General features: G+C 46.7%; 2 protein-coding genes across 2 annotated transcripts; one reads left to right on the forward strand and one right to left on the reverse strand.

Moving 5' to 3' along the window:
• The first annotated feature begins 5598 nt into the window (after positions 1-5598).
• LOC134499595 (cytochrome P450 2J2-like) lies at positions 5599-29422 on the forward strand. Its single transcript, XM_063306313.1, has 9 exons — positions 5599-5786; positions 16301-16463; positions 18774-18923; positions 19253-19413; positions 20578-20754; positions 22499-22640; positions 24801-24988; positions 25384-25525; positions 26589-29422. The coding sequence occupies exons 1-9, from the start codon at positions 5616-5618 to the stop codon at positions 26777-26779; spliced, it is 1485 nt and encodes a 494-aa protein (XP_063162383.1). The 5' UTR covers positions 5599-5615; the 3' UTR covers positions 26780-29422.
• Positions 29423-35501: 6079 nt separating this feature from the next.
• On the reverse strand, positions 35502-56304 carry LOC134499596 (cytochrome P450 2J4-like). Its single transcript, XM_063306314.1, has 9 exons — positions 56117-56304; positions 48682-48844; positions 46242-46391; positions 45752-45912; positions 44411-44587; positions 42521-42662; positions 40173-40360; positions 39636-39777; positions 35502-38572 (listed from the first exon to the last, which is right to left on the reverse strand). The coding sequence occupies exons 1-9, from the start codon at positions 56285-56287 to the stop codon at positions 38382-38384; spliced, it is 1485 nt and encodes a 494-aa protein (XP_063162384.1). The 5' UTR covers positions 56288-56304; the 3' UTR covers positions 35502-38381.
• Between the last annotated feature and the right edge of the window lie 15002 nt (positions 56305-71306).

Below are 71306 nucleotides of genomic sequence, written 5' to 3' on the forward strand. Positions count from 1 at the left end.
CGGCTGGGACTTCCGAAGTATCGGTTCCCCTTGACTCCTGAGGGAGAGTCGACCAAAGTGGCCCCAGAGAAACGACCGGACACCCAACGAGGGGAAGGATCACTGACCCCCGAGAGGGTAAGGAGGCGGGAGGCGAAGGTGGAGTCGATGGAAGACCTGCTGAAAACCCTGTCGATCGTGATGGGTGACCAGGGAAGCCACGATGAGAGTCCTCGATCTCCACAGCCCTCCTCCCCCCCTCCTAGTGGACTGCAGCTGGTACGAGGCCGGAGGAGACATCACGACGGAGCCTCACCACAGAGAGGGTCCGCTGGGGTGTCCTGGGCCCCTACAGCTCCAACCGCACCTGGGTCCCCTCCAACCAGGAAGGTGGCGAAGGGGTTTGCTGTCAAATTTGATGGAGACCCCACCAAACTTTCCTTTTTCCTAACCAACGCGAAGAACTACATGAAGCAATAGGGTTCGTGCTTCACCTCCGAAGAGGCTAAGATATCGGCCATCACCCCTAAGCTGAAGGGCAGAGCAGCAGACTGGTATGTCCAACTGACGGAAGCGGACGGTCCTGAGCTCGGGTCGTTCGACGACTTCATGTTCGCTTTGAAGCTGTTCTTTGAAGACCCCCTAGCCAAAGCCAGGGCTAAGGAGGTGCTCAAGGAACTCACCCAAGGACCCAGATCAGTGGCTGATTATGCCCTTGAATTCAAAGCTTTGGTGGGCAAGGTTCCTGACTGGTCCCAATCAACACTCATCGAGAGATTCAAAGAAGGGCTTAACCGAGACGTCCTCAGGTGGGCGCTGGGCAGAGATGATCCGGAGTCCCTGTGCGAGTGGATCTGCCTGGCCGGAAAGACTGAGCATGCTCAGCACACCTACATGCAGACCCATCGAACCGAGAAGGCAACAACCCTATCACCGGGACCCCGGAGCAGAGCAACAGCTGCCTCACTGAGCCACAGAGTTGGAGACGAGGAGAAGGATCACCGCTATGTGCGAGGGCAGTGCCTCCATTGTGGGAAAGGAGGCCATCGAGCCGCTGAGTGCCCAAAGCTCAAGTCCGGAGAGCAGACAACAAAAGCCCCGGCTAAATCGCCCCAGCCATCATGCCAAACGACCGCAGCCAAAGTTGCCACTGATCTGGAGGAACCCTATATTTCTACGCAGAGGTTGAGGAAGAAGCAAAAGAGCCGTCGGGAAATCCCAGCCACCTGCTCTGAATGGCGCCCTGGGGCAGGTGGAGGAAGATGGGCATGAGGACGCTATGCTGAGTGCTGATTGCCCCACCCTGGCAGTGAAAGTGAAGCTGGGCTCCCGCACCAGAACCACAGAAGTTTGGGCTCTGGTTGACTCTGGGTGTTCGAGAGGCCTCATCCACCCAGATCTAGTGACTGCCCTAGACCTGCCCAGTTTCCCTCTCCAGCAGTCGTTAATCTTTACCCAGCTAGACGGGTCAACAGCGGGAGGGGGTCCAGCAACTCATTTCACTGGGACTGTAGCAATGCAAATGGGCAGCCACAAAGAGGCTTTAAAATTCATCATTGCCCCTGTGGGCGATCCCATGGTAATTCTAGGGATCCCTTGGCTAACTTGGCGAAACCCCTACATAAACTGGCAGCACTGAACCCTTACCTTTAGCGATGGGTTTTACCAAGCCCCTCCAGTGGGGAGACCCTTAGGTGGTTGGGGAGCCAGGGCTGCAATTGCAGTGCCATGCCCCAACTTACTGCAGCTCAAAGGGCTGCCAGACCGCTACCGAGACTTTGCAGACATTTTTGGGGAAATGGAGGCAGACCAGCTACCACCCCATCGTAAAACTGACTGTGCAATCGAGTTGCTCCCCAACACGCAACTGCCTAAACCGAAAATTTACCCAATGACCAAGAAAGAACTAGAGGCACTGTGTGAGTTCATTGACAAAAACCTGGCACGTGGATTCATTGAAACTGCCAATTCCCCAGTGGGCACGCCTGTGCTCTTCCGGGAAAAGAAAGACGGCACCCTCAGACTCTGTACAGACTACCGGGGGTTAAATTCAGTCTCCCTATGCAACAAATATCCTTTGCTTCTAATAAAAGACATGTTAGCCCATCTATCAAAAGGGAAAATTTTCTCTAAACTCGACCTCCGTGAAGCCTACTTTCGCATACGCATATGGGCTGGAGACGAGTGGAAAACCGCTTTTAATTGCCCATTGAGCTCCTTCCAGTACAAGGTCCTCCCGTTCGGCTTAACTGGCGTGCCTGGAGTTTTCATGCAACTGATTAATGAAGTGCTACATGATCACTTATTTAAGGGGGTCCTGGTCTATTTAGACGATGTATTGATCTACACTGAAACTGAGGAGGAGCATGAACGCCTTCTTAAGCAGGTGTTAGAAAAGCTGAGGGCAGCCAAGCTGTATGCCAAACTGTCCAAATGTGAATTTCACAAAACCCAACTAGACTATTTGGGCTATCGGGTCTCTGTCAAGGGGATCGAGATGGACCCTGAGAAAATTAGGGCCATCTTAAATTGGGAACGCCCTCGCACCCGATGCCAGCTACAAAGTTTTCTGGGGTTCAGTAACTATTACCTCCAGTTCATCCAGGGGTTTGCTGAAATTGCCTTGCCCCTTACCAACCTGCTTCGCACAAAAGGGTTGGGGGAAACCCATAAGGTAAAACACCCTGGGGCAGTGTTGAATTGGACTCCAGAATGCCAAGCTGCATTCGAGAAACTAAAGACTTTCTTTACTGCAGAACCCATTCGGAAGCACCCTGATCCTGAACGCCACTTTGTTGTCCAAGTAGATGCCTCTGACTTTTCTACTGGGGCTATATTGCTGCAAAAGGACTCTAACGACATCCTGAAACCCTGCGCTTATCTGTCCAGGAAATTTTCTGAGACTGAGCGCTGGTGGCATGTTTGGGAAAAGGAAGCTTTTGCTGTCAAAGCTGCTTTAGAAACTTGGCGCCACCTCCTTGAAGGGGCTGCCTACCCATTCGAGGTTTGGACGGATCACAGGAATTTGGAGGCTCTCCGCACCCCCCACCTCCTGAGCCCCAAACAAATTCGCTGGGCTCAATTTTTCAGTCGGTTTAACTTCCAACTGAAGTTCATACCCAGCAAGAAAAACTTCCTTGCGGATACTTTGTCCCACTTGCCGCAAGACTTTGACCACACCCCTCAAGTAATTGGCACTGTTAGCTCTTCACCATAATTGGGACAGGCTGCCATCACCCGAAGCCAAACCCGTGCTCCACCTACACAGAGCACCACCCCAACTCCACCCCACAAGCAGCCGCTCCCTTGTCAATTACAATCAGACTTTTTACAAGCAGTGAAATCTGACACTTGGTTGCTGGCTAATCGAGACAAGGTTTCCTTTAAGGATGATCTCGCATGGCTCGGCCACCACATTTATGTGCCTGAAACTTTACGAGCTTCAGTCTTGCAACGCTCCCATGACGATAAACTGGTGGGCCATTTCGGGTTCGTCAAAACCCTGCATTTGGTGCGCCGCCAATTCTGGTGGCCCTCGCTACGGCAGGATGTCAAGGACTATGTTGCCTCTTGCCCTGTCTGTGCCATGTCCAAACGGAAGGTGGGAAAACCACAGGGTCTTCTCCAACCTGTTGCTCACCCATCTCGTCCCTGGGCTGAGATCTCTATGGACTTGATCGTTGACCTCCCACCCAGTCTAAAGAAAACTGTCATTTGGGTGGTCAAGGACTTTTTCTCCAAACAAGCCCATTTCATTCCATGTGCCTCCTTGCCGTCCGCTCAGCAGCTGGCTCAACTCTTTCTATGCCACATCTACTGTCTCCATGGTTGCCCCTCCCGTTTGGTGACCGACCACGGGACACAATTTACCTCCCAATTTTGGCGGGCTGTTTTGAAACTCATTGGCACCGAACAGGCGTTGTCAACGGCGTCACATCTGGAGACGGATGGATCTACTGAGATTCTTAACTTCACCCTGGAGCAATTTCTTCGCTCCTACACCAACTATCATCAGGACAATTGGGTCGAACTTCTACCCTTTGCCGAAGTTGCCTACAACAACGTCGTTCACCAGAGCACTGGGCAGACATCTTTTTGAGTTGTTTTCGGCCAGGACTTTGTTCCCATTCCTGAGTTACCTCAACCCCCCCCCCCCCCACCTCCTGCTCAGCTTATGATTGGGCTGCGCAGCTGGCTGCCTCCTGGCCGATCATTCGGCAGGCTCTGGACGATGCCCAGGCTTCCTACAAACATCATGCTGACAAACACCGTTCTCCCCAACACACCTTTCAGGTTGGGGATCTCCTTTACCTCTCCACGAAGTTCATCAAATCCCCTCAGCCTTCAAAGAAGCTTGCCCCTAAATTCATAGGGCCATTCCGCATTGTGGCTCTCATCAATCCTGTTACTGTCAAACTGGACTTGCCTCATAATTTAAGACATTTGCACCCTGTTTTCCATTGCAGCTTGCTCAAACCGGCTTGCTCCTCCGCTCACTGGCATCCCCAGCCTCCTCCACCTCCACCCATCATGCTTGATGGGCAGCAGCATTTTGAAATCAGAGAGGTCATCGACTCCCGCAAGCTTGGCAACTCCCTGCAGTACCTAGTCCGCTGGAAGCACTTCCCCCACCCTGAGTGGGTGCCTGCTCGACACGTCAATGCTCCTGATTTAGTTCGCCACTTTCACCTTGCTTATCCTCTCAAGCCTGTGGCTTGACTGTACCTTTCACCATTGTTAATTTTCTTGTGCTTTGCTTTCTTTTGGGGGGTGGTATGTCATGTTCGCCGTTGCGATGTTTGATTTACATCGTAACGTTTTGCATGCCATGATGCTGATGCGCGTTCCGGTTGGGAGGGAGCTGCTGGGAGACCTTGTACCAGGCTGTCTATCTGTTTTCTTGGGGATGGAATGTGTTTGGGTTATCACTGGTGTTCAAGGTCTTTTTACCCGTTGATTAGCAGAACTAGTTAGGGGCACCTGGGATGGGGAACTTGAAACGGTTGTATGGGGGGAGGGCTTACATTCGCACCGAGGGTTTTTAGTTTGTATTTGGCGCACTTCTGCTCCTTCTCAGCTTTCTTTGTACTTGCACACTATTCTTAAATAAACCAGATTTGATTCAAGCCCTTGCTTGTGAGTCTGAGTGTGTTTAGGATAGGCAACCATTACACCAGGTGCCGGCAAAGAAGTAGTATTCAATACCTTTTTGGTCCTCCAAATGTCTGCAGCCCAGATATGAGAGGTCTCCTCATATTTCATGTTTCTTTGCATTATCAACCTTGATTCCAGGGACCTCAGAAAAACTCTCAAGGTTTCTGAGAAATCAGGCTGCTCCGAGTCAGCTCCATGACATTACAGAGCGTATTCTTCTGAACTATGAACAAAGACTATTGCTTTACTGTTTGCATTTTTGAAATAGACGCTTTGCTACTGCTTTAGTTGAAATGTTCTGGGTTTATATTTATACTTGTGGTTTTCCTATCTCTGAAATATAAATATTTGGAACAGATAAGTTCCAAGATCCAGACCAGGATTTTGGAATGTCCTGAGAAGCAATTTGGCAAATGAAGAATTAGCATGGGAGGGAAGGGCAGGTTCAGAATGTGGCAGAACACAGAAGGAAAAGCAGGAGGATGGCAGCCATCTGGGAAGTTCTCACTGCTCTGCTGGTGGGATTTCTGATCCTGGATTTCATCAAGCTGCTCTGGTCAAGCAGGCATTACCCTCCTGGGCCTATTCCACTCCCTTTCATTGGTGGACTCTGGCGCGTTGGGACCAAGCTTTCCAAGGATTCTTTCATTAAGGTACCCCCTTCTAAGTCACTATGCCGCAGAAGCTAAGGGTGAGCAATTATGGGATTGATCAGAATAAGAACATTGTTTCCACCATGCAGTGCCTGAAAACCGACTGCTTTGTTGCATATCTTACAAATGTTTGGGTATTGACCACACTTGAAATAATATATGCCATGGTGAGAGGTCAGGTCAAATGACTCTTCTCACAAGGGCATGATTCAATCATAGAACAGAGTTTAGTTCCAAAAATATAACAAGGCTGGCAAGTTGGAGGTCTTTAAAGGCCAGACATATGTGTCAGCGGGAAAAACCTCCCAAAAGAATTCCAATCCACAAGGTTCGATGATTCAGAGAAAAGGCTTTATTTATGCATTTGCAAAGGTGGGTCCCTCCGTGCAAGAAGGAACCAAGAACAAAGCTAGCTCAAAACCTTTATACCCTAACTCTCCTCCCCCTCCTTCGAGGGCTCAGCTCACAATCTTCCTTTTTCCCAAGCATTCTTGAGTTAGTTACTAGGTTTATGTGTTTATGTGTCCGGGATGATTCTGCCATCCTTATCTCTTCCTCCTTTCAAAGGCTAATCCCACTCAAACACCTCTTTGTAGACGCCAGCTACTCTACACAATCAGCTATAAATTCCTAACCTAAACGGCTCTATCTAACACGCATATCCTCAGCCCCACGGGTTCAGGGTCCGGTCACCCACCTGTAGCTAACTCCCTTTTTCTTCTCTCATGGGTTTGAGGCACCTTCAGGGAATGCTCTTCACCCCCCCCTCAGAACTCCCCCCTTTTTCTCTTACTTCCTTACTGCCTCAAACTCAAGCAACATCTGACACTCCGTCCTCCACTTCAAGCTGTCACACAATCCTTTCCCCATCTGAATACATGCAGGGGCACATTGAATACAACAGCATATTAATCTGCATAAACAAACTACAGCTATAATCACGAAGCAAAGCTGTTTTATCCACCCAAACCCTGGTAACCAGTCCCATAGCCAGCTCCAATCATCATCTTCTCCCAGGTTCTCATTTCCCCATTGTTGATAATGCCGTTTAACTGAAGCTTCCATCTCTTGGATGGTGTGAGTTATAGGCACCAGCCCATAAGGCTAACAAATCCATACCAGTGGATTAACCGTAGTTCCATACTACAGGTAGGCTGGATTTCAGAACTGTATCCTAATCCCTTTTCATATGGAAATAGAAATTCCCTATTGTGCTAAATTGAGTTTTCAAAGCTTCCCTTGAACCCTGTGACTCTCTTTTCCAGGTTCACGGACTCGTATGGTCATCAAAACTACAAGGTATTAGACAAAAGTTCAGGCGCATTTTTCTTTTTCCTCACAGTCCAGTGTCCAGCAGTATTTGGCAACACCAGTGTCTTCTTTAGGGTTTCTCCAAACTCAATTGCCGACTCCCCTCTGTCTGGTTTAACTCGATTTCCAGACTTAAAAGGATGCGTCTCCTATTCCAACAGGAGGGCTCTGTGTTCCTGTAGATAGGGAGACAAGGACAAGACTTGTGCAGATAACTGTTTCAAATACTTGCAGACAAATTTCCTCCCCATGGCATGCATGTCTCCTACTTCTCCACTAAGAATTCCAAGATAGAGTCACCCATCTCAAATGGACTGACTCCTAGTCTTTTCTCAGGAGCAATCCAGAGACTTAGTATTGTTACCACAAAGGCCTGTGTCCATGTTCTAGACACACAATCCCGCAAAGTGTTTGTCCCATGTGACTAGATTGGTAGGTGTAGTTTTGGATATATCTAAGCACTACTTTGGATAAAACTAACTTTCTTGCCCTAGCAAAATACCACCCTAAATAAGTAGGCTGGCCATCTCTTCGCCACCTGACCCAATTGCTTAAACAACAAGTTTTTTTTTTTTTTCCAAAACCCCCAAAATTGTGTCAAGACTTTTAGAGCCACACCTCTAATTTTTAACAACTTCATTTCCCTTTTCTAATAAAACCATATTATATACTTCACTTGCCAATTTTTAATTTCCCAATAACTTCCTTAAAATCAAAACTTGTAAAACAATCACAACAAAAAGAAAGCATTGACATAAGAGCCCATCTAGGGTTTGGACTGTTTCCATAACCAAAATTGTCAAAACAAAAACAAAAACAAAAATTCAGATAGATCATACCAGTCCATGGAGGCTCTACTAAACCCATATATTGTCCAAAATTTTCCCTCTCTCTCTCTCCTGTTTTTATCATCATGTGCTATGTTGAGGAGTGATTAAAATTTAAGCCATATAAAATTTATAAAAAACACACACACTTTTCTAAAACTGGAATGCCAGGGGCAGAGCAGAGTGGAGCTGTGAGAGCAAAGGGGTGCCCCCCCCTCACTCTGAGTCATTGCTTCTCTGAAACTGCCCACATTCCCCCCCTTTTCACAAGAGGAGTAATCATTTCCTTCTACAGCAGAACGAGAAATCTCTGAAACTTAAAAGATTGTCTCTGATGTGTATAAAGACACTGCAAAAGGAAGAATCCTAAAAAGATGGGGGAGTAAAGGATCTTCTGTAAAAGCATTGCCCCTCCCCTCTGTCACCCTTCTGTCCCCTCATCTGGATCCTCAAGCCTGTAACAAGCAGGCAAGAGGCAGACTGAAGGGGGGAGTTTGGGTGAGACTGGGCAAATAATAAAACACACATACCCCTCAAACAATTAAAAAACAAACAAAACAAATGGGAAAGGATTGACAAAAACCTTTCAACTTTCCCATCATATGCATTCAAATTACATAAATCACAACACACACACACACACAAAACCTAAGGAATAGACTCACACAATCTCTCAACTCTCCTTTCACAACTCAAAACAGTTTCTCAACCTTACATGTACGCGCACATTCAGACAAACAAATGCTCTCAAAAAGAAAACTGCACACCAATGCCTCAACAGGCTGTTGCCACATGCAATCCATCACAACCCTGCAAGAACACAGAAGCTCTTCCTCCCTACCTCTCAGCCAGGAGAAAGGAATGCTTTATTAAAAGGGCGATCGCTCCCATCAAGATGATTTTAGCCGCTCCCATGCCTATTGGAGACAATCCACACTCAACTGCCCTATTGTGATTTAACTCAACTCCCCTCCCCAGAGAGCCTGCGTCTCTCCAGGGCCTTCCCGCGCCTGTCTGTTTCCCGAGCCCTCTATTCTATGGAATACCTCCTCGACCCAATCTTCCGAGAACTCCCCCTGCCTCCCCCTCTTTGGGGCCACAAACCTTGAGCTACAAACAAGGCATTTCATTTTTCTTTTTCTTTCTTTCTTTTTTTTTCTTTCTTCCTGGGGTTGCCCTGTAAACACCCTGTTCATTTATGGGCTCTGCCAGCACCCCCCTTTTTCTGGCAGCTCAGTATAGTCTACCTGTGCCCTTTGAAACGGCCAGGAGGCTAACGGTCGCCCCCCCCTGCCTCTCTTTCTTTCTAGCTGCCTTTTTGTTGACTTTTAAGCAAATTAAGCATTTCCAACACACACTATGGGCTATGGTCCATATAGTTAAGCACCAAAACTTTCCTTTCACTGCATCTACCAAAGCATCGGTCCCCCAATGCCCTCCTTCATGCACTTTTTCCAGAATTCCCCTCATAACCTCGGGAGATACCACTTCTACCCCTCCTTCCGTTTGCCATCCTTTCTCTGTTTCTCTGCAACCCCCCTCTCTTAACTTTTTCTTTCTTGCTCAGTGGGTTTCCAGACCGGGCTCTCTGGAGGGTCCAAAACTGGCACCGCCACCATTTGTAATTCCAATTGGCCAGCGGCCTCCTTCGCCCATTTATATGCCCACCGATTTCCCACCACCCCTGGGCTATGGCCTCTCTGATGAGCTGGTATATCGCTGCGCCGACCAACTCGGAGGCAAAGCTCCCTCTCTATCACTTCCCCATTTCCTTCAACAATCGCAAAACCCGACTTCCTCTTTCCCTCTTCTACTTTGCTTGACCCATCCACAAACCATCTTTCTCCGGTGCTTAATTGTGGTGTTATTACAGGGAAAAACTTCTTTCCCTTTAGTCCCCTCTCTAACCATATTTTTCCAAAATTGTGTACCACCCCATAGGCATTCTTTCTCTCAAGTCATCTCAACATCACAAGTTCATTCTTATTTCTCCTCCACTTTATTTAATTCACTTTTGCCCAATTCCCTTCCACACAAATTAAATTGGTCACCTACTCACAGCACTGACCACATGGCACAATCAAATCCCATGTCCTTCCATTCACAGCAAAGCCAAAAATTTGGGAGACCCGCAGCCTGGCCAGGGCTATGGATTTCCAAAAACCTGAAGCATTCCCCTTTTACTGTGGAGGAGTTCAGTTCCCCTAAAGGGACAGACTCACGTTTAACTCCTTAAGGGACAAGCTCACATAGCTTTTCTCTCCCTTCCTTCCCTCTTCGGACTTTCTCTCCTCAGCTCAGGACAGAGGCCCATGCCACACACACACATGAGCACACACACACACTCTGCACCATTTCCCTCAACAAATATACATACCAATACACAGGCAACTACCTACAAACGGAAAACATTTTCACATACTCATACAAATTCTGACAGTCCTGAAGGACTCCCAGGATTGATTTCTACCAGTTCTCTTCTTCCCCGCCATTTCCACACCTATGCTTTCCTCATCTCTGAGTGGCGGCGTCCTGCTGTGTTCCCTTTGTTCCATAACCTCCCTTATTGTTGCTACCCTGATCCTGCCCTCCTGCTTACATTTTTCTGTTTCTTTTAAGAGATCCTCTATACTCTCCTCAGCCCATCTTGGTTACTGCCTTCTCTCACCCTGATCTTTGATCAGCACTAGCCCCTCTCGACCTTCTGGTTTTTTTACACCCAAGGTAGAGTCCTCCAGCCCACGCTGGATCTGCTTTCCAGCAATTTCAAACCTCTGACTGTCGGGGGCAAAACCGGGCCGGCCTCCCAGCAAGCGCTGGCTAGTTTTAAAGTCCGACCTCAACCTATGGCATCGAGACGAGTTTAAAAAGGCATTCCTCATCGCTGCTGTCCTCTTTACTTACAAAAATGCCTGTGGGCGGGTCTGGCCCTTCCCAAGACACATGTTACCAGACTTCTACATGAGGCACCTGGTCCGTGAGACCATGTTCCACAATATAGTTCTTTAATTGAGTGATCCAATACCCATTGGACATCCCATTCGGATCCCAAAAGTAGGGACGTTCGGGATCGACCAATGGGCATTTTGGCCACTGTTTTGTGCACAGCTTAATCATCATCACCTTCTCTAATCCTCTGGTATACCTTTTCAGCCATGGCATGCTCCACTGGTTTATAACCAGTCCTAAGGGCACATCCGGATCTGGCCCTCCGCTGGATCCTACTCGATTGCCAGCCTCCAGTCTCCTAGGCGGTTTGCTCTGTGCCTTCCCCATGACTGACCGTTCTTCTCACTGATCTCGCCCCGAGGACTCCAGCCCGCGCTGGATGCGAATTTTAAGCCCTCTCTTTCACGGCGAGATCTTATCAGACTCCCAGCAGACGCTGGCTATTTTTAAAGTCTGACTTCTTCTAAACCCGTCCCCAAGGGAACACTACAGCCGACCTGAGGCACCGGACTCTCACGGCTACCTTCAGGAACTGCGACTCTTTAACCACCCACACCAAAGAGGGTCCCTCGGTCAGTCACGTCCTCCCACAAGCCTTACAACTCACCTATTCCAGCTCTCGTCAGAGCCTACGACTGGACAACGCTCAACCGATCCTCCTCGATCAGTTGGCCTCCAACCGGTTGGTCTTCTCCACCCGCTGCTCCGCCAGCTGGGCTTCGCTTCTTTTCTCTGGATCGTCGCTCTGTATAGGAACCTGGGCAGGCGGTCCCGAGGGGTCTCGAACAGGGACACTTCAACAACGGGAAGCGGTGGCCACTTACCCTCTCATAGCAACCCCTCTGGATCGGTCCCGAACCTCAGGCTCCTGGCTGGCTCGCCAAATTGTCAGCGGGAAAAACCTCCCAAAAGAATTCCAATCCACAAGGTTCGATGATTCAGAGAAAAGGCTTTATTTACGCCTTTGCAAAGGCGGGTCCCTCCGTGCAAGAAGGAACCAAGAACAAAGCTAGCTCAAAACCTTTATACCCTAACTCTCCTCCCCCTCCTTCGAGGGCTCAGCTCACAATCTTCCTTTTTCCCAAGCATTCTTGAGTTAGTTACTAGGTTTATGTGTTTATGTGTCCGGGATGATTCTGCCATCCTTATCTCTTCCTCCTTTCAAAGGCTAATCCCACTCAAACACCTCTTTGTAGACGCCAGCTACTCTACACAATCAGCTATATATTCCTAACCTAAATGGCTCTATCTAACACGCATATCCTCAGCCCCACAGGTTCAGGGTCCGGTCACCCACCTGTAGCTAACTCCCTTTTTCTTCTCTCATGAGTTTGAGGCACCTTCAAGGGATGCTCTTCACCCCCCCCTCACATATGGACAGAAGGAGGAGTAATTAACTGCTGCTACTGATTAGCTGTCTTCAGCAAAGGATCATTACCTTGTCGTGGTGCTGGAGCTTGAGCACCTCAATGATGCCATGAGCTAAACCGTGAAGGGCCACCCAAGACGGGAAGGTCATGACAGAGAGGTCAGACTAAATGCGATCCCTGAGGAAGGTAATGGCAACCCACCTCAGTATTCTTGCCGTGAAAACTAAATGGATCAGTACAACCAGAGATATGTCGGTATACCATCGGAAGATGAGACCCCCAGGTCGGAAGATGGTCAAAATGCTACTGGGGAGGAACAGAGGATGAGCTCAACTAGCCCCAGACGTGATGACGCAGCTAGCTCAAAGCCGAAAGGACGGCTAGCGGCCGACGGTGCTGGTGGTGAACAGCGAATCCGATGTTCTAAGGATCAACACACCATCGGAACCTGGAATGTAAGATCTATGAGCCAGGGCAAATTGGATGTGGTTATTGGTGAGATGTCAAGATTAAAGATAGACATTCTGGGCGTCAGTGAACTGAAATGGACTGGAATGGGCCACTTCACATCAAATGACCACCAGATCTACTACTGCGGACAAGAGGACCACAGAAGAAATGGAGTAGCCTTCATAATTAATAGTAAAGTGGCTAAAGCAGTGCTTGGATACAACCCAAAAAACAATAGAATGATCTCAATTCGAATTCAGGGCAAGCCATCTAACATCACAGTGATCCAAATATACGCCCCAACCACAAATGCTGAAGAAGCTGAAGTAGAGCAGTTCTATGAGGATCTGCAGCACCTACTGGACAACACGCCTAAAAGAGATGTTATTTTCATCACGGGAGACTGGAATGCTAAGGTGGGCAGTCAAATGACACCTCGAATTACAGGTAAGTATGGCGTGGGAGAACAAAACGAAGCAGGACACAGGCTGATAGAATTTTGCCAAGACAATTCACTCTGCATAACAAACACTCTCTTCCAACAACCTAAGAGACGGCTTTATACATGGACTTCACCAGATGGACAACACCGAAATCAGATTGATTACATCCTTTGCAGCCAAAGGTGGCGGACATCTGTACAGTCGGTAAAAACAAGGCCTGGAGCTGACTGTAGTTCAGATCACGAACTTCTTCTTGCACAATTTAGGATCAGACTAAAGAGATTAGGGAAGACCCACAGATCAGCTAGATATGAGCTCACGAATATTCCTCAGGAATATGCAGTGGAGGTGAAGAATAGATTTAAGGGGCTGGACTTAGTAGATAGGGTCCTGGAAGAACTCTGGACAGAAGTTGGCAGCATTGTTCAGGAGGCGGCAACAAAATACATCCCAAAGAAAGAGAAAACCAAGAAGGCAAAATGGCTGTCTGCTGAGACACTAGAAGTAGCCCAAGAAAGAAGGAAAGCAAAAGGCAACAGTGATAGGGGGAGATATGCCCAATTAAATGCAAAATTCCAGAGGTTAGCCAGAAGAGATAAGGAATTATTTTTAAACAAGCAATGCGCGGAAGTGGAAGAAGACAATAGAATAGGAAGGACAAGAGACCTCTTCCAGAAAATTAGAAACATTGGAGGTAAATTCCAGGCAAAAATGGGTATGATCAAAAACAAAGATGGCAAGGACCTAACAGAAGAAGAAGAGATCAAGAAAAGGTGGCAAGAATATACAGAAAACCTGTATAGGAAGGATAACAATATCGGGGATAGCTTTGACGGTGTGGTCGGTGAGCTAGAGCCAGACATCCTGAAGAGTGAGGTTGAGTGGGCCTTAAGAAGCATTGCTAATAACAAGGCAACAGGAGACGACGGCATCCCAGCTGAACTGTTCAAAATCTTGCAAGATGATGCTGTCAAGGTAATGCATGCTATATGCCAGCAAATTTGGAAAACACAAGAATGGCCATCAGACTGGAAAAAATCAACTTATATCCCCATACCAAAAAAGGGAAACACTAAAGAATGTTCAAACTATCGAACAGTGGCACTCATTTCACATGCCAGTAAGGTAATGCTCAAGATCCTGCAAGGTAGACTTCAGCAGTTCATGGAGCGAGAATTGCCAGATGCACAAGCTGGGTTTAGAAAAGGCAGAGGAACTAGAGACCAAATTGCCAATATCCGCTGGATAATGGAAAAAGCCAGGGAGTTTCAGAAAAACATCTATTTCTGTTTTATTGACTATTCTAAAGCCTTTGACTGTGTGGACCATAACAAATTGTGGCAAGTTCTTAGTGGTATGGGGATACCAAGTCATCTTGTCTGCCTCCTGAAGAATCTGTATAACGACCAAGTAGCAACAGTAAGAACAGACCACGGAACAACAGACTGGTTTAAGATTGGGAAAGGAGTACGACAGGGCTGTATACTCTCACCCTACCTATTCAACTTGTATGCAGAACACATCATGCGACAAGCTGGGCTTGAGGAATCCAAGGCTGGAGTTAAAATCTCTGGAAGAAACATTAACAATCTCAGATATGCAGATGATACCACTTTGATGGCTGAAAGTGAAGAGGAACTGAGGAGCCTTATGATGAAGGTGAAAGAAGAAAGTGCAAAAGCTGGTTTGCAGCTAAACCTCAAAAAAACCAAGATTATGGCAACCAGCTTGATTGATAACTGGCAAATAGAGGGAGAAAATGTAGAAGCAGTGAAAGACTTTGTATTCCTAGGTGCAAAGATTACTGCAGATGCTGACTGCAGTCAGGAAATCAGAAGACGCTTAATCCTTGGAAGAAGAGCAATGACAAATCTCGATAAAATAGTTAAGAGCAGAGACATCACACTGACAACAAAGGCCCGCATAGTTAAAGCAATGGTGTTCCCTGTAGTAACATATGGCTGCGAGAGCTGGACCATAAGGAAGGCTGAGCGAAGGAAGATCGATGCTTTTGAACTGTGGTGTTGGAGGAAAATTCTGAGAGTGCCTTGGACTGCAAGAAGATCCAACCAGTCCATCCTCCAGGAAATAAAGCCAGACTGCTCACTTGAGGGAATGCTATTAAAGGCAAAACTGAAATACTTTGGCCACATAATGAGAAGACGGGACACCCTGGAGAAGATGCTGATGCTAGGGAGAGTGGAAGGCAAAAGGAAGAGGGGTCGACCAAGGGCAAGATGGATGGATGATATTCTAGAGGTGACGGACTCGTCCCTGGGGGAGCTGGGGGTGTTGACGACCGACAGGAAGCTCTGGCGGGGGCTGGTCCATGAAGTCACGAAGAGTCGGAAGCGACTAAACGAATAAACAACAACAACTGATTAGCTGTAACTGGATGCTTTCCACAGCCTTGCTGATATGCTCTCCTGCTTTCTATTCAGGAGGAAAGTAGGTTGACCTAAAGGGGACTGTCCCCAGAACCTTCATTTATTTCCCACTTGATTTTAGATTTAGTTATCCAACTTGTCAGGCCTTGTTATATTTTGGCCATAGGATTATCAGTCCCCTTTGAGATTGATATGACCATGGGGGGAAAAACCCAGATACAACCCTGAGAAGGACTGAAGCAGGAAGGAGCTCTGTGAACCTGCATTCAAGCTCAGAAGCATGTTCGGGGGGGGGGGGGGCAGCCAATGTTCTCAGTCCTCTTCATGAAAAAAGCCGTCAAAACTCCTGTACTGAGCACGGCTTGTTCTGACCCAACTACCAATTTCCCAAGTGGTCGATAATCTTCTGAAACAATTTCGCAGATGCTGCCACCTAGAAATTGTCTAGATGACTGCAGATTGGAATCTCCTGATCAATTCCTACCTGGGGATCAAGGGTATTTCTCTTTCATGCATCCCAGTACACTTAAACGGGTTAGGGAAGCAGGGAAGGGACCGAAACAGATTAGAGAGGAAATCCCAATTATTCTATGAAGCTGTTCTTTACTCTGCCTTCTAATCCAAGGCTGCCCAGAAATACGCCCTTTTTGATCACAGGGGAGATGGGATAGTAATTCTGGCTCCCCTCTCTCATGAAAAGGCGATGGAGGAACATGTTAACTTAATCTGCCTGCTTTGATGTCACAGATGTTTTCTCTTTTTTGCCCCAAATGTCAGCTGGGAAAGCAATATGGAGACATTTACACTATGTGGGTGTGGCATCATCCTGTGGTAGTTATTTCTGGATTTTGTGCCATGAAAGAAAGCTTGATCGACCATTCAGAAGATTTTGCTGATCGACCCCTTTCAACTTTTCTTTTAGCAATATGTAAAGGTAAAGGTAAGTTCTTCTGAAGACCAAGGTATTTTGTTGCCATTTAACTAGGGAAATGTAAAGAACAGGAGAACATTTGTCTCCCACATTAAGTTCAAGCATGGAGAGGCTCAAGGGACCATTTGAATGGGACTTGCCTCCAGATGTTTTTTCCCAGGATGTGAAATTGTGCTTCGTAGCCATGTTATTTGGTTCTAAGATGGTTCTATTATCTTTTAGACAGTGTGAAAGCGAGAGGTCCCCTGTGCAAACACTGAGTCACGTCTGAGCCTTTGGGGGGATGCTGCTTTCGTGACTACAGTGGGGTGATCTGCCATTCAGCCAAAATCACCAAGCAGTTGCAGCCATCCTGCTTCAAGGCTAAGGAAGTGCCCACGTGGAAAATGTGTTTTGTTCTGAGCCTGAGACAAAACTGCCCCGCTTGAAATCTTCTGTCAAAAGGTCCATCAGAATAAAGCTCAGAATGTTTTGTGCCCATCTTACAAGAAAACCCTTGAAACGTAGAAATCTTGTTGGAGCTTGGAATGCCCAGGATGGCCATTTCACGCTCAAAAGGTTTGCATTTGATACCTTTGGCACACTGCTGTAGCCTCTCTACATTCTTGTACCCCAGGATGGCTGGTGAGGCCAGCCTAATAATCCTGTGCAAATCATTCAGTGAGGAGGGTCAAGCGGAGTGCCCTTCTAGATCCATCAGGAGTGCCCTCCTGGAGCCAGGTAGATTCAGAGGGATGCTCTGCTCAAGCTTCCTTATAGAACGACTTGCACAAGCCTATCAAGCTGCAACATGAATCCAAAGACAATACAGATGACATAAATTCCTTTTGGTAAAGGTCTTGTGAACGCTCTGTACTTTGAGGAACTATTGAAAGGAAGACGTCTTCTCTCTGAAAGAGAGAAGTGTGGTGGTAAAAGGTCACCCCCCTCACATGTGAGTGCATTTACAACCAACCTTATAAGATGCTCTCCCCCCCCCCGCCTCCGTACATGTGAACTTCTTAAAGTGCCCTTGCAATAAAACTTCCACAGCAAGCGGAATTGACCTGTACTGGCACCAGGGGCACCAACCAGACAGGAACCAGTGGCCGAATACCATGTCTCAGAGGTGGTATAGCTGACCTGGTAGGAAGTGATAAATAATAAGAAGGTCGTCCAAATGGGTTTATCCCAAACATTCCAGCGTCATGCTGTAATTTACACTGTGTCTGCCTTTTACTTTGTTGTGTCTTTGTGATGTAGTAGTAGTGCCCTGTGGAACAGGGACCTCACCCCTGGAGGGAGCAGGCATTTTTTCCCTCCTGGGACCCAGAGTTTTGCTGCTGCCTGGGAAGGAAGGTTCAAACAGCCCCACCCTCTCCTTCATTGGAGAGTCTGCTTTACAAAAGGGGAACGGAAAGGAGGCAGGTGCGTGGGTGTGCCAAGGAAAAGCGTCAAGGCCAGAGGACCGCAGAGACTCCTCGGGAAAGAGAAAGTCCAACCCCAAGGCACGCGCCTCAGCAGCGGTCTTCAGAAGGCAGAGAAAACGTCCGTTCTTGGAGTGGAAGACTCCTGAGAGGCAGAGCTGAGAGACCGGGGAGGGAAAGGCCCGACCAGACTCGGCAAGCCAAGCCCAGCCACTGCCTGCAGCAGCCCAGGGGCAGAGCCCGACAAACCTGCTCCAGAAGCAGAGGACTGAGTGCTGCGGTGGGGAGAAAAGCCCGTTCGCAAGTCTGTCAGGGGGTGAAACGGGTTTCCACATGCAAACGGACCGAGATTGGCTACAAAAGCCAAAGACCTGGGGGGGAGGAAAGATCTAAAGAGCTACGGAAACAGTGCTGCCAACGTAGGAATAGGGGCATAGAAAGAGAACATGCAGGTCGAAGTTTATAGATCCAATAAGAATGGAAATAGCTGTAAACTTATAGTAATAGGAGGGTGTTAGTATACTGTAAGATGGGAGTTTAATTTTGTACAACAAAACCGTTTTGCGAGGGAAAAACAAATACTGTCTTTGTGTCTGTGTTCTGTACCATATGAAGAAAAACCCTAACATGCACAAACCATCGAGGCTAAGCTGTTGCCCTGTATACATCTGCTTATTCTCATTGCTTTGTTTCCTTGTGCTTCTATTTTGGCCACAACAGAAGTGACTCTTTTGTATGTATAGGTGTGTGAGCGGGTCTGGGAAAGAGTGCAAAGGAGGCTCAGCATAAATGGGTTACGAGAAGCGTCCGATAGCCATCTAGCCGCCTCTGACGCTGCAGTTGTTATTTGTTCAACTTGTAAGTCGTGCTTCTGGGGCTTCTTTAAAGTATGAATCTCACCTTGATTCCTCAGGGATTGCATTTGCAAATGGTCACACCTGGAAACAGCAGAGACGTTTTTCCCTCAGCGCTCTACGCAAGCTGGGGCTGGGGAAGAATCGCATGCAGCACAGAATAGAAGAGGAGGCCCTTCGGCTGGTGGAGATCTTTGCACGCACAAAGGGTAGGAAAAGTCGGACAAAGATGATGGTACGGAGATTGGGACAAAGTTGCATGATTCAACTCCTTTTTTCCAGTTCCTACTTTCATTCATTCCTCCATTCAGTTTAGGCATCGCCCATCTCCATAACAACCCTGGGCAGCTCACAACATGAAACAAAATAACAAATATACAATCGGACTAAAAACGTGAAACGTGAATCCAGCCCACACCAACAAATGTGTATCAGACACCCAGCAAGAGGCTCTCACTGGCTTAGCCCAAGGCCTGGAGAAGGTCTCTAAGGCCTTCTGGAATGCTATTAAGATGACTGTGAATAATTTCATTTACAGGGCAGCCAACGGATCCTTCACCATTCATCAACAATTCAGTCTGTAATTTGATTTCCCTTTTGAGTTTTGGATACCGGTTTTCCCATGAAGACGCAAAGTTCCAGTCGGCAATGCAAGACCTTAGTAATTACATGAAATTCGGAGGCTCCACCTTCTTATTGGTGAGTGATCATTTTCTTTCTTATTGAGTCTCTAAGTCTCTTATTAACACTCTGAAGACCACCGTACTAAAGCAGTTGGTACATGTAGACAAGTAGACCAAAGTTGTAATTTACCCAGATACTTGGGCTAATTCTAGTGTTAAGGCCAATGCTACGGTCTCTTCTTTGGAGGAAAAAAAGTGTCCAATATTAGGTCCATGTTGCTTTCCAGAGTAAAATTGTTCCTGCTTGTTTATTTTATTAATTCCTTATTTTTCACCTGTAATGTAAAGACAGTCCATGGTCATAGGCCACCTGCATGACAGCCTCTCCTCACTTGCCACTAAAATTTTGTCACAGGGCCACAGTGGAAAGATCGGAAACCAACTCTTTTTAGATTTGGAGCCAAGATTGGAAATTCTATGTTTGTGACTATGCAAGTGTGGTGGAGGTTGAAGGCATTGGCCGAGGCCCGAGGACAGCAGGTTGAAGTTCACCTCCTGATATGGCAGCTCATTGGAAGATTTGAGATCAGCCTCTTTTTCAGCTAATTTATCTGACAGCTTGGCTGTTGTGGGGAAAAATGGGAGGACGGACTGCTAGGTATGCTAACTTAACCTCCTGGAGGAAAGGCAGCGTAGAAATCTAACAAATAAATAAACAATACTATTGATAGTAAGACACAGAGCAGAGTTTCAGAAGGGGGAGGGCAGTTCTTTAGATATTCTGGCCAAAGTCAGAACTGAGGGACTTTGGAGGTCCACACCTATTTTTGAATAGAATCTAGAAAATAGTTAACCAGTAAAAATGGCACCAGCATATCCTAAATTCTGTGGAGCCCCAGTGAAACTGCACTTCTGGACCAATTAAATGATCTAGGTGGCCCTTAAAGTCTATTCACCAATCCAGGGAGTTAGACCACTAGGACATGGATGTAACTACAACTTAAGTCAGTGTGATGTTTCTTTCAAAGAGTTCATCTGGCAAGAGGTGTAAAGTTCTTCTTGTTACTGCTGCCATTCAACATCCAATCTACTACTGGGCAAAATGTTATGACCACTATAAGAATGTTTTGCTGCCCTTTGGTAGCCGTCTTGGTTATACAGCCCAGATCTGGGAGCCCTAATATGACTTGACTTTTCTCATCAGGGAGTTGATAGGATTTTGTTTTTACTTCCCCTGTAGCTGTACGAATTGTTTCCATGGCTAATGAAATATCTCCCAGGGCCTCATCAGAAGGTCCTAGCATCCTTGGAGAGAGGTATGTTACTTGTAAAAGAGGAGATGGAGAAGCACAAGCAAGATTTGGCCCTGCGTGAGCCACAGGATTTCGTAGATCTCTATCTTCTCCAGATAGAGCAGGTAAGGTGCCCTTTGGGAATTTTACTCATGCCAAGAGGATTTTCTGAGCCTTCGAGAACTATTCAGTCAAAACTATTTAGTTCTTTGCCCGTATTAAAGTCTGCCCAGTTATTTATTTATAGACACACACGCAGAGTTCTCTTAAGTTCAGTGTTAATACTATCATTAATACTATCACCGGAACTCTGCTTCACGTGTCAGGAAATCCTGATAGGACTAATACAGGTAGTCCTCACTTAACAACCATTCATGTAGTGACAGTTCAGACTTACAACGGTGTTAAAAAAACAACTCACGGCCGGTTTTCACACTTAAGACCGTAGCAGCGTTCCTGTGGTCATGCGATCATGATTTGGGTGCTTGGCAACTGGTTCTCATTTATGACCGTTGCAGCATCACATGGTCATGTGATCACCATTTTCGACCTTCCCGGCCAGTTTCTGGCAAGCAAAATCGATGGGGAACGGCATGATTTGCTTGGGGACCACATGGTTTGCTTAACGGTTACGGTGATTTGCTTAACAACCACCACAAAAAAGGTCGTAAAATCGGGTTGGATTTGCTTAATGACCACTTTGCTTAGCAACCGAAAGTCTGGTCCCAGTTGTGGTTGTTAAGCAAGGACTACCTGTATTCTCATTTCAACCAACTGAACGTTTTGAATGGTGGGTCCCATACTTCTTGTTTTAAATTAAAAAAACTACATCAGCTAACATCTTGGGGAAAATTCAAACAGTACAACCAGCAGATGAGGTGCTGTAAGAAATGGGCTAGACTGGCTTCACTGAAAGTGCTCTGGCACTGTTCCTAACTGGAAGTGTTCTGAACTTAAACCTTTTCTTATTCAAAAAAATTGGCACACCTCTACTTGATCCCAATACCTACAAGAGCGTCATGGATGGATGGATGGACGGACAGACGGACCATCTGTTTAGAAATCCCTATTAAAAGTCGTAACATATATGATCAAAAGAACTTACTTTGGTTTCATGGCTTCTTGTTGTAAATTAATTAAAAGATCAGAACCAAGTATTCAAAAACACCCTGAACCAGCTGTTTAATGTCATGACGTAAAGGTAGCACAATAATCAGATAATCTGCAGTTGACCTGTACATGTTAAAGAGGGATGTACATTCTGTTTTGAGAATGGAACATTACAGAGAACTGCAGAGCGTTCTGTTCCTTCTCCAGTCCATGCTAACCTGGCAGTTCCAGATGGTTCAGTGATTTCCTGAAGTTAATCTTTGACCTAGAAGCAATCCAGGGCCTTCCACATGGGTTTCACTGCCGAAACAATCCTGTGTCATTTTGTACACCATGAACCACTTCCAGTGTAGAGGATTCGCCTCTGGAAATTAGCTTCTATTGTGGATCACAACAGCTGGATCAGCATGATCTAGAGAGAAAGTGGGAAGTTCGAGCTTTCTCTGGGATGTTCCATTCCTGAAAAAATTGTTTTTGCACATACCTAATTTTAATTAAGAGAGCCAGTTCAGTGTAGTGGTTAAGGCATCAGGCTAGAAACCAGGAGACGGTGAGTTCTAGTCCTACCTTGGGCACAAAGCGAACTGGGTGATTGTTGGCCAGTCTCTCTCAGTCTTAGGAAGTAGGCAATGGCAAATCACTTCTGAAATCTTGCCAAGAAAACTGCAGGGACTTGCCCAGGCAGTCACCAGGAGTCAAGACTGACTTGAAGGCACCAAAATAATGCATAATTCTAACTAAAATCTACCCCGTTGTTAGAAACAGAGTGAGCCCAACTCTACCTTTAATTACGAAAACATGGCTCATTGCATTTTGGAATTCTTTGCTGCTGGGACAGACACAACAGGAAGTTCTCTGCAATGGGCTCTGTTGCTCATGGTGGCTTATCCAGATATCCAAGGTAAGAGGAAGGGTAGTTCTGGCTGATCTAGGAAATAAGACTGAATAAACAGTCATAGAGGTGAATGTCCCTCATGCCCAGCCTCACCCTGAAGGATGCACCATCATATCTGCTCAGGGAATCCCCAATTCCGGGGGATTGCCCATTTTCCTGAAGATCTTGATGAGATGATGGGAGGGGGGATCTATATGTTTCTTGTTCTCTCAATACCTTTTAAGAAAGCCATGCATGGTGACAATGATCCAGCTGATCTTGGATCAGATCTAGAGGTTCCATGAAAAGGCCTTTTCTCTTCTGGCCACCATCCTTCACCCATTGAACAGGGGCATCCGGAGAAGGTTTCAGGTGAACGTCTCAGGGTCCTGGTAAATAGATATGGAAAATAGGCTGGCCCCCTAGAAAGGCCCTTTAGACTCACAGATTCCTATAGAATTTCTCAGTCCATCTGGATTCTATCACATTTTATATTTTTACTGTCTATTTTTATTTTTATTTATTGGTTTTATAATTGTATTGAATTTTAACTTTGTTTTTATTGTTAACCGCCCAAAGTCCCTCCTTTGGGGGGAGATGGGCGGTGATAAAATTTAATATATAAATAAATATAAATAAAAGTCTGTGCAAAGGTCTTACCTCCTGAGGTTCATCACAGCACGTGGTTTTTAATATGTCTAAATGTATAGATATAATGAAACACCTATTGAGCCTCTGGAGTAAGATTAATGCCATTGAAAGACTTATTACATCCAGACTAACAGATATCTAAGAGTGATTCCAATGTTAATTCCCATGGGAGAGGTCATGTAGATATCTCACTTAATGAGAATGTTTTTATGGAAGGCTAAAGCCCCTAGAATATCTCTGGCCAATTGCTTCTGTTATGTGGATGGTGGTTTTAGCCCACTAGCTTTTCACGTACAGCGCTGGGCCTTTATCTTAACGTCTATATTTTGTCTGGAATGAAATTTATTATGGTTATTTTTTTCCCTTGGGCACATTTGGAAAGCAAATATGTATCACCTCTGGAAAACTGATGGGTCCAGGTATTAAAAAATGTGAAATACCCTTATCATTTAGAAAGGACATGAATTCATCAGACAATATTGTCTTGGGTTAATTGGCCTCCTCACAGAATGTTTAAAAGGGATAGACATTAGACTTCCTATGTTGGCAATGTAAGACATTTGAAGGTTCTTTAACTCACATAGTTTGGTCTTGCTGTGTTGTAGCTTTCAACTTACATATTAGTACAATATTGGGAAGAATGTTTAAGGATCTCAATGTGATATTGAATTATATTCCTACATTCATTGTATTGGATTCATCTTCTTATGAAGAGCTTTAATTTATGGAACTTAGGATGCCACAGAAGGGATAATCCTACATAACTGAAAAGAAAGTGATTCTCCTGTTTTTAAATAATGATCCAGACTATGAGTTTGTTGTTTCCTTTTGAAGTGTAATAAAAATGAAAAAGCTAAAAAGGAAGTTTTTTCTTTTTCTTTCTTTCTATTTCCTTTTCACTTACTCATTACTTTTCTTTATTTTCTTTACTTCCTCTTCAAAATTTGTATTGTTTTTATCTCGTTAAAAATTCTTTAATAAATGTATAGAAAAAGAAGTGTAATACAAATGAGAGGGTGACACATTATGCTACTACGTGCTCCAGATTTAATGAAAAACTCAACAATTGAATCAATTCCAGATAAGAATTTACTTATGGATTTGTTGTTGTCTTCAGTTCATTTAACTATGTAATAGTTAAGTGTATTAAACACAATAAAATAAGGTATTAAATACGATCACAATTGATTGTAGACCTCTTTGGTTTGTATTTTACTATTTAACAATAAAATATTTTTAATCCAAAAAGGCTTTAAATATGGGTTGAGAGAAGGGAGATATGAAAATTAAATGTTAAGCCCTAAGAAAATACCCCATGCCATTTCATCACATATATTGCCCAAAACGATGTTAGTGGTTCCTTGGATCCATGTTCTGGTACACGGGATCTCACCAGGTTGATACCTTGCTCTCACCTTGTAGTAGCATTATGCAGTGGGAAAGGATTGTAGAGATCATCTCCTCTAACACCCTCTACGACAGAGTGGTTTATTTGAGCTGAAACGCAGCAATGTCCTTTTCTACCATTTCACCCAGATAAAGTCTACAACGAGATGGAAGCTGTTTTGAGTTCCTCTAACTCAATCTGCTATGAAGATCGGTGGAAACTCCCTTACACACATGCTGTGGTTCATGAAATTCTACGTTCAAAATATGTCTTACTTGTTGGTAGTCCCAGGCAAACAAAGAAAAATGTAAACCCATGTGGTCTTCCTATTCCAAAGGTAAGGGAGATGGTGATGGCTTAATTCCTGAGAAACGAGCGCCAGAGGGTGCCATTTTATGACATAAATCCTTAGAAGAATATCTTGTGTTATGCAAAGCCTTAGAGGCACAGATCCCTTTCACACTAAAAAAATCTAAGGAACAAGGAACTTGTTATAATTTATGTATATGCTTACAATCAATCACCCATACCATACATCCTTTCTGGTGTTCATGCAGAAGTATCTAAAATCATATTCGCAGTATAATTCTTTTGATGGCTATCGAGAAGGAACGAGTCCCACTGTGAAGATTAGCAGTGTTGGATTACACCCTAAGATTAGTGTCATGTTAGTCAAAGACAAAATCTGAGGGACTCATCCAGATGCTTCTTTGTCGATTGTCTTCCCTTCAGGGAACTTTCATTATTCCCAGTTTCCACTCTGTTCTTCTGGATCCCAAGCAATGGGAGAGCCCTGAAGAATTCAATCCAAGTCATTTTCTGGACAAGGATGGAAATTTTATGACTAGAGAAGAATTTGTGGCATTTGGAGCAGGTAAACCCTGAATCGTTTTCTTAGTGTTTAGTGACTGGCTTGAAAAAGGATTGAGGATCAAAGTGATGGAACATCCATGATTGGGAACAGTTTAGAAAGGAACAATCTGGGAGGAGGTTTTGGTCATTTCCTTCTGTGCTGTTTTGAAATCCAGTTTCCTGCCCTCTCTTTTAGAGCAAATGGCACCTCTGGAGGTGCCCTTGCGTTTGGGAAACTGATTCTTCCAGGAAAAGGGTGAAGGGTCTCTCCTCCAGTACCAAAGTCCAGAATTGAATCAGCTGCCTTTCCATGTTGCCCTGTTTTTAAAGAAGTGACATTGCGTACCTCACTCTGTCTTACGTAGCTGTATCTAAGTTGTTTGGGAAAACAGAAAAAAGATACGTACAGCATTCTGGGTTGTGCTGTGGGGTATCTCTCAGTAGCTGCTCATATAACCCACCAGAGTTAATGCTGGACAAGATGAGAGATTGAAAATGGAGCCATAGAATCACATGGTCTTGTTTCTAATCGGATAGTTGATCCTGGAAGGGGATGCCTAAGAGTGATTTCTCCGTCCCGTGTCAGTTAAGCGATGTGGCTCCAGTCTTGACCATTGTGCCGTTTCCTATGTTGGTTCTCACATTGTTTTACTTTGTATGCATGTTTCCCTGCCCAAAGAGCTGTAATGATTTAGTGTTCTAGAGCCAACAAAATAACACATGCTGTGATTGCAGTTTTTCTACCTAGATCTGAACTAAGCTGCCATTAGCCTACAGGGTGGGGTCATTGCTCACAAAGGAAATTTACAAGAATTTAAGCTGATTCACAACTTGGGAATTTGGCACCGAGAAAGGGAGCATCTGAGGCCCCCAAAATGTGGAAGCACGAAGCAATTGTTTGCTCCAACTCCTGCTCCGTCTCCCCATTTCCATCTTATCGTTATTTATTTTTTATCCTCCGTATCTTGGGCCTCGACAGATGCCAGGACTGCCCCCACAGTGCTTGGTATAGTTTGCCATGAGACTGTGTTCTTCGGATCAAAGCTAGTTCTTCCCTTGCTGTTTTTCTGTTATTTCCTTTGCAGGGTCTCGTGTATGTTTGGGGAAACATTTCGTCAGAGCTGAGTTTTTCCTTTTCTTTACCAACCTGCTGAGGACCTTCCAATTCCAGCTGCCAGAAGGAGCGAAAGAACTCAGTCAGGAACCGGTAGTGGGAATCACCTTACATCCTCAACCTTTTAAGTTCTGTGCTATTCCTCGCTGCAAGTCAACCTAAAATAGAGGAAAATTAAGATAGGGTGTGAACATCATTTCTGTGGCTTTTAAAATGATTCCCAGTTTCTCAGTCATTCCGTTTCCTTTCCTATGAGGTTCTGCCTTAACTTGCTCTGCGCTCAAACGCGTTCTGTCCTAAAGGATCTCCTGTCTGTCTGAAACCAGATCCATCCTGCAACCCCTTGCTTGCTTTTGTTCACAGGTGATGAATGTTGGCAGAAGAAGGAAGTGGGGTGGTTTTGCAAGGAGGCACCACAGATGGAAGAGTTATGAGCGCCATGTCCACCAAGGGATGGCAAAAGGTCAAGGCAGTGGCTGCTGCCATGTAATCCAAGCCCTATTTTATGTGCAAGGTGGCTTCATGATCAGAGCCCTGCCCCGTTGTATCTGCATTATGTAACGTGTCTAAAGAAGGGAGGGGCTTTGACTGCCTGCCCACAGCCGCCATCTTGACCTTTCTGACCAACCCCCGATGCCCCCAGCTGTGAGGGGATGCAAAAAATGAGAAATGGTGGTAGTGATGTACCTCTTCCACTGGTACACCACCCAGAGTCATAAATCATGAGGTTGGTGGCTAAATTAAATTAAATTAAATTAAATTAATTTAAATTAAAATACTCCAGCATTTTCGAGAAGGAAATAATCCTAAAGTGAAAAGGGGATGACTTTTGGTGAGGAAGATGAAAGCTTGAGAACTTGGAATGGTTTGGAGGAAAAGTTAGCCTTTCTGCAGTAGCTTCCCTTTTGCTTGCTTCTAATTAAGAAAACCCTAATTACTTTTGCATTTCTATGTCTTTCTCTCTGCTTTAAACCTGCCATAGATGCTAGCAGCCGAGACGGCTACAGTAAGGGGCTAAATGTGACCCGCTGCCTCCCACAAGGGCTCCTAGGAGCGGCTTGTATATCACCCTAAGCCACAGCTTAGCTTCACGTTTCCCGCTGTGGTAAACAGGAGTCCCTCCGCTAGGAGGAGATGGGCAGTGACACATTTGATAGATAAATCAAATAAATCAAATAAATCAAATAAACAAATAAATCAAGTCCGGCCCTGCTGGGGCATGGTCTGAGCGAGCAGAGCTCGCCTTTCGTTCTCAGCGGTCACTGTGCGCCCACGCTTGGTGAAGCAATCGCTGCATATGTCTAAGCAAGCAAATCTGCCAGGAGCTGTTGGCTAAAATATCACATTCAGACTGTAGGATTCCATGCATCAAGGGACGAGGACAGAGAGTTATATTCAGCCTGCTCGTTTTCAAATAAATTGTTGTTGCTCCTGCTGCTGCTGTTATTATTAATATTCTAGAGCAGCCATCACTGGCTAGGGAATCCTGGGAGTTGAAGTCTGCACACCTTCAGGTGGCCGAGGTGGAGAAACGCTGCCCTGGAGGCATCCAGGTCGGCCAGAGTGGAGGCCAGGTTCTCATTCCTCCTTGAGGGTATAAGGTGCCACAGGAAACGCCTGATAGGAATCTTCATGAAATGAGATGTGGGTTCAAGATTTTATTTTTGCCCCATAAATTCTGAAACAGCTTTGGATCAGGACACCTAGCAGATCTTCTCCCCAATATAGATCCAGTTAATCACTAAAATCACGGGGGGGGGGGGCTCATTTTGCTTGTGCCCCAACTTTCATATTGCCGTTTTGAAAAGCAGACTTTCTCAGCAGGAGCATCCAATTTCTCTCCTCCTTTTCTCTCTGATAGTGTGATTTTATTTGCTGGTGCTAATTTTAATGGTGAACCATATTTTTAGGAGTTTTAGTATAAGAATGTCACATCCTAATGTATTCAGCAAACCAGCTAACAGAGGAATAAAAATGAAAAACTGATTCAAAGTCTGCACACACTGGGATTAGGTGCTCATGAAAAAACGGTATCCTGGAACAAGGTCGACGTGCTTTCCCGACCCAGCCGTTCTCGCTGACGGACCACGGGCGACTTTCTACGTGCCTCTAAGAATTACCTCTCAGGCTGATAAGCAGTGGCATTGGGAGGGGTGTGGGTCAAAAACTGCAAGAAGGCAGGTGCTAATTTCTAGAATTTCTTTTAAGAATTGTTCCTCTTGAGGCATGTATCGTGACCACACAGGACCTCTTCTCTCTCTTTTGTCCGTGAGACTTAATGCCTTGTTTTTATTTCTTTGTTTGTTTATGCAATTTGGAGGTTTGACTCCCGATGGCTTTCAGTGGTAAAAGCAGGAAAGCAGTGAGAGAGTGTGAGAGGTAAAGATTTTAACGTGTCAATAAGTTCAAGCCAGTGAGCAAAAGCAACGCCATGTTGAATACTTAAACCAACACGAAGTCAGGAGGAGATAGTGGGGAAAACCCATCCAACGATAAGGGCGAAACTCATCACTTACCATGGCAACGGCTAATCTCATCATCTGGTAATGGCTAAACTTATCAGGGCAACGGCTAAACACATCACCTAATGCGATAATGGTTTAAAGCAAAGGCGGCCGGAAGATTGTAAGTCTGAGAGTACCCAGCCAATGGGGAAACGGATAAAGAGGAGCGACGGGACAGGAAGATGCATAAAAATAAACTTGAAATATTGTATGGGGTGGCTTTTCCTTTGGACACGTGGCCTCGTGCTCCTGGGAAGTCCACCACGCTTTGCAAACCATAGCAGCTCAGAGAGCGAGCGAAATAAAGTCCTTTTCTATTTCTAAACTCAAAGACTGTTGGAGTCTAATTTGTCTCGGGTTTTGTCGCTAACAAGAGTAAGAACCTAGATCGTGTGCATACAGAAGGACATTCTTCATGTTCTTGGGAAAAGCTCCCGCCAATGCTAGTTCAGAACATAAACCAACTGGCTGAGCACCAGCGGTGTATACGGGTGAACCACCTGATCTGTAGGAAGACTTGCAAGATGGATGTCCCACTAAGTACCTACGGAGACTGGCTCTAATAACAGAATCTTCCAAGTCGGATTGTGCTGGACCTGCCCTCCTTTACCCCAGTGAACCAAGGAGCCTGAGACACTTCCAAATATTATCTTGTTCTCCAGGCTTTAAAGAATGTTTCAGCCCCCTCTGACTAGGTTCATGCATACTTCTGTCAAGGGCACCTCCCTTACTCGCTACACCAGGCTTTCTCAGCCAGCGCTCCCTGGCACCCTTGGGTTCCATGAGAAGTCCCTAGCGGTTCCCTGGGAGATCACAATTTATTTAAAATACCCCTGCCTCCTTTTGTGTGCCTCTTGCTAATTTCTGCCCCTATGTTCATGGGTGTGTGTATGTGCGTGCTCATGTGGCCTTAATCTACCCCCTCTTTGCTCTTTGTTTGACGCTACCTGTTAATGCTTCAGATATGCAGATGGAAGGCTGAGAGTGGTCTTTGTATACCAAGTCCCAGTTTATCAGATGAGCTACACCTACAGTAACCACCTCAACAGCTACTAACAATCTCAACCCCACAGTGCGCAAATGTGACATATAGTCGAGCTATTCTGAAGGGTTAGACTTTGTTTCCCTACTTCCTTGTAAAACTGGTAAAAGGAAAAGCATGCCAGCAAAAGCATGCTTGAACAATAAATTGAACTAAGCTGGTGAAAGGAAAGGGAACCACCGAGTATAGCCAATGGGCAATAAATCCAAATAAACTTTAACCCATATAGAGTAACGATCTTCTACTGCAGCTGCTGGACCATGGATATTATATTTAAACTTACAAATGACGATGTGCTTAAATACAATAGTGCTGCTGAAAATAACAGCATCTCTCCACATCTGGACCTTTGGTTAAGTGAACTGTCCTTTCTTTCCTAAATGCCGATGTCTGCTAGCACTTTAAGCTACTCAAAAGGCTTCTTTATCCTCTCATTTCTGAGTCACTCATTGCTTTGTACAGGACCTCAATGCTTTCCCCTTAACTTTCTCTTCTCTGGCAAGTTTATGGACTTTGACTTTTCTCATCAAGATTCCACCACAAAGTCCTGATGGGCAGATTAAAGGGTCACCTCCCTTACTCGCTACACCAGGGTGCCAGGAATGCCTAAGACTAACTAAAAGACTCAGACTCTAAAGCAGGTTTAAGCGCTGGCTTTTATTTAGAATAGAATGCACACCAGTAGAAAGCTGAGAGTGAGGGAAGCGCGCCAAGTTGAATTAAATAGTCTTGCGCCAAACAGCGCTCTACCCCCACACTCCCCGGGTGAGCCCCACGAGTTCCACGGAGTGACAGGCCATCAAGACTTGATAGGTGAGAGGTCGTCCAGCCCCATTCGCCCCGGGCATCGCCCCGTTTATCTTCCTGCGAAGTAATGGTCCATTACCGGGCGATTAGACTTCGGTATTCCTCGAAAGCGCCCGGACGCGCCCTTCCGAACCTCGCCCTGATCATTTCCTTGACAATGGTGTCAATGGTCGATTACCGGGCGATGAGAGCTTGTAGATCTCCCAAACCCATTACCTTCTTTGTCCGGTTTATCGCCCGCCCCTCTCCAGTCATTGTCAAGCCTCCGCGCTTTGTCATGCGAGCCGTTGCGGTGTCGCCAACATCGCAACAGCGATCACGACGCAGGGTTTCTCAGCCAGGGTTCCCTGGCGTCCTAGGGTTCCGCAAGAGGTCACTAGCAGTTCCCTGGGAGATCACAATTTATTTAAAAAATCATTTCACATTTGGTCAACTTCTCATTCAAGAGGTAAGTTTCATTCATTTTTAATTTAAGAACACTGTTAATGTATCTATACAGGCCTGCCCATGAAACGAATAGAATAAAGTGTTGGAATAATCCACTTGCTTTTGGTCAATCATCCATTCCCCCTAATGCTCCTGTCATTTCTCTGTCTACAGTAAACAAGTAGCTTGCATTTACTCTTCTCCATCTCCAGAGGGTCCTGGACCCCCAATGTCTTTAACGGTAACAACCTTCTAAAAGCTCTTAATAATCCGCATCAACTCTAAACCTGCCCCCAAACTGTAATGGCGGCCCAGGGCTTGTTTTCTCCACAAGAAAACAAGCTATCTTGGGACTTCCATCTCACTGTTACCTGGAATTTTTAGGCTTCCTTATTAGCTTTTTAATAAAGGTGATATTAGCATTTTAGCGCAGCATCCATGCCTTCTTTTGAAGTTCAGGAAACCATGTTTCCTTTTACCCAAAGCCATATCTTTCTTTTTCGTGCAAAACTAGCCTTTTCAGCCGCTAAACAATAGAGAGCGTATTCCGAAAGTCCTGGAGTGCACTTGCAAGTTTTAAGGTAATATAAACCCAGCTGGGAAAGGGAATGACATAACCCATACATTTGCCACTTGGGGAATGTTACCAGTAAGCAATGTTTTCTATGGTTTGATTAGTTGTTTTCTGATGTATCACATATACTAAATGTATGTGTCATTTGTCTCTGTACCCTATAACAGGACTTGACACACACCCCCCCCCGCAATAAACGCTTTTGCTTTTGCCCAAATTACTGTGTGATTGGTGTTTTTGGGTAGGCAAAAAGCCACTTTGCAAAGTTAGTCTCTCTCCCAAATTCAGGGACCAGGTTTTTATCAGCTCCACGCCAAACGCGGGGTGCCTGAGTCTCTAGGCAACATCACTAGGATCCAGAGTCAGTTTCTTGGTCCTCATTTTGCGTCCATGTACCATGACATTGTGCTGGGATCCTGAAAGGCTCTCCTGATTCAGAGAGAAAGAGAAAGAGAGATGGGTTTCATCAGCACACCGATAGCTCCATTCTCTAAACCTCAAGGTGATTCTGGCTTGAAAGAGATTTTAAATATCACCAGAAACAAAACAGAATCTTGTATTACAGACCGGAAGGTTTCCTTGACGGTGGGAAAAACTGGTTCTCTTCTGTGATCAACCCAGCAAGGAGGGGGACAGTTGTACAACTCTGTCTTCTTCTTCTTCCAGCTCTCGGAGGCAGGGCAGGAAGGTACCGTGGTCGGTGATATGAAAAGCGATCGAGAAAGGAAGTCATGTGAATAGGGAGGCATTCTCCCTGTCCAGTCCAGATCACCCAGAAGGTAACAAAGCCGGTTTGTGTTTGCAATTCAGGTCCGATCCCGGTTTTTCTCAGAGCTCCTTGGATGTTGTGTAACTTTGGTGCTGTTGCTGAATGTCACAGGTTCTGTTTTTTCAAACCACCAGTAACCAGATTGACCCAGATTCAATAGATACAAAGCACTGGAAACACGGACAGCCGGGACTTCCAGTGGGGGAGTGATGGCGGAAGATCGTTTCTAGCTGGCTGTGTCGGCGAGGCCGGCAGCGTGGTGTATAACTGGTGGCTCAGGTAAGATTCTGTTCCCCAAAGCTTTCCCCGGGAAGGCGGAAAGCTTGGAATCGCTCCCCAGGTCTTCTGGACAGCTGCAGCTTGCTGGAGGGTTGTGGATTTGATGATCGATAGGTGAGTGGAACAGCTGAGAAGTGGGAGAATCATCCTGCCCAAATGCGTTTTTGCAGCCCTCAAAGGGACACTAATTCCAACCACCCCACTTCTTAATTCACTTTTGTACTTTACTTATTGGATCTTAAGAGGCCAATTCAGAAATACTCTTTCTCTTGGTGGATTTATCATTTTTTGTGAATTAATTTTAATTGAGATTTACCTATTTTATGGATTATAAATCAAGCAAGGAATCTAAAAGATGATGTCATGAGTAAGGATGGCGAGCAGGGGGCTCCCATCCAGACTCATGACAGATGTGCTGTCTTTACTGAGATTTTTTTAAAATTTTATTTCTAAAGGGATAAAATTGTTCTCTGATTGCTATTATTTTTTATATTTTTATATAAAAGATTTTTTACTTAATTAACAGGTTTTGTTGGAGCTGAGACTGAAACTATTTTTAGACTGTATGAGAAAGTTTTGTTGTGGCTAGCTTTTTAAGCTGTGATTGGATACTGTTTCAAAATATTCAGGTTGGAAAGCTTGTGTTTTAAATGCTGACACTAAGAGGCTCAAGTTTCAATCCAAGGCTTGTGATTGGATAATTTTTTTTTACTTTTTTAGTAAAAAAAGAATAAAGTATAGATTTCTTCCCTCCTGTAATTACAATATTTGGTCACTAGATGGAGCTGTTACCAAGTCATCTTGTCTGCCTCCTGAGGAATCTGTACAACGACTAAGCAGCAACGTAAGAACAGACCACGGAACAACAGACTGGTTTAAGATTGGGAAAGGAGTACGTCAGGGCTGTATTCTCTCACCCTACCTATTCAACTTGTACGCAGAACACATCATGCGACATGCTGGGCTTGAGGAATCCAAGGCTGGAGTTAAAATCGCTGGAAGAAACATTAACAATCTCAGATATGCAGATGATACCACTTTGATGGCTGAAAGCAAAGAGGAACCGAGGAGCCTTATGATGAAGGTGAAAGAAGAAAGTGCAAAAGCTGGCTTGCAGCTAAACCTCAAAAAAACCAAGATTATGGCAACCAGCTTAATTGATAACTGGCAAATAGAGGGAGAAAATGTAGAAGCAGTGAAAGACTTTGTATTTCTAGGTGCGAAGATTACTGCAGATGCTGACTGCAGTCAGGAAATCAGAAGACGCTTAATCCTTGGGAGAAGAGCAATGACAAATCTCGATAAAATAGTTAAGAGCAGAGACATCACACTGACAACAAAGGTCCGCATAGTTAAAGCAATGGTGTTCCCCGTAGTAACATATGGCTGCGAGAGCTGGACCATAAGGAAGGCTGAGCGAAGGAAGATTGGTGCTTTGGAACTGTGGTGTTGGAGGAAAATTCTGAGAGTGCCTTGGACTGCAAGGAGATCAAACCAGAGCTTCCTGTCGGTCGTCAACACCCCCAGCTCCCCCAGGGGCGAGTCCGTCACCTCTAGAATATCATCCATCCACCTTGCCCTTGGTCGGCCCCTCTTCCTTTTGCCTTCCACTCTCTCCAGCATCAGCATCTTCTCCAGGGTGTCCTGTCTTCTCATTATGTGGCCAAAGTATTTCAGTTTGGCCTTTAATATCATTCCCTCAAGTGAGCAGTCTGGCTTTATTTCGTGGAGGATGGACCGGTTTGATCCTCTTGCAGTCCAAGGCACGCTCAGCATTTTCCTCCAACACCACAGTTCAAAAGCATCGATCTTCCTTCTCTCAGCCTTCCTTATGATCCAGCTCTCGCAGCCATATGTTACTACTGGGAATTTTGTTGTTTATTCATTCAGTTGCTGCCGACTCTTCGTGACTTCATGGACCAGCCCATGAAGGAAGATTCTGTTATTGGAGCCAGTCTCCGTAGGTACTTAGTGGGACATCCATCTTGCAAGTCTTCCTACAGATCAGGTGGTTCACCCGTATACACCGCTGGTGCTCAGCCAGTTGGTTTATGTTCTGAACTAGCATTGGTGGGAGCTTTTCCCAAGAACATGAAGGACGTCCTTCTGTATGCACACGATCCAGGTTCTTACTCTTGTTAGCGACAAAACCCGAAACAAATTAGACTCCAACAGTCTTTGAGTTTAGAAATAGAAAAAGACTTTATTTCGCTCTCTCTTTGAGCTTCTACGGTTTGCAAAACGTGGTGGACTTTCCAGGAGCATGATGCAACGTGTCCAAAAGAAAAGCCACCCCATACAACATTTCAAGTTTATTTTTATGCATCTTCCTGTCCCGTCGCTCCTCTTTATCCATTTCCCCATTGGCTGGGTACTCTCAGACTTACAATCTTCTGGCCGCCTTTGTTTTAAACCATTATCCTATTAGGTGATGTGTTTAGCCATTGCCCTGATAAGTTTAGCCATTACCAGATGATGAGTTTAGCCATTGCCATGATAAGTGATGAATTTAGCCCTTATCATTGGATGGGTTTTCCCCACTATCTCCTCCTGACTTCGTGTTGGTTTAAGTATTCAACATGGCGTTGCTTTTGCTCACTGGCTTGAACTTATTGACACGTTAAAATCTTTACCTCTCACACTCTCTCATTGCTTTCCTGCTTTTACCACTGAAAGCCATCGGGAGTCAAACGGCCTCCAAGTTGCATAAACAAACAACGAAATAAAAACAAGGCATTAAGTCTCACGGACAAAAGAGAGAGAAGAGGTCCTGTGTGGTCACAATACATGCCTCAAGAGGAACAATTCTTAAAAGAAATTCTAGAAATTAGCACCCGCCTTCTTGCAGTTTTTGACCCACACCCCTCCCAATGCCACTGCTTATCAGCCTGAGAAGTAATTCTTAGAGGCACGTAGAAAGTCGCCTGTGGTCCGTCAGTGAGAACGGCTGGGTCGGGAAAGCACGTCGACCTTGTTCCAGGATACCGTTTTTTCATGAGCACCTAATCCCAGTGTGTGCAGACTTTGAATCAGTTTTTCATTTTTATTCCTCTGTTAGCTGGTTTGCTGAATACATTAGGATGTGACATTCTTATACTAAAACTCCTAAAAATATGGTTCACCATTAAAATTAGCACCAGCAAATAAAATCACACTATCAGGGAGAAAAGGAGGAGAGAAATTGGATGCTCCTGCTGAGAAAGTCTGCTTTTCAAAACGGCAATATGAAAGTTGGGGCACAAGCAAAATGAGCCCCCCCCCCCTGTGATTTTAGTGATTAACTGGATCTATACTGGGGAGAAGATCTGCTAGGTGTCCTGATCCAAAGCTGTTTCAGAATTTATTGGGCAAAAATAAAATCTTGAACCCACATCTCATTCCATGAAGATTCCTATCCGGCATTTCCTGTGGCACCTTATTGTCACGAGTGCACTTCCATGGGGCAAAACGTGGCAGCACCCACATGACAAAAGGAAGCATTGTCATAAAGGAGAAGTAGTTAGTGGGACAATAGAAAGCAATAGCCTGGAAATACCTTAGAAGGGCCGAGCCGGCACTCAACCATCGACGCCATTGTCCCGACAACGAGCAGGGCAGAGACAGGCAGGGCGAGGTCAAGACATGCGCAGTCACAGACCAACGGCCCGGACATGACCAATTAAGGAATTCCGGGAAAGAGGGCGGAGCAATGGCGGGGGGGAGGAACACTGGCGGATACAAGGTAATATATCTGAACCTGTTAGAATGCCCCGCTACTCTCGGCTTTTTACCTGGATTGTGCCTGTTCTGAATAAACCCAGAGACTGTTTTCGTAACTCAGCGTCTGCGAGTTATTCACGACGAGGCGACCCTTACACCTATACCCTCAAGGAGGAATGAGAACCAAACCGGTGGTTTTGTGCAGATGGTGAGTTGCCAAGAGAAACTGCCTGAATCAGGCAAGAGATCTATTTAGTACAGCACTCTGGCCGCCACTCTGGCTGACCTGGATGCCTCCAGGGCAGCGTTTCTCCACCTCGGCCACCTGAAGGTGTGCAGACTTCAACTCCCAGGATTCCCTAGCCAGTGATGGCTGCTCTAGAATATTAATAATAACAGCAGCAGCAGGAGCAACAACAATTTATTTGAAAACGAGCAGGCTGAATATAACTCTCTGTCCTCGTCCCTTGATGCATGGAATCCTACAGTCTGAATGTGATATTTTAGCCAACAGCTCCTGGCAGATTTGCTTGCTTAGACATATGCAGCGATTGCTTCACCAAGCGTGGGCGCACAGTGACCGCTGAGAACGAAAGGCGAGCTCTGCTCGCTCAGACCGTGCCCCAGCAGGGCCGGACTTTATTTATTTATTTGTTTATTTGATTTATTTGATTTATCTATCAAATGTGTCACTGCCCATCTCCTCCTAGCGGAGGGACTCCTGTTTACCACAGCGGGAAACGTGAAGCTAAGCTGTGGCTTAGGGTGATATACAAGCCGCTCCTAGGAGCCCTTGTGGGAGGCAGCGGGTCACATTTAGCCCCTTACTGTAGCCGTCTCGGCTGCTAGCATCTATGGCAGGTTTAAAGCAGAGAGAAAGACATAGAAATGCAAAAGTAATTAGGGTTTTCTTAATTAGAAGCAAGCAAAAGGGAAGCTACTGCAGAAAGGCTAACTTTTCCTCCAAACCATTCCAAGTTCTCAAGCTTTCATCTTCCTCACCAAAAGTCATCCCCTTTTCACTTTAGGATTATTTCCTTCTCGAAAATGCTGGTGTATTTTAATTTAATTTAATTTAATTTAATTTAGCCACCAACCTCATGATTTATGACTCTGGGTGGTGTACCGGTGGAAGAGGTACATCACTACCACCATTTCTCATTTTTTGCATCCCCTCACAGCTGGGGGCATCGGGGGGGGTGGTCAGAAAGGCCAAGGTGGCGGCTGTGGGCAGGCAGTCAAAGCCCCTCCCTTCTTTAGACACGTTACATAATGCAGATACAACGGGGCAGGGCTCTGATCATGAAGCCACCTTGCACATAAAATAGGGCTTGGATTACATGGCAGCAGCCACTGCCTTGACCTTTTGCCATCCCCTGGTGGACATGGCGCTCATAACTCTTCCATCTGTGGTGCCTCCTTGCAAAACCACCCCACTTCCTTCTTCTGCCAACATTCATCACCTGTGAACAAAAGCAAGCAAGGGGTTGCAGGATGGATCTGGTTTCAGACAGACAGGAGATCCTTTAGGACAGAACGCGTTTGAGCGTAGAGCAAGTTAAGGCAGAACCTCATAGGAAAGGAAACGGAATGACTGAGAAACTGGGAATCATTTTAAAAGCCACAGAAATGATGTTCACACCCTATCTTAATTTTCCTCTATTTTAGGTTGACCTGCAGCGAGGAATAGCACAGAACTTAAAAGGTTGAGGATGTAAGGTGATTCCCACTACCGGTTCCTGACTGAGTTCTTTCGCTCCTTCTGGCAGCTGGAATTGGAAGGTCCTCAGCAGGTTGGTAAAGAAAAGGAAAAACTCAGCTCTGGCGAAATGTTCCCCCAAACATACACGAGACCCTGCAAAGGAAATAACAGAAAAACAGCAAGGGAAGAACTAGCTTTGATCCAAAGAACACAGTCTCATGGCAAACTCTACCAATCACTGTGGGGGCAGTCCTGGCATCTGTCGAGGCCCAAGATACGGAGGATAAAAAATAAATAACGATAAGATGGAAATGGGGAGACGGAGCAGGAGTTGGAGCAAACAATTGCTTCGTGCTTCCACATTTTGGGGGCCTCAGATGCTCCCTTTCTCGGTGCCAAATTCCCAAGTTGTGAATCAGCTTAAATTCTTGTAAATTTCCTTTGTGAGCAATGACCCCACCCTGTAGGCTAATGGCAGCTTAGTTCAGATCTAGGTAGAAAAACTGCAATCACAGCATGTGTTATTTTGTTGGCTCTAGAACACTAAATCATTACAGCTCTTTGGGCAGGGAAACATGCATACAAAGTAAAACAATGTGAGAACCAACATAGGAAACGGCACAATGGTCAAGACTGGAGCCACATCGCTTAACTGACACGGGACGGAGAAATCACTCTTAGGCATCCCCTTCCAGGATCAGCTATCCGATTAGAAACAAGACCATGTGATTCTATGGCTCCATTTTCAATCTCTCATCTTGTCCAGAAATAACTCTGGTGGGTTATATGAGCAGCTACTGAGAGATACCCCACAGCACAACCCAGAATGCTGTACGTATCTTTTTTCTGTTTTCCCAAACAACTTAGACACAGCTACGTAAGACAGAGTGAGGTACGCAATGTCACTTCTTTAAAAACAGGGCAACATGGAAAGGCAGCTGATTCAATTCTGGACTTTGGTACTGGAGGAAAGACCCTTCACCCTTTTCCTGGAAGAATCAGTTTCCCAAACGCAAGGGCACCTCCAGAGGTGCCATTTGCTCTAAAAGAGAGGGCAGGAAACTGGATTTCAAAACAGCACAGAAGGAAATGACCAAAACCTCCTCCCAGATTTTTCCTTTCTAAACTGTTCCCAATCATGGATGTTCCATCACTTTGATCCTCAATCCTTTTTCAAGCCAGTCACTAAACACTAAGAAAACGATTCAGGGTTTACCTGCTCCAAATGCCACAAATTCTTCTCTAGTCATAAAATTTCCATCCTTGTCCAGAAAATGACTTGGATTGAATTCTTCAGGGCTCTCCCATTGCTTGGGATCCAGAAGAACAGAGTGGAAACTGGGAATAATGAAAGTTCCCTGAAGGGAAGACAATCGACAAAGAAGCATCTGGATGAGTCCCTCAGATTTTGTCTTTGACTAACATGACACTAATCTTAGGGTGTAATCCAACACTGCTAATCTTCACAGTGGGACTCGTTCCTTCTCGATAGCCATCAAAAGAATTATACCGCGAATATGATTTTAGATACTTCTGCATGAACACCAGAAAGGATGTATGGTATGGGCGATTGATTGTAAGCATATACATAAATTACAACAAGTTCCTTGTTCCTTAGATTTTTTTAGTGTGAAAGGGATCTGTGCCTCTAAGGCTTTGCATAACACAAGATATTCTTCTAAGGATTTATGTCATAAAATGGCACCCTCTGGCGCTCGTTTCTCAGGAATTAAGCCATCACCATCTCCCTTACCTTTGGAATAGGAAGACCACATGGGTTTACATTTTTCTTTGTTTGCCTGGGAATACCAAAAAGTAAGACATATCTTGAACGTAGAATTTCATGAACCACAGCATGTGTGTAAGGGAGTTTCCACCGATCTTCATAGCAGATTGAGTTAGAGGAACCCAAAACAGCTTCCATCTCGTTGTAGACTTTATCTGGGTGAAATGGTAGAAAAGGACATTGCTGCGTTTCAGCTCAAATAAACCACTCTGTCGTAGAGGGTGTTAGAGGAGATGATCTCTACAATCCTTTCCCCCTGCATAATGCTACTACAAGGTGAGAGCAAGGTATCAACCTGGTGAGATCCCGTGTACCAGAACATGGATCCAAGGAACCACTAACATCGTTTTGGGCAATATATGTGATGAAATGGCATGGGGTATTTTCTTAGGGCTTAACATTTAATTTTCATATCTCCCTTCTCTCAACCCATATTTAAAGCCTTTTTGGATTAAAAATATTTTATTGTTAAATAGTAAAATACAAACCAAAGAGGTCTACAATCAATTGTGATCGTATTTAATACCTTATTTTATTGTGTTTAATACACTTAACTATTACATAGTTAAATGAACTGAAGACAACAACAAATCCATAAGTAAATTCTTATCTGGAATTGATTCAATTGTTGAGTTTTTCATTAAATCTGGAGCACGTAGTAGCATAATGTGTCACCCTCTCATTTGTATTACACTTCTTTTTCTATACATTTATTAAAGAATTTTTAACGAGATAAAAACAATACAAATTTTGAAGAGGAAGTAAAGAAAATAAAGAAAAGTAATGAGTAAGTGAAAAGGAAATAGAAAGAAAGAAAAAGAAAACACTTCCTTTTTAGCTTTTTCATTTTTATTACACTTCAAAAGGAAATAACAAACTCATAGTCTGGATCATTATTTAAAAACAGGAGAATCACTTTCTTTTCAGTTATGTAGGATTATCCCTTCTGTGGCATCCTAAGTTCCATAAATTAAAGCTCTTCATAAGAAGATGAATCCAATACAATGAATGTAGGAATATAATTCAATATCACATTGAGATCCTTAAACATTCTTCCCAATATTGTACTAATATGTAAGTTGAAAGCTACAACACAGCAAGACCAAACTATGTGAGTTAAAGAACCTTCAAATGTCTTACATTGCCAACATAGGAAGTCTAATGTCTATCCCTTTTAAACATTCTGTGAGGAGGCCAATTAACCCAAGACAATATTGTCTGATGAATTCATGTCCTTTCTAAATGATAAGGGTATTTCACATTTTTTAATACCTGGACCCATCAGTTTTCCAGAGGTGATACATATTTGCTTTCCAAATGTGCCCAAGGGAAAAAAATAACCATAATAAATTTCATTCCAGACAAAATATAGAGGTTAAGATAAAGGCCCAGCGCTGTACGTGAAAAGCTAGTGGGCTAAAACCACCATCCACATAACAGAAGCAATTGGCCAGAGATATTCTAGGGGCTTTAGCCTTCCATAAAAACATTCTCATTAAGTGAGATATCTACATGAACTCTCCCATGGGAATTAACATTGGAATCACTCTTAGATATCTGTTAGTCTGGATGTAATAAGTCTTTCAATGGCATTAATCTTACTCCAGAGGCTCAATAGGTGTTTCATTATATCTATACATTTAGACATATTAAAAACCATGTGCTGTGATGAACCTCAGGAGGTAAGACCTTTGCACAGACTTTTATTTATATTTATTTATATATTAAATTTTATCACCGCCCATCTCCCCCCAAAGGAGGGACTTTGGGCGGTTTACAATAAAAACAAAGTTAAAATTCAATACAATTATAAAACCAATAAATAAAAATAAAAATAGACAGTAAAAATATAAAATGTGATAGAATCCAGATGGACTGAGAAATTCTATAGGAATCTGTGAGTCTAAAGGGCCGTTCTAGGGGGCCAGCCTATTTTCCATATCTATTTACCAGGACCCTGAGACGTTCACCTGAAACCTTCTCCGGATGCCCCTGTTCAATGGGTGAAGGATGGTGGCCAGAAGAGAAAAGGCCTTTTCATGGAACCTCTAGATCTGATCCAAGATCAGCTGGATCATTGTCACCATGCATGGCTTTCTTAAAAGGTATCGAGAGAACAAGAAACATATAGATCCCCCCTCCCATCATCTCATCAAGATCTTCAGGAAAATGGGCAATCCCCCGGAATTGGGGATTCCCTGAGCAGATATGATGGTGCATCCTTCAGGGTGAGGCTGGGCATGAGGGACATTCACCTCTATGACTGTTTATTCAGTCTTATTTCCTAGATCAGCCAGAACTACCCTTCCTCTTACCTTGGATATCTGGATAAGCCACCATGAGCAACAGAGCCCATTGCAGAGAACTTCCTGTTGTGTCTGTCCCAGCAGCAAAGAATTCCAAAATGCAATGAGCCATGTTTTCGTAGTTAAAGGTAGAGTTGGGCTCACTCTGTTTCTAACAACGGGGTAGATTTTAGTTAGAATTATGCATTATTTTGGTGCCTTCAAGTCAGTCTTGACTCCTGGTGACTGCCTGGGCAAGTCCCTGCAGTTTTCTTGGCAAGATTTCAGAAGTGATTTGCCATTGCCTACTTCCTAAGACTGAGAGAGACTGGCCAACAATCACCCAGTTCGCTTTGTGCCCAAGGCAGGACTAGAACTCACCGTCTCCTGGTTTCTAGCCTGATGCCTTAACCACTACACTGAACTGGCTCTCTTAATTAAAATTAGGTATGTGCAAAAACAATTTTTTCAGGAATGGAACATCCCAGAGAAAGCTCGAACTTCCCACTTTCTCTCTAGATCATGCTGATCCAGCTGCTGTGATCCACAATAGAAGCTAATTTCCAGAGGCGAATCCTCTACACTGGAAGTGGTTCATGGTGTACAAAATGACACAGGATTGTTTCGGCAGTGAAACCCATGTGGAAGGCCCTGGATTGCTTCTAGGTCAAAGATTAACTTCAGGAAATCACTGAACCATCTGGAACTGCCAGGTTAGCATGGACTGGAGAAGGAACAGAACGCTCTGCAGTTCTCTGTAATGTTCCATTCTCAAAACAGAATGTACATCCCTCTTTAACATGTACAGGTCAACTGCAGATTATCTGATTATTGTGCTACCTTTACGTCATGACATTAAACAGCTGGTTCAGGGTGTTTTTGAATACTTGGTTCTGATCTTTTAATTAAGTTACAACAAGAAGCCATGAAACCAAGGTAAGTTCTTTTGATCATATATGTTACGACTTTTAATAGGGATTTCTAAACAGATGGTCCGTCTGTCCGTCCGTCCATCCATCCATCCATGACGCTCTTGTAGGTATTGGGATCAAGTAGAGGTGTGCCAATTTTTTTGAATAAGAAAAGGTTTAAGTTCAGAACACTTCCAGTTAGGAACAGTGCCAGAGCACTTTCAGTGAAGCCAGTCTAGCCCATTTCTTACAGCACCTCATCTGCTGGTTGTACTGTTTGAATTTTCCCCAAGATGTTAGCTGATGTAGTTTTTTTAATTTAAAACAAGAAGTATGGGACCCACCATTCAAAACGTTCAGTTGGTTGAAATGAGAATACAGGTAGTCCTTGCTTAACAACCACAACTGGGACCAGACTTTCGGTTGCTAAGCAAAGTGGTCATTAAGCGAATCCAACCCGATTTTACGACCTTTTTTGTGGTGGTTGTTAAGCAAATCACCGTAACAGTTAAGCAAACCATGTGGTCCCCAAGCAAATCATGCCGTTCCCCATCGATTTTGCTTGCCAGAAACTGGCCGGGAAGGTCGAAAATGGTGATCACATGACCATGTGATGCTGCAACGGTCATAAATGAGAACCAGTTGCCAAGCACCCAAATCATGATCGCATGACCACAGGAACGCTGCTACGGTCTTAAGTGTGAAAACCAGCCTTGAGTTGTTTTTTTAACACCGTTGTAAGTCTGAACTGTCACTAAATGAATGGTTGTTAAGTGAGGACTACCTGTATTAGTCCTATCAGGATTTCCTGACACGTGAAGCAGAGTTCCGGTGATAGTATTAATGATAGTATTAACACTGAACTTAAGAGAACTCTGCGTGTGTGTCTATAAATAAATAACTGGGCAGACTTTAATACGGGCAAAGAACTAAATAGTTTTGACTGAATAGTTCTCGAAGGCTCAGAAAATCCTCTTGGCATGAGTAAAATTCCCAAAGGGAACCTTACCTGCTCTATCTGGAGAAGATAGAGATCTATGAAATCCTGTGGCTCACGCAGGGCCAAATCTGGCTTGTGCTTCTCCATCTCCTCTTTTACAAGTAACATACCTCTCTCCAAGGATGCTAGGACCTTCTGATGAAGCCCTGGGAGATATTTCATTAGCCATGGAAACAATTCGTACAGCTACAGGGGAAGTAAAAACAAAATCCTATCAACTCCCTGATGAGAAAAGTCAAGTCATATTAGGGCTCCCAGATCTGGGCTGTATAACCAAGACGGCTACCAAAGGGCAGCAAAACATTCTTATAGTGGTCATAACATTTTGCCCAGTAGTAGATTGGATGTTGAATGGCAGCAGTAACAAGAAGAACTTTACACCTCTTGCCAGATGAACTCTTTGAAAGAAACATCACACTGACTTAAGTTGTAGTTACATCCATGTCCTAGTGGTCTAACTCCCTGGATTGGTGAATAGACTTTAAGGGCCACCTAGATCATTTAATTGGTCCAGAAGTGCAGTTTCACTGGGGCTCCACAGAATTTAGGATATGCTGGTGCCATTTTTACTGGTTAACTATTTTCTAGATTCTATTCAAAAATAGGTGTGGACCTCCAAAGTCCCTCAGTTCTGACTTTGGCCAGAATATCTAAAGAACTGCCCTCCCCCTTCTGAAACTCTGCTCTGTGTCTTACTATCAATAGTATTGTTTATTTATTTGTTAGATTTCTACGCTGCCTTTCCTCCAGGAGGTTAAGTTAGCATACCTAGCAGTCCGTCCTCCCATTTTTCCCCACAACAGCCAAGCTGTCAGATAAATTAGCTGAAAAAGAGGCTGATCTCAGATCTTCCAATGAGCTGCCATATCAGAAGGTGAACTTCAACCTGCTGTCCTTGGGCCTCGGCCAATGCCTTCAACCTCCACCACACTTGCATAGTCACAAACATAGAATTTCCAATCTTGGCTCCAAATCTAAAAAGAGTTGGTTTCCGATCTTTCCACTGTGGCCCTGTGACAAAATTTTAGTGGCAAGTGAGGAGAGGCTGTCATGCAGGTGGCCTATGACCATGGACTGTCTTTACATTACAGGTGAAAAATAAGGAATTAATAAAATAAACAAGCAGGAACAATTTTACTCTGGAAAGCAACATGGACCTAATATTGGACACTTTTTTTCCTCCAAAGAAGAGACCGTAGCATTGGCCTTAACACTAGAATTAGCCCAAGTATCTGGGTAAATTACAACTTTGGTCTACTTGTCTACATGTACCAACTGCTTTAGTACGGTGGTCTTCAGAGTGTTAATAAGAGACTTAGAGACTCAATAAGAAAGAAAATGATCACTCACCAATAAGAAGGTGGAGCCTCCGAATTTCATGTAATTACTAAGGTCTTGCATTGCCGACTGGAACTTTGCGTCTTCATGGGAAAACCGGTATCCAAAACTCAAAAGGGAAATCAAATTACAGACTGAATTGTTGATGAATGGTGAAGGATCCGTTGGCTGCCCTGTAAATGAAATTATTCACAGTCATCTTAATAGCATTCCAGAAGGCCTTAGAGACCTTCTCCAGGCCTTGGGCTAAGCCAGTGAGAGCCTCTTGCTGGGTGTCTGATACACATTTGTTGGTGTGGGCTGGATTCACGTTTCACGTTTTTAGTCCGATTGTATATTTGTTATTTTGTTTCATGTTGTGAGCTGCCCAGGGTTGTTATGGAGATGGGCGATGCCTAAACTGAATGGAGGAATGAATGAAAGTAGGAACTGGAAAAAAGGAGTTGAATCATGCAACTTTGTCCCAATCTCCGTACCATCATCTTTGTCCGACTTTTCCTACCCTTTGTGCGTGCAAAGATCTCCACCAGCCGAAGGGCCTCCTCTTCTATTCTGTGCTGCATGCGATTCTTCCCCAGCCCCAGCTTGCGTAGAGCGCTGAGGGAAAAACGTCTCTGCTGTTTCCAGGTGTGACCATTTGCAAATGCAATCCCTGAGGAATCAAGGTGAGATTCATACTTTAAAGAAGCCCCAGAAGCACGACTTACAAGTTGAACAAATAACAACTGCAGCGTCAGAGGCGGCTAGATGGCTATCGGACGCTTCTCGTAACCCATTTATGCTGAGCCTCCTTTGCACTCTTTCCCAGACCCGCTCACACACCTATACATACAAAAGAGTCACTTCTGTTGTGGCCAAAATAGAAGCACAAGGAAACAAAGCAATGAGAATAAGCAGATGTATACAGGGCAACAGCTTAGCCTCGATGGTTTGTGCATGTTAGGGTTTTTCTTCATATGGTACAGAACACAGACACAAAGACAGTATTTGTTTTTCCCTCGCAAAACGGTTTTGTTGTACAAAATTAAACTCCCATCTTACAGTATTCTAACACCCTCCTATTACTATAAGTTTACAGCTATTTCCATTCTTATTGGATCTATAAACTTCTACCTGCATGTTCTATTTCTATGCCCCTATTCCTACGTTGGCAGCACTGTTTCCGTAGCTCTTTAGATCTTTCCTCCCCCCCAGGTCTTTGGCTTTTGTAGCCAATCTTGGTCCGTTTGCATGTGGAAACCCGTTTCACCCCCTGACAGACTTGCGAACGGGCTTTTCTCCCCACCGCAGCACTCAGTCCTCTGCTTCTGGAGCAGGTTTGTCGGGCTCTGCCCCTGGGCTGCTGCAGGCAGTGGCTGGGCTTGGCTTGCCGAGTCTGGTCGGGCCTTTCCCTCCCCGGTCTCTCAGCTCTGCCTCTCAGGAGTCTTCCACTCCAAGAACGGACGTTTTCTCTGCCTTCTGAAGACCGCTGCTGAGGCGCGTGCCTTGGGGTTGGACTTTCTCTTTCCCGAGGAGTCTCTGCGGTCCTCTGGCCTTGACGCTTTTCCTTGGCACACCCACACACCTGCCTCCTTTCCGTTCCCTTTTCGTAAAGCAAACTCTCCAATGAAGGAGAGGGTGGGGCTGTTTGAACCTTCCTTCCCAGGCAGCAGCAAAACTCTGGGTCCCAGGAGGGAAAAAATGCCTGCTCCCTCCAGGGGTGAGGTCCCTGTTCCACAGGGCACTACTACTACATCACAAAGACACAACAAAGTAAAAAGCAGACACAGTGTAAATTACAGCATGACGCTGGAATGTTTGGGATAAACCCATTTGGACGACCTTCTTATTATTTATCACTTCCTACCAGGTCAGCTATACCACCTCTGAGACATGGTATTCGGCCACTGGTTCCTGTCTGGTTGGTGCCCCGGGTGCCAGTACAGGTCAATTCCGCTTGCTGTGGAAGTTTTATTGCAAGGGCACTTTAAGAAGTTCACATGTACGGAGGCGGGGGGGGGGGGAGCAACTTATAAGGTTGGTTGTAAATGCACTCACATGTGAGGGGGGTGACCTCTTCAGAGAGAAGACGTCTTCCTTTCAATAGTTCCTCAAAGTACCGAGCGTTCACAAGACCTTTACCAAAAGCAATTTATGTCATCTGTATTGTCTTTGGATTCATGTTGCAGCTTGATAGGCTTGTGCAAGTCGTTCTATAAGGAAGCTTGAGCAGAGCATCCCTCTGAATCTACCTGGCTCCAGGAGGGCACTCCTGGTGGATCTCGAAGGGCACTCCGCTTGACCCTCCTCACTGAATGATTTGCACAGGATTATTAGGCTGGCCTCACCAGCCATCCTGGGGTACAAGAATGTAGAGAGGCTACAGCAGTGTGCCAAAGGTATCAAATGCAAACCTTTTGAGCGTGAAATGGCCATCCTGGGCATTCCAAGCTCCAACAAGATTTCTACGTTTCAAGGGTTTTCTTGTAAGATGGGCACAAAACATTCTGAGCTTTATTCTGATGGACCTTTTGACAGAAGATTTCAAGCGGGGCAGTTTTGTCTCAGGCTCAGAACAAAACACATTTTCCACGTGGGCACTTCCTTAGCCTTGAAGCAGGATGGCTGCAACTGCTTGGTGATTTTGGCTGAATGGCAGATCACCCCACTGTAGTCACGAAAGCAGCATCCCCCCAAAGGCTCAGACGTGACTCAGTGTTTGCACAGGGGACCTCTCGCTTTCACACTGTCTAAAAGATAATAGAACCATCTTAGAACCAAATAACATGGCTACGAAGCACAATTTCACATCCTGGGAAAAAACATCTGGAGGCAAGTCCCATTCAAATGGTCCCTTGAGCCTCTCCATGCTTGAACTTAATGTGGGAGACAAATGTTCTCCTGTTCTTTACATTTCCCTAGTTAAATGGCAACAAAATACCTTGGTCTTCAGAAGAACTTACCTTTACCTTTACATATTGCTAAAAGAAAAGTTGAAAGGGGTCGATCAGCAAAATCTTCTGAATGGTCGATCAAGCTTTCTTTCATGGCACGAAATCCAGAAATAACTACCACAGGATGATGCCACACCCACATAGTGTAAATGTCTCCATATTGCTTTCCCAGCTGACATTTGGGGCAAAAAAGAGAAAACATCTGTGACATCAAAGCAGGCAGATTAAGTTAACATGTTCCTCCATCGCCTTTTCATGAGAGAGGGGAGCCAGAATTACTATCCCATCTCCCCTGTGATCAAAAAGGGCGTATTTCTGGGCAGCCTTGGATTAGAAGGCAGAGTAAAGAACAGCTTCATAGAATAATTGGGATTTCCTCTCTAATCTGTTTCGGTCCCTTCCCTGCTTCCCTAACCCGTTTAAGTGTACTGGGATGCATGAAAGAGAAATACCCTTGATCCCCAGGTAGGAATTGATCAGGAGATTCCAACCTGCAGTCATCTAGACAATTTCTAGGTGGCAGCATCTGCGAAATTGTTTCAGAAGATTATCGACCACTTGGGAAATTGGTAGTTGGGTCAGAACAAGCTGTGCTCAGTACAGGAGTTTTGACGGCTTTTTTCATGAAGAGGACTGAGAACATTGGCTGCCCCCCCCCCCCCCGAACATGCTTCTGAGCTTGAATGCAGGTTCACAGAGCTCCTTCCTGCTTCAGTCCTTCTCAGGGTTGTATCTGGGTTTTTCCCCCCATGGTCATATCAATCTCAAAGGGGACTGATAATCCTATGGCCAAAATATAACAAGGCCTGACAAGTTGGATAACTAAATCTAAAATCAAGTGGGAAATAAATGAAGGTTCTGGGGACAGTCCCCTTTAGGTCAACCTACTTTCCTCCTGAATAGAAAGCAGGAGAGCATATCAGCAAGGCTGTGGAAAGCATCCAGTTACAGCTAATCAGCACCTGCAGTTAATTACTCCTCCTTCTGTCCATATGTGAGGGGGGGGTGAAGAGCATCCCCTGAAGGTGCCTCAAATTCATGAGAGAAGAAAAAGGGAGTTAGCTACAGGTGGGTGACCGGACCCTGAACCCGTGGGGCTGAGGATATGCGTGTTAGATAGAGCCGTTTAGGTTAGGAATTTATAGCTGATTGTGTAGAGTAGCTGGCGTCTACAAAGAGGCGTTTGAGTGGGATTAGCCTTTGAAAGGAGGAAGAGATAAGGATGGCAGAATCATCCCGGACACATAAACACATAAACCTAGTAACTAACTCAAGAATGCTTGGGAAAAAGGAAGATTGTGAGCTGAGCCCTCGAAGGAGGGGGAGGAGAGTTAGGGTATAAAGGTTTTGAGCTAGCTTTGTTCTTGGTTCCTTCTTGCACGGAGGGACCCGCCTTTGCAAAGGCGTAAATAAAGCCTTTTCTCTGAATCATCGAACCTTGTGGATTGGAATTCTTTTGGGAGGTTTTTCCCGCTGACAATTTGGCGAGCCAGCCAGGAGCCTGAGGTTCGGGACCGATCCAGAGGGGTTGCTATGAGAGGGTAAGTGGCCACCGCTTCCCGTTGTTGAAGTGTCCCTGTTCGAGACCCCTCGGGACCGCCTGCCCAGGTTCCTATACAGAGCGATGATCCAGAGAAAAGAAGCGAAGCCCAGCTGGCGGAGCAGTGGGTGGAGAAGACCAACCGGTTGGAGGCCAACTGATCGTGGAGGATCGGTTGAGCGTTGTCCAGTCGTAGGCTCTGACGAGAGCTGGAATAGGTGAGTTGTAAGGCTTGTGGGAGGACGTGACTGACCGAGGGACCCTCTTTGGTGTGGGTGGTTAAACAGTCGCAGTTCCTGCAGGTAGCCGTGAGAGTCCGGTGCCTCAGGTCGGCTGTAGTGTTCCCTTGGGGACGGGTTTAGAAGAAGTCAGACTTTAAAAATAGCCAGCGTCTGCTGGGAGTCTGATAGGATCTCGCTGCAAAAGAGAGGGCTTAAAATTCGCATCCAGCGCGGGCTGGAGTCCTCGGGGCGAGATCAGTGAGAAGAACGGTCAGTCATGGGGAAAGAACAGAGCAAACCGCCTAGGAGACTGGAGGCTGGCAATCGAATAGGATCCAGCAGAGGGCCAGATCCGGATGTGCCCTTAGGACTGGTTATAAACCAGTGGAGCATGCCATGGCTGAAAAGGTATACCAGAGGATTAGAGAAGGTGATGATGATTAAGCTGTGCACAAAACAGTGGCCAAAATGCCCATTGGTCGATCCCGAACGTCCCTACTTTTGGGATCTGAATGGGATGTCCAATGGGTATTGGATCACTCAATTAAAGAACTATATTGTGGAACATGGTCTTACGGACCAGGTGCCTCATGTAGAAGTCTGGTAACATGTGTCTTGGGAAGGGCCAGACCCGCCCACAGGCATTTTTGTAAGTAAAGAGGACAGCAGCGATGAGGAATGCCTTTTTAAACTCGTCTCGATGCCATAGGTTGAGGTCGGACTTTAAAACTAGCCAGCGCTTGCTGGGAGGCCGGCCCGGTTTTGCCCCCGACAGTCAGAGGTTTGAAATTGCTGGAAAGCAGATCCAGCGTGGGCTGGAGGACTCTACCTTGGGTGTAAAAAAACCAGAAGGTCGAGAGGGGCTAGTGCTGATCAAGGATCAGGGTGAGAGAAGGCAGTAACCAAGATGGGCTGAGGAGAGTATAGAGGATCTCTTAAAAGAAACAGAAAAATGTAAGCAGGAGGGCAGGATCAGGGTAGCAACAATAAGGGAGGTTATGGAACAAAGGGAACACAGCAGGACGCCGCCACTCAGAGATGAGGAAAGCATAGGTGTGGAAATGGCGGGGAAGAAGAGAACTGGTAGAAATCAATCCTGGGAGTCCTTCAGGACTGTCAGAATTTGTATGAGTATGTGAAAATGTTTTCCGTTTGTAGGTAGTTGCCTGTGTATTGATATGTATATTTGTTGAGGGAAATGGTGCAGAGTGTGTGTGTGTGCTCATGTGTGTGTGTGGCATGGGCCTCTGTCCTGAGCTGAGGAGAGAAAGTCCAAAGAGGGAAGGAAGGGAGAGAAAAGCTATGTGAGCTTGTCCCTTAAGGAGTTAAACGTGAGTCTGTCCCTTTAGGGGAACTGAACTCCTCCACAGTAAAAGGGGAATGCTTCAGGTTTTTGGAAATCCATAGCCCTGGCCAGGCTGCGGGTCTCCCAAATTTTTGGCTTTGCTGTGAATGGAGGGACATGGGATTTGATTGTGCCATGTGTTCAGTGCTGTGAGTAGGTGACCAATTTAATTTGTGTGGAAGGGAATTGGGCAAAAGTGAATTAAATAAACTGAAGGAGAAATAAGAATGAACTTGTGATGTTGAGATGACTTGAGAGAAAGAATGCCTATGGGGTGGTACACAATTTTGGAAAAATATGGTTAGAGAGGGGACTAAAGGGAAAGAAGTTTTTCCCTGTAATAACACCACAATTAAGCACCGGAGAAAGATGGTTTGTGGATGGGTCAAGCAAAGTAGAAGAGGGAAAGAGGAAGTTGGGTTTTGCGATTGTTGAAGGAAATGGGGAAGTGATAGAGAAGGGAGCTTTGCCTCCGAGTTGGTCGGCGCAGCGATATACCAGCTCATCAGAGAGGCCATAGCCCAGGGGTGGTGGGAAATCGGTGGGCAGATAAATGGGCGAAGGAGGCCGCTGGCCAATTGGAATTACAGATGGTGGCGGTGCCAGTTTTGGACCCTCCAGAGAGCCCGGTCTGGAAACCCACTGAGCAAGAAAGAAAAAGTTAAGAGAGGGGGGTTGCAGAGAAACAGAGAAAGGATGGCAAACGGAAGGAGGGGTAGAAGTAGTATCTCCCGAGGTTATGAGGGGAATTCTGGAAAAAGTGCATGAAGGAGGGCATTGGGGAACCGATGCTTTGGTAGATGCAGTGAAAGGAAAGTTTTGGTGCTTAACTATATGGACCATAGCCCATAGTGTGTGTTGGAAATGCTTAATTTGCTTAAAAGTCAACAAAAAGGCAGCTAGAAAGAAAGAGAGGCAGGGGGGGCGACCATTAGCCTCCTGGCCGTTTCAAAGGGCACAGGTAGACTATACTGAGCTGCCAGAAAAAGGGGGGTGCTGGCGGAGCCCATAAATGAACAGGGTGTTTACAGGGCAACCCCAGGAAGAAAGAAAAAAAAAGAAAGAAAGAAAAAGAAAGATGACATGCCTTGTTTGTAGCTCAAGGTTTGCGGCCCCAAAGAGGGGGAGGCAGGGGGAGTTCTCGGAAGATTGGGTCAAGGAGGTATTCCATAGAATAGAGGGCTCGGGAAACAGACAGGCGCGGGAAGGCCCTGGAGAGACGCAGGCTCTCTGGGGAGGGGAGTTGAGTTAAATCACAATAGGGCAGTTGAGTGTGGATTGTCTCCAATAGGCATGGGAGCGGCTAAAATCATCTTGATGGGAGCGATCACCCTTTTAATAAAGCATTCCTTTCTCCTGGCTGAGAGGTAGGGAGGAAGAGCTTCTGTGTTCTTGCAGGGCTGTGATGGATTGCATGTGGCAACAGCCTGTTGAGGCATTGGTGTGCAGTTTTCTTTTTGAGAGCATTTGTTTGTCTGAATGTGCTCATGTAAGGTTGAGAAACTGTTTTGAGTTGTGAAAGGAGAGTTGAGAGATTGTGTGAGTCTATTCCTTAGGTTTTGTGTGTGTGTGTGTTGTGATTTATGTAATTTGAATGCATATGATGGGAAAGTTGAAAGGTTTTTGTCAATCCTTTCCCATTTGTTTTGTTTGTTTTTTAATTGTTTGAGGGGTATGTGTGTTTTATTATTTGCCCAGTCTCACCCAAACTCCCCCCTTCAATCTGCCTCTTGCCTGCTTGTTACAGGCTTGAGGATCCAGATGAGGGGACAGAAGGGTGACAGAGGGGAGGGGCAATGCTTTTACAGAAGATCCTTTACTCCCCCATCTTTTTAGGATTCTTCCTTTTGCAGTGTCTTTATACACATCAGAGACAATCTTTTAAGTTTCAGAGATTTCTCGTTCTGCTGTAGAAGGAAATGATTACTCCTCTTGTGAAAAGGGGGGGAATGTGGGCAGTTTCAGAGAAGCAATGACTCAGAGTGAGGGGGGGGCACTCCTTTGCTCTCACAGCTCCACTCTGCTCTGCCCCTGGCATTCCAGTTTTAGAAAAGTGTGTGTGTTTTTTATAAATTTTATATGGCTTAAATTTTAATCACTCCTCAACATAGCACATGATGATAAAAACAGGAGAGAGAGAGAGGGAAAATTTTGGACAATATATGGGTTTAGTAGAGCCTCCATGGACTGGTATGATCTATCTGAATTTTTGTTTTTGTTTTTGTTTTGACAATTTTGGTTATGGAAACAGTCCAAACCCTAGATGGGCTCTTATGTCAATGCTTTCTTTTTGTTGTGATTGTTTTACAAGTTTTGATTTTAAGGAAGTTATTGGGAAATTAAAAATTGGCAAGTGAAGTATATAATATGGTTTTATTAGAAAAGGGAAATGAAGTTGTTAAAAATTAGAGGTGTGGCTCTAAAAGTCTTGACACAATTTTGGGGGTTTTGGAAAAAAAAAAAACTTGTTGTTTAAGCAATTGGGTCAGGTGGCGAAGAGATGGCCAGCCTACTTATTTAGGGTGGTATTTTGCTAGGGCAAGAAAGTTAGTTTTATCCAAAGTAGTGCTTAGATATATCCAAAACTACACCTACCAATCTAGTCACATGGGACAAACACTTTGGGGGATTGTGTGTCTAGAACATGGACACAGGCCTTTGTGGTAACAATACTAAGTCTCTGGATTGCTCCTGAGAAAAGACTAGGAGTCAGTCCTTTTGAGATGGGTGACTCTATCTTGGAATTCTTAGTGGAGAAGTAGGAGACATGCATGCCATGGGGAGGAAATTTGTCTGCAAGTATTTGAAACAGTTATCTGCGCAAGTCTTGTCCTTGTCTCCCTATCTACAGGAACACAGAGCCCTCCTGTTGGAATAGCAGACGCATCCTTTTAAGTCTGGAAATCGAGTTAAACCAGACAGAGGGGAGTCGGCAACTGAGTTGGGAGAAACCCTAAAGAAGACACTGGTGTTGCCAAATACTGCTGGACACTGGACTGTGCAGAAAAAGAAAAATGCGCCTGAACTATTGTCTAATACCTTGTAGTTTTGATGACCATACGAGTCTGTGAACCTGGAAAAGAGAGTCACAGGGTTCAAGGGAAGCTTTGAAAACTCAATTTAGCACAATAGGGAATTTCTATTTCCATATGAAAAGGGATTAGGATACAGTTCTGAAATCCAGCCTACCTGTAGTATGGAACTACGGTTAATCCACTGGTATGGATTTGTTAGCCTTATGGGCTGGTGCCTATAACTCACACCATCCAAGAGATGGAAGCTTCAGTTAAACGGCATTATCAACAATGGGGAAATGAGAACCTGGGAGAAGATGATGATTGGAGCTGGCTATGGGACTGGTTACCAGGGTTTGGGTGGATAAAACAGCTTTGCTTCGTGATTATAGCTGTAGTTTGTTTATGCAGATTAATATGCTGTTGTATTCAATGTGCCCCTGCATGTATTCAGATGGGGAAAGGATTGTGTGACAGCTTGAAGTGGAGGACGGAGCGTCAGATGTTGCTTGAGTTTGAGGCAGTAAGGAAGTAAGAGAAAAAGGGGGGAGTTGTGAGTGGGGGGTGAAGAGCATCCCCTGAAGGTGCCTCAAACTCATGAGAGAAGAAAAAGGGAGTTAGCTACAGGTGGGTGACCGGACCCTGAACCCGTGGGGCTGAGGATATGCGTGTTAGATAGAGCCGTTTAGGTTAGGAATTTATAGCTGATTGTGTAGAGTAGCTGGCGTCTACAAAGAGGCGTTTGAGTGGGATTAGCCTTTGAAAGGAGAAAGAGATAAGGATGGCAGAATCATCCCGGACACATAAACACATAAACCTAGTAACTAACTCAAGAATGCTTGGGAAAAAGGAAGATTGTGAGCTGAGCCCTCGAAGGAGGGGGAGGAGAGTTAGGGTATAAAGGTTTTGAGCTAGCTTTGTTCTTGGTTCCTTCTTGCACGGAGGGACCCGCCTTTGCAAAGGCGTAAATAAAGCCTTTTCTCTGAATCATCGAACCTTGTGGATTGGAATTCTTTTGGGAGGTTTTTCCCGCTGACACATATGTCTGGCCTTTAAAGACCTCCAACTTGCCAGCCTTGTTATATTTTTGGAACTCAACTCTGTTCTATGATTGAATCATGCCCTTGTGAGAAGAGTCATTTGACCTGACCTCTCACCATGGCATATATTATCTCAAGTATGGTCAATACCCAAACATTTGTAAGATATGCAACAAAGCAGTCGGTTTTCAGGCACTGCATGGTGGAAACGATGTTCTTATTCTGATCAATCCCATAATTGCTCACCCTTAGCTTCTGTGGCATAGTGACTTAGAAGGGGGTACCTTAATGAAAGAATCCTTGGAAAGCTTGGTCCCAACGCGCCAGAGTCCACCAATGAAAGGGAGTGGAATAGGCCCAGGAGGGTAATGCCTGCTTGACCAGAGCAGCTTGATGAAATCCAGGATCAGAAATCCCACCAGCAGAGCAGTGAGAACTTCCCAGATGGCTGCCATCCTCCTGCTTTTCCTTCTGTGTTCTGCCACATTCTGAACCTGCCCTTCCCTCCCATGCTAATTCTTCATTTGCCAAATTGCTTCTCAGGACATTCCAAAATCCTGGTCTGGATCTTGGAACTTATCTGTTCCAAATATTTATATTTCAGAGATAGGAAAACCACAAGTATAAATATAAACCCAGAACATTTCAACTAAAGCAGTAGCAAAGCGTCTATTTCAAAAATGCAAAAGTAAAGCAATAGTCTTTGTTCATAGTTCAGAAGAATACGCTCTGTAATGTCATGGAGCTGACTCGGAACAGCCTGATTTCTCAGAAACCTTGAGAGTTTTTCTGAGGTCCCTGGAATTAAGGTTGATAATGCAAAGAAACATGAAATATGAGGAGACCTCTCATATCTGGGCTGCAGACATTTGGAGGACCAAAAAGGTATTGAATACTACTTCTTTGCCGGCACCTGGTGTAATGGTTGCCTATCCTAAACACACTCAGACTCACAAGCAAGGGCTTGAATCAAATCTGGTTTATTTAAGAATAGTGTGCAAGTACAAAGAAAGCTGAGAAGGAGCAGAAGTGCGCCAAATACAAACTAAAAACCCTCGGTGCGAATGTAAGCCCTCCCCCCGTACAACCGTTTCAAGTTCCCCATCCCAGGTGCCCCTAACTAGTTCTGCTAATCAACGGGTAAAAAGACCTTGAACACCAGTGATAACCCAAACACATTCCATCCCCAAGAAAACAGATAGACAGCCTGGTACAAGGTCTCCCAGCAGCTCCCTCCCAACCGGAACGCGCATCAGCATCATGGCATGCGAAACGTTACGATGTAAATCAAACATCGCAATGGCGAACATGACATACCACCCCCCAAAAGAAAGCAAAGCACAAGAAAATTAACAATGGTGAAAGGTACAGTCAAGCCACAGGCTTGAGAGGATAAGCAAGGTGAAAGTGGCGAACTAAATCAGGAGCATTGACGTGTCGAGCAGGCACCCACTCAGGGTGGGGGAAGTGCTTCCAGCGGACTAGGTACTGCAGGGAGTTGCCAAGCTTGCGGGAGTCGATGACCTCTCTGATTTCAAAATGCTGCTGCCCATCAAGCATGATGGGTGGAGGTGGAGGAGGCTGGGGATGCCAGTGAGCGGAGGAGCAAGCCGGTTTGAGCAAGCTGCAATGGAAAACAGGGTGCAAATGTCTTAAATTATGAGGCAAGTCCAGTTTGACAGTAACAGGATTGATGAGAGCCACAATGCGGAATGGCCCTATGAATTTAGGGGCAAGCTTCTTTGAAGGCTGAGGGGATTTGATGAACTTCGTGGAGAGGTAAAGCAGATCCCCAACCTGAAAGGTGTGTTGGGGAGAACGGTGTTTGTCAGCATGAAGTTTGTAGGAAGCCTGGGCATCGTCCAGAGCCTGCCGAATGATCAGCCAGGAGGCAGCCAGCTGCGCAGCCCAATCATAAGCTGAGCAGGAGGTGGTGGTGGGGGGGGGGTTGAGGTAACTCAGGAATGGGAACAAAGTCCTGGCCGAAAACAACTCAAAAAGGTGTCTGCCCAGTGCTCTGGTGAACGGCGTTCTTGTAGGCAACTTCGGCAAAGGGTAGAAGTTCGACCCAATTGTCCTGATGATAGTTGGTGTAGGAGTGAAGAAATTGCTCCAGGGTAAAGTTAAGAATCTCAGTAGATCTGTCCATCTCCAGATGTGATGCCGTTGACAACGCCTGTTCGGTGCCAATGAGTTTCAAAACAGCCTGCCAAAATTGGGAGGTAAATTGTGTCCCGCGGTCGGTCACCAAACGGGAGGGGCAACCATGGAGACAGTAGATGTGGCATAGAAAGAGTCGAGCCATCTGCTGAGTGGACGGCAAGGAGGCACATGGAATGAAATGGGCTTGTTTGGAGAAAAAGTCCTTGACCACCCAAATGACAGTTTTCTTTTGACTGGGTGGGAGGTCAACGATCAAGTCCATAGAGATCTCAGCCCAGGGACGAGATGGGTGAGCAACAGGTTGGAGAAGACCCTGTGGTTTTCCCACCTTCCGTTTGGACATGGCACAGACAGGGCAAGAGGCAACATAGTCCTTGACATCCTGCCGTAGCGAGGGCCACCAGAATTGGCGGCGCACCAAATGCAGGGTTTTGACGAACCCGAAATGGCCCACCAGTTTATCGTCATGGGAGCGTTGCAAGACTGAAGCTCGTAAAGTTTCAGGCACATAAATGTGGTGGCCGAGCCATGTGAGATCATCCTTAAAGGAAACCTTGTCTCGATTAGCCAGCAACCAAGTGTCAGATTTCACTGCTTGTAAAAAGTCTGATTGTAATTGACAAGGGAGCGGCTGCTTGCGGGGTGGAGTTGGGGTGGTGCTCTGTGTAGGTGGAGCACGGGTTTGGCTTCGGGTGATGGCAGCCTGTCCCAATTATGGTGAAGAGCTAACAGTGCCAATTACTTGAGGGGTGTGGTCAAAGTCTTGCGGCAAGTGGGACAAAGTGTCCGCAAGGAAGTTTTTCTTGCTGGGTATGAACTTCAGTTGGAAGTTAAACCGACTGAAAAATTGAGCCCAGCGAATTTGTTTGGGGCTCAGGAGGTGGGGGGTGCGGAGAGCCTCCAAATTCCTGTGGTCCGTCCAAACCTCGAATGGGTAGGCAGCCCCTTCAAGGAGGTGGCGCCAAGTTTCTAAAGCAGCTTTGACAGCAAAAGCTTCCTTTTCCCAAACATGCCACCGGCGCTCAGTCTCAGAAAATTTCCTGGACAGATAAGCGCAGGGTTTCAGGATGTCGTTAGAGTCCTTTTGCAGCAATATAGCCCCAGTAGAAAAGTCAGAGGCATCTACTTGGACAACAAAGTGGCGTTCAGGATCAGGGTGCTTCAGAATGGGTTCTGCAGTAAAGAAAGTCTTTAGTTTCTCGAATGCAGCTTGGCATTCTGGAGTCCAATTCAACACTGCCCCAGGGTGTTTTACCTTATGGGTTTCCCCCAACCCTTTTGTGCGAAGCAGGTCGGTAAGGGGCAAGGCAATTTCAGCAAACCCCTGGATGAACTGGAGGTAATAGTTACTGAACCCCAGAAAACTTTGTAGCTGGCATTGGGTGCGAGGGCGTTCCCAATTTAAGATGGCCCTAATTTTCTCAGGGTCCATCTCGATCCCCTTGACAGAGACCCGATAGCCCAAATAGTCTAGTTGGGTTTTGTGAAATTCACATTTGGACAGTTTGGCATACAGCTTGGCTGCCCTCAGCTTTTCTAACACCTGCTTAAGAAGGCGTTCATGCTCCTCCTCAGTTTCAGTGTAGATCAATACATCATCTAAATAGACCAGGACCCCCTTAAATAAGTGATCATGTAGCACTTCATTAATCAGTTGCATGAAAACTCCAGGCACGCCAGTTAAGCCGAACAGGAGGACCTTGTACTGGAAGGAGCTCAATGGGCAATTAAAAGCGGTTTTCCACTCGTCTCCAGCCCATATGCGTATGCGAAAGTAGGCTTCACGGAGGTCGAGTTTAGAGAAAATTTTCCCTTTTGATAGATGGGCTAACATGTCTTTTATTAGAAGCAAAGGATATTTGTTGCATAGGGAGACTGAATTTAACCCCCGGTAGTCTGTACAGAGTCTGAGGGTGCCGTCTTTCTTTTCCCGGAAGAGCACAGGCATGCCCACTGGGGAATTGGCAGTTTCAATGAATCCACGTGCCAGGTTTTTGTCAATGAACTCACACAGTGCCTCTAGTTCTTTCTTGGTCATTGGGTAAATTTTCGGTTTAGGCAGTTGCGTGTTGGGGAGCAACTTGATTGCACAGTCAGTTTTACGATGGGGTGGTAGCTGGTCTGCCTCCATTTCCCCAAAAATGTCTGCAAAGTCTCGGTAGTGGTCTGGCAGCCCTTTGAGCTGCAGTAAGTTGGGGCATGGCACTGCAATTGCAGCCCTGGCTCCCCAACCACCTAAGGGTCTCCCCACTGGAGGGGCTTGGTAAAACCCATCGCTAAAGGTAAGGGTTCGGTGCTGCCAGTTTATGTAGGGGTTTCGCCAAGTTAGCCAAGGAATCCCTTGAATTACCATGGGATCACCCACAGGGGCAATGATGAATTTTAAAGCCTCTTTGTGGCTGCCCATTTGCATTGCTACAGTCCCAGTGAAATGAGTTGCTGGACCCCCTCCCGCTGTTGACCCGTCTAGCTGGGTAAAGATTAACGACTGCTGGAGAGGGAAACTGGGCAGGTCTAGGGCAGTCACTAGATCTGGGTGGATGAGGCCTCTCGAACACCCAGAGTCAACCAGAGCCCAAACTTCTGTGGTTCTGGTGCGGGAGCCCAGCTTCACTTTCACTGCCAGGGTGGGGCACTTACCATAGCGTCCTCATGCCCATCTTCCTCCACCTGCCCCAGGGCGCCATTCAGGGCAGGTGGCTGGGGTTTCCCGACGGCTCTTTTGCTTCTTCCTCAACCTCTGCGTAGAAATACAGGGTTCCTCCAGATCAGTGGCAACTTTGGCTGCGGTCGTTCGGCATGACGGCTGGGGCGATTTAACCGGGGCTTTTGTTGTCTGCTCTCCGGACTTGAGCTTTGGGCACTCAGTGGCTCGATGGCCTCCTTTCCCACAACGGAGGCACTGCCCTCACACATAGCGGTGATCCTTCTCCTCGTCTCCAACTCTGTGGCTCAGTGGGGCAGCTGTTGCTCCGCTCCGGTGTCCCAGCGATAGGGTTGTTGCCTTCTCGGTTCGATGGGTCTGCATGTAGGTGTGCTGAGCATGCTCAGCCTTTCCGGCCAGGCAGATCCACTCGCACAGGGACTCCAGATCATCTCTGCCCAGCGCCCATCTAAGGACGCCTCAGTTGAGCCCTTCTTTGAATCTCTCGATGAGTGTTGATTGGGACCAGTCGGGAACCTTGCCCACCAAAGCTTTGAATTCAAGGGCATAATCAGCCACTGACCTGGGTCCTTGGGTGAGTTCCTTGAGCACCTCCTTAGCCCTGGCTTTGGCTAGGGGGTCTTCAAAGAACAGCTTCAAAGCGAACATGAAGTCGTCGAATGACCCGAGCTCAGGAGCATCCGCTTCCGTCAGTTGGACATACCAGTCTGCTGCTCTGCCCTTCAGCTTAGGGGTGATGGCCGATATCTTAGCCTCTTCGGAGGTGAAGCACGAACCTTATTGCTTCATGTAGTGCTTCGCGTTGGTTAGGAAAAAGGAAAGTTTGGTGGGGTCTCCATCAAATTTGACAGCAAAGTCCTTCGCCACCTTCCCGGTTGGAGGGAACCAGGTGCGGTTGGAGCTGTAGGGGCCCAGGACACCCCAGCGGACCCTCTCTGTGGTGAGGCTCCGTCGTGATGTCTCCTCCAGCCTCGTACCAGCTGCAGTCCGCTAGGAGGGGGGGAGGAGGGCTGTGGAGATCGAGGACTCTCATCGTGGCTTCCCTGGTCACCCATCATGATCGACAGGGTTTTCAGCAGGTCTTCCATTGACTCCACCTTCGCCTCCAGCCTCCTTACCCTCTCGGGGGTCAGTGATCCTTCCCCTCGTTGGGTGTCCGGTCGTTTCTCTGGGGCCACTTTGGTCGACTCTCCCTCAGGAGTCAAGGGGAACCGATACTTCGGAAGTCCCAGCCGCCGCCTCCTTGGGTTCACCCTCATCACTGGATGCCCCCAGTTCAGGGTGTGAGCTGGAGCCCCTCGGGTAGAACAAATGGTTGGGGGGGAGGGGGCTCTTCGGTGCTGGACCAGCTTGCGGTTCCAGCCCCTCAGATGTTGGTCTTGATTCGGTCATTGCTAACTAATTTCCTCACAAGGAATATCCTTGGAAGGAGTTAACGGGAATTACAAAGATTCTCAGCTTTATGTAATGGTTGCCTATCCTAAACACACTCAGACTCACAAGCAAGGGCTTGAATCAAATCTGGTTTATTTAAGAATAGTGTGCAAGTACAAAGAAAGCTGAGAAGGAGCAGAAGCGCGCCAAATACAAACTAAAAACCCTCGGTGCGAATGTAAGCCCTCCCCCCATACAACCATTTCAAGTTCCCCATCCCAGGTGCCCCTAACGAGTTCTGCTAATCAACGGGTAAAAAGACCTTGAACACCAGTGATAACCCAAACACATTCCATGCCCAAGAAAACAGATAGACAGCCTGGTACACGGTCTCCCAGCAGCTCCCTCCCAACCGGAACGCGCGTCAGAACCATGGCATGCGAAATGTTACGACGTACATCGAACATCGCAACGGCGAACATGACACCTGGAGACTCTCTGGACTTGCACAGTCCAGATCTGGATGCCTCGCTGTGCGACCACCTTGTGATACAGACAGAAATGGTCTCTGAGGATGATCTGAAAGAGTCTGCCATCAGACTATAGCTGGACAAGACCAGATCATATTGACTCAAAGCACCTCCAAATTTCTGACGGTGCCAGTGCAAAAAAATCTAATGCCCAACCTTTAAAACCTTTTGAGGGGTACAGTAAACACAAAGTAAAATTTTCTGTTAATTACATGGTTAAATCATCAAAAGTATATTTTACTTAACACTTCCAAAATTGGATATTCCAATCCCCCATTCCACTTTTCAGATATATAATTAATACCAACTTTCATTTTAGCTTTTAGTCCTCCTTTAAATAGGAATGGGGCCGCCTCCTTGGATGGGCATGAACTGGAGAAAATCCATCCCTAGTGGTTTGCCAAGAGGACAACTCTTGAGACAGCCCAAGGAACCTCGCCACTTTATCAGGCTCCTGAGATAGAGGATTCGGACCTGCAACTGGAGGCAAGTTTTCGTAGTCCTTGGAAAGGCAAGGGGCAAATTGTGGAAAGTTAATTGAAGGAAAGGCCCTTTGTAAAGAAAGGTGTGTGGGGTTCTTCAGGAGTTGGACCAGGTCTGAGAAGACCTGTTTCAAGTCCATCCTTACCCCCTGCAGCACACTGGGTTACTCTGGGCCCCTCTTAGTCCAGCCTACTTCAAAGGGTTGTTTCTGTGGGAAATACAGGAGGAGGGAGTGCCACCATTCAGAAGAGCTCTTTCACGTTATGATTAGAATCTCATGCAACAGGGTTGGTTATACTGAGTTGCTCCACAGATTTCACGTCCTGATGGGCAGTTTATCTCTCCTTCCTCCACCCCACCTCCATCTTTCCACCCTCTCCCTCTCATTCTGTTGCATATTTCTTCCCAAAGGAGCCTAAAGGGTTTGCCAAGGAAAGATGACAAATTTCTTGGGAGAAATCTCAAGAGAGATTCCATAGTCAATGATGGACTTTCTCCCCCTACTGTTGAGTATTTCCCATCCCACCCACCTGTGAAAGAAAAGAGCGATGGAGCTCTTGTAGGGCAAGTTGTGGCTGTCTGCCAAACAGCGTCTGCCACAATATGGAAGGTGGTGCTGAACAAAATCTGCCCGGGTTAGGGACAGTTCTTTGTTCAAACTTACGCAATAACAAACATTTGCTTTAGGAGAGAATTTGGAAGGAAAAACAGAAGTTGGACTAATTCTAAACTTTTTTGGCTGGGTGCCACTTTCAATAGATTGTTTGCACCGTTTAGAAAGTACTCGGCTAGAAGGGAGAGCCCACTTTGCAGCTGGAGTTGTGCTGTGTCCAGTTCCTTTGTAAGAATGATTTATCACCCTATTGCCTGAAGAGGCTCTGTACACTTACTCAGAATGAGACCGGGGGCTTTTCTGCACCGCAGCCTTGAGCTGCTGGACTTCTGGGCAAAAGCCAGCTTAAGACATCTCTTTGCGGATTTCAACCCCTTCCTCTGCTTTGGCTGTGATGGCGACCTGGCGCTCTGTCTGCATCGCGCTTACTCCTTTAAAACTGTGTTAACGGATGTGGAAAATCTTTTCTTTCTTAAAAAAGATTTTGTCTGCAAGAGAGGTGAATGTATTGTTGTAAGGAAATCTTACCAAGGATATGTCCTGAGCTGGGACTGAAGAAACCTCAGGCAGTTGCTTGAACAGAGGTGATCGCTTTATTGTCCGAGAGTGTGAAGTACAGAAAAATCCGTTGTCGGGGGTGGCCACACCTGCATTCCCCCACCAGCCCCTTATGTAGAGACACAGATCTTTTGCTAGAAAAAGGAGCGTGAAAGAACGATGTTTTTGTCTTAGCCATGTCATGAGTGAGGATGGCCAGCAGGGGGCTCCCATCCAGACTGTCAAGCGCATGCGTAGCACTGAGGAATTAGGTGGCCATTCAAAGAGACACAGATCGGGACCGCCTTAACCTTTGGGGTTTATATGGCTGGGTTTTTCCCACGCTTCTTCAGTTTGTTAGGATTCCTGTTATGTAGCAGCAATAAAACATTAGAGACCAGTTCCTTGTCTCAGCGTGTTTCCTGGCAGTTAGGACATCAATCCTAACAAACTCCTACTCCCATCGAAAGAGGGAGGAACAAGAAATTAAGGAGAGACATTTGGAAATGTCTTCAGAAAACCAAGAAATGCGGCTCACCATCCAACAATTGGCAGCAGCCCTGCAGCAACACCGACAACAGGTAGATCTACAGGTTAACACATTACAAGCTGCCACGCTACAGCAGTTACAACAACCAGCTCTGATTAACCCACAACTGGCGCCAGCAGCAGCAGCAGCATGCCCGCCAGTAGTCTTGAGATCCCAGGGCAGTCTACCAGAGAGGTCTGGAGGAGAAGCAGGACAGCTGAGAACCTTTCTCACACAGTGCACAATGTTCTTCGACAGCAGACCAGCAGAGTTTCCCACAGACAGAACCAGAGTCACCTTCATCCTAAGCCTGCTAAAGGGACCAGCAGCCAAATGGGCTATTCCCATGGTGGAGAACAACGACCCGATTCTCAACAACTACCAGAACTTTTTGGCAGGGTTCCGAGCACACTTTGACGACCCGATCAGAGAGGCCACGGCCAGCCGGGAAATTCGGAAGCTCAAGCGAGGTAACAAGAGGATGGGAATCTACATTGCTGATTTCAAGTTGTTAGCAGGAGATCTGGACTGGAACGAGAGTGCATTAAAAGACCAATTCAAACAGGGGCTGGATGAGGAAATTAAGAAGGAATTAGTGCGCCAGGGAACACCAGCTACCCTAGAAGCCTTATATCACTTATCGGTGGTCATAGATGCCAGACTAGAGGAGCTCAGGCAGATGCAACCGGGGAGAAACAGGACCCTCAGAGCGTTTCCAGGATTTCCAGCTCTCTCCGTAGCATCCACTCACTCAGCACAAGAGGAACCAATGCAGATTGGGGCGAGCAGGAGACTGATTTCCAAGGCTGAGAGGCAGAGAAGGAGAGAGAGAGCCCTTTGTTTCTACTGTGGAGCCCAGGGGCACATGGTGAGAGCTTGCCCAGCGAGAGGCCAAGCAACTTCAGTAAGAGCCCCAAGGCAAGCAGCTGAAACAGGAGCCATCTCTGCCTCTGCTTCCAACCAGGGAAACTCCATCGGTCTCCCTCCACAGAGCTCAGCAGGGAGACCATCAATCAATTAAGGAGGGCTCATTCCGAGGATTCCAGGCAAGCCTTTTACTACTTACCCGTAATCATGCACATCAGCCCAGAGCACCAGGTCAAGCTACAGGCCATCGTGGATTCCGGAGCTTCAACAAATTTTATTGATGTGCAGACCGTACAAGACTTCAACATCCCAACCAGAGAATTGATATGCCCCATAGAAGTGGAGACCATTGATGGCCAGCCCCTCAAGGCAGGGCCGATTAGAAGGCTCACAGAACCGGTGCAACTGACAACAGAAGACCACACTGAGTGGATCCAGCTTTATGTTACTGCATCGCTTAATGTGCCAGTAATCCTAGGCACGCCTTGGCTGAGGATCCACAACCCATTGCTGAACTGGACTACAGGAGCAATCTCCTTCCCAACTAAGGAAGGCCAGCACCACAAGATTCAAGCCGCTCCACGCTCTCCAGCAACCAACACAGTCACGGAAGCAGGGGGGGTCCAGTTGCCAGCCAAGTATGCAGATTTTGCAGACGTTTTCAGCCAACAAGGGGCCACAGCACTACCCCCCCGTAGGGACTGTGACTGCACCATTGAGTTGATACCAGGAGCCAGGGTTCCAGCAAGGAAACAATATCCCATGTCTCCCAAGGAACTAGCCACCTTAAAGGATTACTTGGACTCCAATCTCCAAAAGGAATTTATCCGACCATCTACTTCCCCAGCATCTGCTCCTACCTTCTTCGTACCAAAGAAGCTGTCATGAGTGCCGTTGAGCTGAAGACATCAGCGCAATGGCACACATGACAATAACAAGGAAACAGGGGAAGGGGCTCAAGATAAGTAGCCATCAACTCACAAAGACTGAAGGACAAGAAACAATGGCTAAACGGATCGCGAGGCACACCCAAGCTGTTAGCGCTAACGCAACAGAGATCGCCCAGCTGACAGCAATCACCGGAGGAATAGAGAAACCGATGATGGGCGATCCCGGAACGCCAGCGGGGCCTCGCAACCTCTCACCTACCGGCAGGACAACGTGTTGGACAAAGGGGGGTGACGTAACCGCGAGTGAGGGGGCGCTGACCGGCGCGGGGTATTTAAACCCCGCACCGGCGCGCTCCTGTCACTCTCAGCTTTTTTCCTATACGGTACCTACACTGCGAATAAATCAGAGCCTGTTCCACAGAATCAGCGTCTGAGAATTATTCGGAGGTAGGCAGCGCATGACATAAAGCTGAGAGTCATAAACTCAGCCTCGCCGAGCCCCACCGGACGACAACGAGCCGCGGGAGGAGTAGACGGCGAGAAGACCAGGAAGATGAGGCCGGCGCGACGCGGACAAGGAGGGCGAGCCGCACGGCAAGAAGCAGAGGAGGACCGACCAAGGCCAGAGGCACCGCGGACTCCCGGAGCCATGGACGCCCACCCGACCCAACCCGAGCCTCAGCTCCAACCCCAAGGGGAGATGGCGATGGAGGCAACCTGACCACGGGAGGGAGCAACATACCTCCCGAAACCAGCGGAGAACCCCGCGCCCCACATCGCACCCCAGCAACGGGCGTGAAGCGACAGCCCAACGGCGGTAAGCACGGAGGAGGACGATGGAGCAACCCAGCAGATGGCGGAGGAAGCGGACCAACGGCCGGGAGAGACTGAACCCCACCGGCAACCCACCCCCGCCGACACACCGACGGAACTGGCCCCAGCGGCGGCGCGGATCGTGGACGAGGACGCACGAGCTAGACTCGCGGCCATGGAGACCCAACTGAAGGAACTCCGGACCATGCTTCAGTCGCTCATGCCCCCCGCACCACCCAACGACGTCCCCGCACAGGTCCACACCCCGAGCGAAGCGCCGAACCCCCACGGGCCAAATGAAGGTCAACAGACGGCCCAGGTGGACGACACCACAGGCCGGGAAGCGAGAGGAAGGGCCACACAAAACGCCCGGGCCCCAAAGGACTTCCCCATCTTCTTTGATGGGAACCCCGCGAAACTGTCGTTCTTTATTACGAACGCCAGGGAGTTCATGGGGAGGCACGGACACTCCTACGACTCCGAAGCGGACAAGATCGCTGCCGTGGCAATCAAATTACAAGACCGGGCGGCGGACTGGTACGTCCAACTGTACGAGTCCAGCTCCCCCGCCCTCGCCAACTTCCCCGCCTTCATCAATGAGATGAAAAACTACTTCGAAGACCCACTAGCCAAAGTGAGGGCGAAAAGCGCACTCCAAAGACTTAAACAGGGCACACGCACTGTCCCAGACTACGCCCTCGAGTTCAAAGCCCTCGAGGGAAGGTCAACGACTGGTCCGAGACCACCCTGCTGGAAATGTTCAAAAGGGGGCTCAACCGCGATGTACTTCAATGGGCCCTCTACCGCGACGACCCAGAAACTCTACACGGGTGGATCCACCTCGCGGGGAAAGCCGAACACGCGCACCGCACCTTCCTCATGACAACTACGGAAGACACGAACTATACCTGCAAAAAGGTACCCGCACCACACGTGGGGACGGCCGGCCCCACATACCCAAAGAAGAAATTTAATCGGGAGCCCTGCGGGAAGTGTAGAAAACTAGGGCACAAGACGGCGGATTGCTTCGCCAACCGACTGCCAACCAGTGCGCCTAAACCCACCCCGAAAACTAGCCCCAAACCACCTAACCCGGTGCCGCCCCCTCACCGCTGAATGACCGGAGCCACAGCGACACCAGAGGAAGGCTGGGACGCCTACTGGGGGGAAGAAGACAACGTAGACCTAGACCAGCCGGCGGGAAAAGCTCCCCGCCTGCCCTGAAACGCGTTGCGAGGCAGGCGGTGGGACAGCAGTGCGGACCACCTCGACGGAATGGCGAAAGCTCCGTGATAATGGCGGCAATTAAACTCTCTGCCGGCAACGGAGCCACCACGGCTGCGGCACTAGTGGACTCGGGGTGCTCAAAAAACCTCATCCACCCCGACTTAGTCGCCAAACTCGACCTCTGCTGCTTCCCCCTCCCCACGCCGTTGGCATTCCACCAGCTGGACGGCTCTACAGCGGGAGGGAAACAAGCTACGATGCAAACCGAGCCGGTCACCCTGCAAATGGGCACTCACACCGAACGCACATCGTTCGTCGTCACCCACATTGAACGGCCCATTGCAGTCCTGGGAATGCCATGGCTCGCGACAAACAACCCGCGCATCAACTGGGAGACCCGCACCTTCACATTTGGTGACGGCGAGTATCGGGCACCAGTTCCAGCGGGCAGAACCAACCCCACTGTGGGACGAGCAGAGGCGACTACACAGGACAACGCCGCTACCACAGCAGACCTACCGGAACAATACGCCGACTTCTCCGAGGTCTTCGGAGAGGCGGAAGCTGACCAACTACCCCCCCACCGCAAGACGGATTGCCGGATCGACCTGCTGCCCGATGTCCCCTTACCTAGACCGAAGATCTACTCGATGACCCCGAAGGAGATGGCAACCCTCCGGGAGTTCATCGATAAAAACCTAGACAGGGGATTCATAGAGCCAGCATGCTCACCGGTCGGAGTCCCCGTCTTATTCCGGGAGAAGAAAGACGGCACCCTACGGCTCTGCACCGACTACCGGGGCCTAAACGCGGCTTCCCTGTCCAACAAATACCCCTTACCCCTGGTGAAAGTCATGCTCGCCCACCTGTCCACGGGCAAAGTCTTTTCCAAATTGGACCTTCGCGAGGCGTACTACCGCATCCGAATCAGGGAGGGGGACGAATGGAAGACTGCGTTCAACTGCCCCCTAGGCGCCTTCCAGTATAAAGTGCTGCCGTTCGGACTCGCGGGGGCCCCCGGGGTGTTTATGCAGCTCATCAATGAGGTACTGCATGAACACCTGTTCAAAGGGGTCCTTGTCTACATAGACGACGTCCTTATCTACACTAAAACGCACAAGGAACATGTGACCCTAGTCAGGCAAGTCCTCGACAAGCTCAGAAGGGCGCAGCTCTATGCCAAGCCTACAAAGTGCGAATTTCATAAAGCGCGCCTAGTCTACCTGGGGTACCAAATCTCCGGAGACGGCATAGAAATGGACCCCGCAAAAGTTGAGGCGGTGCTGAACTGGGAACGCCCCCGCAACAGACGCCAACTCCAGAGCTTCCTCGGTTTCGCGAATTTTTACAGGTCATTCGCCCGGGGGTTCGCAGAGATAGCCCTCCCCCTAACGGACCTCCTCAAAACCAAAGGGGTGGGGGACACCCGACGCGCCAAGAACCCGGGCACAGTATTGAATTGGACTCCCGCGTGCCAGACCGCATTCAACAAACTGAAAGCGCTGTTCACCATGGAGCCAATCCTCACGCACCCGGACCCAGAACGGCCGTTCGTGGTCCAAGCCGATGCCTCAGACTTCTCCATGGGGGCCATCCTACTCCAAAAGGACCCCACGGGACTCCTGAAACCATGCGCCTACCTGTCGAGGAAATTTTCCGAGACAGAAAGGCGATGGCACGTCTGGGAGAAAGAAGCCTTCGCGGTAAAATCGGCGCTAGAAACATGGCGACACCTACTCGAGGGAGCCACCCAACCATTCGAGGTCTGGACCGACCACCGGAACCTCGAGGCCCTCCGAACGCCCAGACGCCTTAGCCCAAAACAGGTCCGATGGGCCCAATTCTTCAGCCGCTTCAACTTCCAGCTGAAGTTCATGCCGGGCAAAAAGAACTTCCTGGCCGACGCCCTCTCCCGACTGCCCCAAGACGAAGAGCCCGCCCCAGACACCATTGGGACGGTCCTATCCACCTCGCAACTGGGGATGGCCGTGACCACCCGAAGCGGCGCTCGGAGGCAGCTCGACGCTACGGCGCAACCGACGGCGGGACAACCTGTGACCAGACGAAGCCAACCGCAACTACCAGGGGGAATACGCACGGACCTCGCCGCCGCCCTCAAAACCGACCCCTGGTTCCTGGCAAACCCTGACAAGGTAACAATGGCACAGGACCTGGCATGGGGGGAAGGCAGAATCTATGTCCCAGACTCGCAACGCCAAGCGATCTTGCATAGGTCACACAACGCCAAGCAAGCGGGACACTTTGGGTTCCTCAAGACCCTACACCTAACAAGGCGTCAATTCTGGTGGCCCGCACTAAGACGAGTCGTGAAAGCATACGTAGCGTCCTGCCCAACGTGCGCTAGGGCCAAACGGGCACCAGGCAAACCCGCGGGGCTATTACAACAGGTGGCGGAACCCTCCCGCCCATGGGAGGAAATCTCTATGGATTTTATAGTGGACCTCCCACCCAGCCAGAAGAAAACGGCCATTTGGGTGGTGAAGGATTACTTCTCGAAACAGGCCCACTTCATCCCCTGCATGTCGGTCCCGTCCGCACAACAACTAGCCAAACTCTTCCTCATCCACGTGTACAGGTTACACGGATGTCCCGCACGTGTGGTGACCGACAGGGGCACACAGTTCACCTCTAAATTCTGGCGGGCCTTCCTAAAGCTGACGGGGACCCAACAGGCCCTATCCACTGCCTGGCACCCCCAGACGGATGGAGCCACAGAGGTCCTCAATGCCACCCTAGAGCAATTCATACGCTCATATACTAAC

The sequence above is a fragment of the Candoia aspera genome, chromosome 6, assembly GCF_035149785.1.
Source record: "Candoia aspera isolate rCanAsp1 chromosome 6, rCanAsp1.hap2, whole genome shotgun sequence".
Lineage (NCBI taxonomy): Eukaryota > Metazoa > Chordata > Lepidosauria > Squamata > Boidae > Candoia > Candoia aspera.

Coding starts and splice junctions, on each gene's coding strand:
- LOC134499595 (XM_063306313.1), top strand. CDS start 5,616: ATGGCAGCCATCTGGGAAGTTCTCACTGCTCTGCTGGTGGGATTTCTG. Junction 19,414..20,577: donor GAGGCTCCACCTTCTTATTG/GTGAGTGATCAT, acceptor CTTCCCCTGTAG/CTGTACGAATTGTTTCCATG. Junction 25,526..26,588: donor ATTTGTGGCATTTGGAGCAG/GTAAACCCTGAA, acceptor TTTCCTTTGCAG/GGTCTCGTGTATGTTTGGGG.
- LOC134499596 (XM_063306314.1), bottom strand. CDS start 56,287: ATGGCAGCCATCTGGGAAGTTCTCACTGCTCTGCTGGTGGGATTTCTG. Junction 40,361..42,520: donor GGCTTATCCAGATATCCAAG/GTAAGAGGAAGG, acceptor CATTTCACCCAG/ATAAAGTCTACAACGAGATG. Junction 39,778..40,172: donor GTGGTCTTCCTATTCCAAAG/GTAAGGGAGATG, acceptor TCTTCCCTTCAG/GGAACTTTCATTATTCCCAG.